We start from the raw sequence: 61,093 nt of genomic DNA, 5'->3' as shown, positions 1-61,093 counted from the left end.
GCTGAGGAGCGGTTCCCGCCGCCGCGGCTGCCCTCTGGGGGAGGCTCGGCTGCGGGCGGGGGGCGGCAAGGTCGGTAGCAGCCTTCCGGGGTTGAAATCGCGTTGGGGAGCAGCGTTAGGCGTGGAGCTGTGTGGGAGCGGCGGGCCGGCGGCCCTCTGCCTGCGCTCTGTGCAGCGCTGCTCGGGGCTGCGGTGGGTTTTGTGCGGGTTTCCCTCATCGTGAGGAGGGAAGGCGAATCCGTCTTTCCGGAGAAGCTGCGATACTGTTACTAGCGTTTTCTTGTAAGTTGTCTCGAGTGTTCGGTCTCCGCAGGCCCCTTCTCACGTAGCTCGCCCATCCCACACGCAGCCCGTGCCCGGTGTGCTGCACGCACGGATGCGCGCTCTTCACTCACTGCCTTGCCACAAATGGAGATGGGAGCCTCGTGTACTTAGATCGCTTTGCAGAAAGCTTATATAAAGAAACGTATGGAGTACGTACTGGAATAGAAACAAGTTTCCTAAGTCTGAAAATTCTTCTTAGCCAAGTTACTGCCAAGCAGAGTTTGTAGGACTCTCAGTCTTCTGGGTAATTGCTAGCCTTTTTGGAGGTGAAACTGTAAATTAAAAGTAATAAAAGCGATGTTGAAAAAGACATGAAGGTATTGGGCAATTGCACTCATGTTTGTGTCTCAAGATACACAGTGTAGTGTAGTATGGAAAGAAGCTGCAGCTGTTATCAGTCAGTTTATCTCTGATCACTACTACAGATAAACTCTGCATTTTCTGCATGTTGAAATCCTGATTAGTAGGTAGGTGTAAGGCAGGCTAAGCAGTAACCCACTAAACATTGACTTTTTATTGTACCTTTTTTTTTTGGAACTTCCTAACATGTGTATGTATGGAGTGGCGTTTTTGGTTGCTTTTTGTTTGTCTTATTTATGGAAAGAGGCTCTTAAAAATAATAAATAAATGAAAATGAGAAGTACTTTTCCTCTCTGCCCATCTGGTAGTTGCTTAAAAATAGAATGTTTTAAGGTGATTAAGACCTTTAAAATACTTGTTACCTTTCACATATACCATAAATGCTTGTGTTGCAACTCTCTAGCTCGTTGGGTTATTACTAGCTGTACTGAGACTAAGCAATCTCATCTATGCGTTTCATTCCATGGCAGTGTAATTTCTAAGGATATGTACATGCAATTTCAGAAATAAGTTTTTGTGATAGTTTTGCATCTGTTTGTCAGACGGTTTATCTCTTTGAGCAGAGATCAGGAAGATTCTTCATGGAAACAGGATGATTTTTCTTGATTTGTCCCTTACTAACAGTAGAAGGAACACTTTGTACAACATATTATATTGTATCTGAAAAGGAATAGTTTCTTCCAGGTTTATTTCGAAAAACAAAAAAAAGTACATTGCATGTGGATTTTCATGTAGCATCTTTTATTTGTTTTACTGCTAATATGCAGTATCTTAAGCTGCAGTTTGAATAGTAGTGTTCCACACTGAAGCCGTTTCATGCAGCTAGCAGCTCGTCTTACAGAACTGATGCTGTTGCTTAGCTGATCCGCACCAGTGTGTGTGTGTGTGTGTGTGTGTGTGTGTGTGTGTGTGTGTGTGTGTCTCTCATGCTGCTTGTGCAGAACAATTCCTATCGGTTTCTATCTCTGGAGCAGTCTGTAGAAAGTAAACTCTTTGTCTCCATTACCATCACTTCAATTTTGACTAAAACAATGAGGAAAAGCGGCTTTTGAGCTGTTAAAAAACAAAACAAAACAAAAACTGTATTAACATGATCAATAGTATTTTTTTTAATGAAATGTTGGTGTGCAGGATGCCTGTAGTCCTTCTGGTTACTTGAGGTGAAATGGATAGTGTTCAGTTTCAGCAGCAGTCTACAATTGTCTGAGGCTGCACATAAATTTTAAAGCCAGTAAATGCATATTAAAAGCTGTGGCCTGAACCTTCCCTGCTATAGTTGGCCTCCTGGTTTGTGACACCTGTTCCTAGGCTGTGAGGCTAGCTAGCCTGAGTTCTTGTGTTCTTACTTAATTAAATTTCTTATAACTGTTTCCACTGTGGTTGCTCAAGACCACTTGTCTTCTGGGTTATATAACACCTTAAACTTGCCTTTTGATTGCAGTAGATCATCTTACCCTGCACGTGATTCTTCTTGTTTGAGACATCAGTATGAGGAGGCCTGTGGCTGAGCTGCTTGAGAGAATTCCTCAAGGACTAACACTCAGCAGATGTGCATGGATGCTTACCCTGGATGTGTAGTTGGGATCCGTGGAGTGCCCGAGGCCAGACTGATTTGCTCTTGAGTTAAACTGGGGACAGTTTTCAGAAAGGCTTAGCTGAGCCATAGTCTAATGCTTGATGATAGTCTCCTAGGACATTGGTTTATTTCCATGTTCTTGCATATACTGAATACCTATCCTTTTTATTCCTGAATTCACTGCTGAATTAATGGTAAGATCTTGTTTTGCAATGACTGTTTCAATATGTCTTGTACTTGCTTACTTGTTAGAGATGATGCTTCTAGATGTGTGCCTGATTCATTTTGGAGATATAAGAAGATATATTTTGATACAGAAATAGCTCATAAAAGATTCTGCAAACACTTAAAAGTCATACAACTACAGTTCTTTAGCTTAGCTGAAACACTTTTGAACTGATGGGGGACTATAAAAGTGAATGCACTGAATTAGAGTTTTTCTTACACAGGTATTCAGAATTCTAGGCATGGATTAGGCTTAGTTGCACTATAGTATACAAAAAAGATGGTCATATTTTTTTGAAAAGAAACCCAGTGTGCTGTTTTCTTGGTTTTTTTTTTGTTGTTGTTGCTTTCTCAGCTATGCCATCTGGTGGATGGATCTTCCCAGCCCATTCTATCTATAGACAGTCCAGGATTATGCACACGTAAGATTGTCATCCGCACAAAAGATGTGGAACATGCTGTATTTTGCTCCATCTAGGTATACCTAGATGGTCCTTCTGTGGGAAATGCCATGATATCTGTAAAAATGATGGGCTAGCTTGGTGTACCAGGTTTACATTTAACCCAGGCTCTAAGTGAACTTAAGCTTTGGGTATATATGGAAAAGTTCCTTCTGTGGCAAAGCAGAGATGCTGGAGTAGCTGTGCCTTTTCTTATAAGAGAGTTGTGGGTAGTTATTAGGCTACCACGTTTATGGGGGTGTTGGGCTTCCTGTTCTTGTGCTGTAACTGTCTTTGTGTATGAGTCCAGTTGGTCTGGACTTCAGCAATTTCTATGACTGGATCTCTGAAGAGGACTTGCTTGTGAAACCATTGTACAGGACCAAGCCCCTTGCTTACCTAAGTCTAGTGACATATTAACAGTTTGATTTCAGTTAATGGAACTGAACATACATTTGCTCTAAGACAGATTTGTTTTTTGGTGAAGCTAGCTGGGTTGCTCTTTTGTATAGTACTGAGTCTACTGTGAAGGCTGGGAGATATATAGCCAAGAAGAGAGTTGTCAAGCTTCATGTAGATGTAGGGAGCGGTTATAGCTTCAGTTATCAACTAAAAGCATGATGTTTTACATCCACCTTAATAAAAACTGATTATACTGTGATTTCACCATGTGGGGTGGTGTCTTTTAAGAAAGCTACCAGCTTTGTTTTCTTGTTATTTCAGAGATAATATAGATTGTGACAAAGACTGATAGTTGAGTGTGAGTCAATTTTTCAGGTGAAAGGTGAATTTAAATGCTTATGAAATAATTGGGATGTTCTTTATTACTGTTAAGTGCTACAGAGTTGTTGGACTAATGCATTATGATTAATGAGCTTCAGATTTGGTTCATGTCTCAGTTGGCTACCCTACCCAGGCAACCTGGTGGTCAGATACAATACCGTAGTTGTGCTGCAGTTCCATGGACTTCATTGCTGATACTGAGAGAGGCAATTGTGGATTAATGATAAGATCATACCGTGGAGGTGAATCTTGAAAGATCAAAGGCTATTGCCTGATTTACAGTGAAATCATTGGACAACCTGGTATTAGAAAAAATAAATGAGAACATTGTGAGGAGTTCTTGGCTAAGGAATCATTTTTGAAATATTTGTTTCTTTGGAGAGATAAAATTGTCGGTTTTCATGCTCAGAGAGCGTGTATTGCATTAAATGGGGAGAAGGGATACAGGAAGAGTGGTGTTTGCTGCTGATTTTGTACAGCAGTGCAGATGTGAGCCAGTTCATCCTTGGCTTTATAAGTGCAGGATGAATTAGATAGTTGACTTGAAAAATTGTACTGTAGGCAGAGAGCCCAGTGTCAAAAAAAGGTAAGCTGGTTCCTTTCTTCTGTCAGATTATTTTGCTGCTTTAAGCCTACATGATTCAGTAACTGTTTCACTTAACACCACTGCAGAATATTTGTCTTTTCTTGTTCAGAGGTACAGCTAAATTATAGCATAAAAGAAGGAAGCAGTGCTTTATTTAATGTAAACAGGAGGATTTTTTAGCCTGAGTATTTCGTCAAATGCTTGTGAGTGGCCATTACAAAGTAGGTATGTAACAAAAAAAAAAGACAATAAGTAGTTTAGCAGGGTGAAGTCAAGCATACTATATTTGGCTACAGCTTGGTGAGGTCAGATGGTGTACTCAGGGAATGGGGTGTGTGTGTAAGGAAATCTGCTGTGAACTGCAGCCTGGAGTACTGCTGATGCCATCTGTGTCTGCCTTGTGAATTTCATGTAGAAATGGCCCTGTTTACTGCCTTCACATAATGTCCAATGATTTGTCGTTTAGCATTGACTACTTTATCTTTGTTTTACAGGACTGTCTTCTGTCTTTTGGCAATTGAGTACCAAGCTTGCTTGATACAAAGCTTTTATGTGTGTCTAGAATCATAGAATTGTCAAGGTTGGAAAAGATCTCCAAGATCACCTAGTCCAACTGTCCACCTACCACCAGTGTTTCCCTGTTAAGTAAGGTCATTCAGTACAACATCTAAATGTTTCTTGAACACCTCCTGGTACAGTGACTCTACCACCTCCTGAGCAGCCTATTCCAGCATCTGACCACTCTTTTGGAGAATAAATTTTTCCTGATATCCAACCTGATGTAGCTTGAGGCCATTCCCTCTAGTCCTGTTCTACAGAGCAACCATGGTATTTAAGTATCTGAGGAATTAGAAGTGCAAAAGTCATCTTCAGCATTTTCCTCCTTGTTACTCAACAGGAGTAAGGAAGCAACTCTGTAATCTGCCCTCACCTGTCTCCAATCAATAATTTTGTTAGCACTGCTCTGGAGGAAAAATTAAGTCTGACTTTGAGAAAGAAGCTGATGTTCTGTGTTACATGAGATTTTAATGGTAGGTTAACCTTGCAAATAATGTGGAAAAGAACTTGCCACCCCTTTGTATGTTACTGCACAGTGAAAGGTTTCTACCTCATACTTTGCTGGTTTGGGGGTGGGGGATTGGTTCAAGTGTAGCTAAGTAAACACAATAAATATAGAGCAGTAACAAGTATTAGGGCTACATATTTTGCTTATGGAATGGAGTGACTGCTATGATCTTATCTTTCAACTTTGGATCCAGCGATGATTGGGACAGTAAATGATTATGAATGACTGAGACCATAAGCTGTATGGAACCTCTCTATAAACAGGTGGCCCATGGAGAGTGAATGCAGCTGGCAAGGGTTTTGATGTCGGTTAAATTGCATATTGTGGTGGGCTGATTTGAGTGACCCTGAAGCAATCTTACATAGCTTCTAATGATGCTTCTCCCTGAGCCTTAATCCTGCTGGATAGTATGAACTTCAGGAATGTAGTCTCAACTTCTGGTGGAAGAGGAACATTTAGTTGTTTGGTTATTTTCCCTGCTTATAAATTGAAGGCTTAAACGGTCTTTTACTCTGCAACCATTTTGTATGATGTTAAATAAATCCTTTTAAAGTGAGCTCATGGTCCAACACTATGTTCTTCAGCAAAACTCTTCATCTTGAGGGCATCTAGTGAGGACAGGTGTTAGTGGTTTTAGACCTTTTGGACTGAGCAGTGTAGTTCTTCAGAAGAACTGCTTACCATCAGTATAATCCCCCTAAACCATGTCCCTTAGTACAACATCTAAATGATTCTTGGAACATCTCCAGGGACAGTAACTCCACCACCTTTCTGGTCAGCCTGTTCCAGTGCCTGACCAATCTTTTCCTGACATCCAGGCTGAATCTCCCCTAGCACAGCTTGAGGCCATTCCCTCTTGTCCTATCACTAGTTATGTGGGAGAAGACACCTGTGTTCCTCCTTGCCACAGCCTTACTTCACGAAGTTGTAGAGAGTGGAAGGTTTCCCCTAAGCTTCCTATTCTCCAGACTAAAAAAACTTACATTGTTGGTCTCCATTTTGCTGCAAAATAGGGAGTGGATGCTTCTGGTGACAGTTATACAACTGAAATGAAGTGTTTTGAGGGAGTAGAAGCTTTGCTTTCCAAAACGAAAGGCATTCTAATCCAGGATTTCTGACTTAAAAACCATAAAAACCTGTAACTTAGAGTTGTAAAAATCAGCTAGGTAATGCTAGAACATATTTCCAAACCTGTCAGAACTACTTTCTTTAATAAACAGTGCTGGTACCTTTGGCTTCCAGATCCATTCTACTCCTGCTGTTCAGAAACTGTTCAGGGTTCATCAAATATTCCAGGATACTTTGTTGTACAAGAGACAAACAGTCAAATGTTCAGTTGGTTGATTAAATGTTCCAGAGACTATCATGAGTGAATATACACTTGTGGGATATTGGTGAAGTTGCGTGCTTGCAGTCTTGTGCTGCGGTTTTTGTTTGCTTCTTGTTAAAGATTTGCTTTGGCAAATAGAACTTGAAAACAGTAATTTTGGAAATACTTGGTTGGAGCTTCTGCCAGAAGAACAACTAGCTGCTTAATCCTTGGTTTATCCTCATTCAAGTTCATAGTGGCTGCATATTCCAGCCTGGGGAGCTGTCTAGATTAAACTTTGTTGTGTCTTTGTGCTAGAAGGAAAAGACGCACTCCCTAGTGCAGTTTACTCTATGGCCTTGCAAGTGTGCATGCAAAATGGGTGTGCAGGGGAAGATGGAAGCTGTTTCATAGCAATGATGCTGGCACCAGTATTTTTTCCAACTTGGCAGAAGTGTGTATGGGATCTAATGATGGCTTGTTCATCAGACAACACTAACACTTTCAGCACGTGTGGTATTGGAACACAGTCGTATTAAGGACAGCTGTGTGTACCGCAGCTGAGTCAATAATAGAAGAAACTTCTATTAGTGATACCACAAGGTGAAAAGCGTGGTTACTTGAAGTGAGAGGCACATCAGAGACAGACAGATTGGCTTGAATGTGTTTGCTCAACTCTGTGGGATAGTATGGCAGAAGGAACAAAACTCATAGAACTTCCAGTAGACAGTTCTTAGACCACTTTGTCTGGTGTTGTAATGCTAGAAAGTGTGGCAGCCTTACAAAATCTGCTGGTCTCTGGCATGGGTTTGGAAGGATGCTGGCAAACAAAACCAATGAACAAGCAAAAACCCCTTCTTAGTGTGCAAGTTTCTTTCCTGGCACTGCAACTCACATCTCAAATTACTGGCTCCTATTGTTAGATTTACTAAGGTTGCTTACCAGCAGTTGTGTAGGTGCTGAGATACTTTAATAGTATTTAGAGTAGGTTTGGTTTACTGTCAGAGCTATTGTGCTAAAATAATAGATTCACAATACAATGTATACAGTAATTCTTGTTCTCTACTATGTTGTCAAAGTTTAAGCTCCTATCAGTAAAGGTTTATTCTGGCATAGTGCTATGTATGGAGGATTGAGAGTTAGAAGAGGAGTAGTTGTCCCTGCCAAAGATTTTTGTGTAAGTCAACGCTTGTTTACTGTGTCTGCATCATAGACAACTGATTGATACCTAATGCTGAGCTACTGTTCCTCCTCTGGGTAAACAGCAACTATTGGAAATGATAGATTTTTCCCAGTACTGCTAAAGTTTACTGTGAGATACACACACTGTGAAATTTGTATCTGTGGCTAGCATGTTTAATAGTGGCTTCCTATAGTAATTTGCAAAGAATTCTGAAAAACACAACGTGTGCTCTTGATCCAGTTCTTATGACTTCCTTTTAGGTCAGTTCTGGAGGAGTTGTCTTTTGAGAAACTAAATATGGTGAGAGATGCTCGTACTTACGTTCCATACAGTGCCTGGCTGAGCCAAGGAAACGTAAACAGAACTCTAGTTGTAGTGTAAGTGGGTGAAAGATGTGCTTAGTTTTGCTTGTCTGTTTGTGCCAGGGCAGTGGCCCAGCTCTTCCAGCTGCCTGGCTGGGTAGCCTTTCAGCATCTTTGAGTGCGAGTCCAGTGATGTGCTGAGGCTTCTGAGGTCACAGTAGCTTCTTATTTTTCACTAAATTATTTGTCTTAGTGACTAGGGGATTATGGGAGAAAACTTGCCTCTTTAATATATTTTTGAAGATGATTTCTCATGAATGCCCAGGCTCTGCTTCTTCAAATGGCAGTGAACTTGTGTGTTTGCAGAGCTGCTGCTGATTCCGATGGACAGGCCTTTGTAAAGGCCCAGTGACTCAGGGCTGTTCCCTTCCCCGGGGCTGCCTGAACTGCAGTCACCAGGCATTTTGTCTCCCAGTGACATGCTCAGCGTAGTTTTAGAAACTGGGTTTATTTGGAGAACCTGTGTCTAGTAATTAATTGCCAACCTGTTGGCTTTCCTGTTAAGGGGCTGCAGCATGTAAGGCTGCATTGTAAAAGGTCAGGAACTGTCAGCACAACTCTGGATGTGCTGTGGCAGTTGGCTGATGTGGAAGTCACGAGCTGCATGCTCAGTATGTGTTCTAGTGCAGAAGTCAGGCAGCACTTAGTGGCTTAATCCTGCAAAGCATTTGTTCCAGGTTTAAACCTCTCTTTTTCAAAGGGAGCCAATGCTGGTGTTCTAGGAAATATTGATTGGATCAAAGCTAGTGTTATGAGTGCCCTCCTTGAACTGCAGCCTCAGTTTTGGTCTCTGTGCTTTGTTTGGGGCTATTTGTGGAAACATCAGTGTTGTCTATGGAGGATTTCCTGGGCCTGTGTTCCAAAACTAGACTGGGTGTAATGTGTGTGCAGTTCAGTCACTTCTTGGTTTTAATCCTTATTACATGGCTTCATTTTGATGTTGCAAAACATTGGCAATAGTTAAATACAGAAGCAAACCTAATTGCTTATTGGAAGGCTTTAAAGGAAAGCAAGTAATGGAGTAGAATGTGGCAGACAAGCTAGTTAGGCTGAAGAAGGTGCAGTAGGACCTCGATGTATATATCCTTATAGGGATCAGACAACCATGGGTTTAAAATGTAGCATAACTACCTCAGTAAGAGGAATTGAAACTGTTAAGACTGTACTCTCTTCAGGTGGGAACTTTCTTAGGTATGGTGAGTTTGTTGTGTCTAGCACAGTGAGTTTCAGGTCTGTGAAGGGGAGTTGTATAAGCTACTGGAGTGCAAGTATTTGAAAAGCATGGAGGTGTTAGAGGATTTTGGTACCTTCAGATTGAGTAGTCAGGTCCTGTGCAAAGCTGTCAAGATAGATTTATTTCTTGCCAATAATCCCTTTGGGGCTGAAGATGCATTTAAGTGCATCATGTTGTAGACATTTGAGATATGCTGCAACTGAAGCCTATGCATTTGTTCTCCTATCATTTTGTGTCTTAATTGTCTGCCCTTGTATGTTTTAACATGTCATTCTTCCTGCGTTAAGATGTTAGATTACAGAGAAGTTAGTAAAAGCAGTCTGCTTTCTCTAATGTAGTTAGAGGAAGGCGTATGATTTACCATATGGTAAATGTCACATGGAGTCATTTGGAGCCACATGTCACATTTGGAGTTTCCCTGAAAGAAATATCCCTATGGTGCTCCTACAAGCCTTGTTTTTGTGGGATTCTACTGAGCAATGTATTATCACAGCAGATAAGCTGGCCTTCCTTCTATTGCATTCCTGCTCGCTGTCCCAAAGTGTAGTTCCACATCTTCTCTTCCTTACTCGAAGTACTAATTCTTTTTTTTTGCCTCTTCATCTCTTCTGTGGCTGCTTAACCTTAGTTAAACAAGTGATCTGATTTCTATTTATTTTAATTAAAAGAAACAAGCAACACAGCAGTGTTGGACTGATCAGATGTATTCTGGGGAAAGTATGCAGTGCTTGGCTGGGCAGAGCTTTCTGATACGTAACACTTTGGACTTCAGAAATGGGTGACTTAGGACAGGTTGTTTCCCCTTCTATCCTTTCTCCCCTGTGTAGAATGTAGATGGTAGTGATCTACTCTGCCAAGTATGTTGGCTGAGAGTTGAGCTGCAGTAGAAAGGAAGATGTATTCATTTTGCTCTTCTGTTAGCAAGTTTCATAAGACTTACTGAAATGCAGCAAATACATTAAGTCTTACTGTCTTAGAGTTTGAAAACATGACTCGGACTGCTAAGGGTTCATAGCACTTTTTCTTATAGCTACTACTAGAACAGGATGTGGATCATGCTGTTGCGGATACTGCTGTATTCTGCTCTGTTAGTTTGCATCTGGTTGTTAGTTTATACTAACATGCAAAACATCAGCCAGAGTGGTAGATGTTTGTTCGTTTTGCTGCCTCACGTACTCATTGGAGCTTCTGAGAGAAGAATCACGTAGGTATTCACGGAAAGAAGCAGATGCAGGTAGGCTTGCCAGAGGATGTTAGTCAGAGTGCAGCGTGAATGTTTTTAGAAACTTTAGTACTAAGTATGGGTAGGAATACTTGGCTTGTGGGTACAGGAATTGATTTCAGGCTAATTGAGTGTCTGTTTGGATGCTGAGGTTCCCATAACTCAAGATCCATTATGTATGAATCAAGATTTTATCAACACAGACACAGCTTAATGTCATCTTCCTTTCAGCTGCTGAAAGCACAAACACACCTGTCTTTTCTTTGTATTTAACTCACCATGTTGAACTTAGTTGGCCTAGATCATTTTGTGTTAATCTGTTTGAGATTTCCATTTTCAAGGGTTTTTTTTGCCTGCTGTGAATACTCTAGCATAATCTGATAATTCATTTAAACACTTTCTGAACTTGCTATTTATCCAAACATGGACAAAACCAGGATCTAAATTGCTGCTTTCTGTGACCATGACTTAACAGGGACGCATTCGAGCTTAAGCACAGGTTGCCACTATATCAGAGCTTAATTTTAGAACTGGCTGGAATATGCAATTCCCACTTTTAATAGATAAGTTGATGTGTGCTGCTCTTTTTGTCAGATACAGACTTCAAACACAGCTCATCTGCACTTATCTGTTGTTAGGCATCTGTGTGCCAGCTATCTTAATTGTTAAACATCTCGTTTCAGTACGAGGATGTCGTCCTGGGAAGATTGTTCAGATGACAGAAGCTGAAGTTCGGGGCTTGTGCATAAAATCACGAGAAATATTTCTTAGCCAGCCTATTCTTCTGGAACTAGAGGCACCGCTGAAGATCTGTGGTATGTAAACTTAATGTGTGTATATATTATGTAGGTATGTTGATTTAGCTGTATGCTAACTGAAATGAAAGGAGAAGTTGATGAAGAAGATACTGAGATATGCAAATGACCTTGACTTGAGCTATACAGATTAGTGATTGAGATCTTCTCAATCTTAAACGTCATTTTCAACTTAGATTGGATTAAGTCAAGAAAAGGCAGCTGACGTTTGCTCTTGGTGCTGTTTAGGAGCAAGTGCTGATGGCAGTAAGAGCTGCATGCACTCTTTTCTAGTGCACGTTCTGCAACCTGTCCCTTGTACTTCCTAAGGGTTGCTTGCACAGAGCTGCTACTGCTTGGGTCGTTATCTCAAAGTATTTTTGAAAAGCATAAGAAGTAAATGTTTGCTTTTCTTGTTCCCTTCATAGCGGAAACTAAAGAAAGATCTTTATGTAAGATGAAATGGAGTACTTTACTAGTCTCTGCTTGAAAATTGATGAAAGCATTGTTAGTCTTTCAACTTAAAAATATCATAAGTCAAAATTTCTTAACGTGTAAGACATACCTCAAACTTTATATTATCATCAAACGCTGATATCAAATATAAGTAAAACTGCATTCTTTACTACCCAAAGCGTTTAGAATATGCTAGACTCCTTCAAACATGCAGTTAATAGGTGTGCATGCATGTTTAACTGTTACTGAGATATTGTAAATGCTAGCTTGTAATCATGCTTCAAGTTATTAACAGCAGACACATGCTTGAATTTGACTGCTTGAAGTATCATAGAATTAAAACTTTCTGGCAGAGCAATTGTGGTGATATGCCATACATTTAGAATATTAGCAGTTATTTAAGAACAAGCATAACACTAATGGCAGAGTCACTCTTAAATTACTTATTTGCTCCCTTGAGTATTGGGGAGGAGAGGAACAGGATCAGCTTGCCTAATGACATAAATTTGAAGGTAAAAATCTAGCTTTACTACATTGTATTTATACTGTGATGAGGAGAAGACCAGTGTCATCTAATTCCTAGATTGAAAATTGGAATACTTGCATACAATCTTAAGTTAAATCTGCAAAGTATAATTAGGCTCCTTCAAACTGAGTTTCTCATTTGTTTAAATCTAGACAGCCTAGAAGGCTCTTAGATGCACAATAGTAGCAAATGCACAGTTACAGAAGAGATTTGTTGTTTTAAAATTACATGTTAAACAAAGTGTTAGCACCTAGAAGTGTCAGGTATCTAAATTAAATATTAGAGAAATTGTCAAAGGTGTATTTATTTAGAAGTGGAAGAGTGGTGATGGCTTTCACCAAAAGCACAACATGCTGCTGTACTCCTTTGAACTACTGTTTTAATGTTCAGGTAGTGCTTGAGAAATTGTTACAGAACTGTCTTTTCTAATCAGTTCAAAATAAGCTTTTACGTCTTGAATGGCTGTGTTCTAACTTAAGATGGAAGATTTTCTTATGTAAATGCCCATTTCAAAATAATAGTTTTTACTCTGATATGCTTCAGCTTGTGCCCATATGAAATTGTATTTTAAATTATCAATGAAATAATATTAAATGCTTTGGTCACTTCACAGAGTAGTTCCTACTGAATGTTCCTTCATCCTTTATGTCCTTTAATCCCTTTAGCTCATGCATGTAACAGAGTAGTTTCAGACAATGAACATAAAGTATTTCCATGCTATATTTACTTTGGTGATGAGTACTTCTGATAGTGATGAAGTTTGAGTACTAATTGAATAGTTCTGGAGAATGGATTCAACACCATGGTGAAACATTGATGAAACTCGTATGATTTCTGGTCTTGATTTCTTGTAGGAGTTCTTGTGGTGTATGCATAAATGATTTTAGCTGGTAGAACTTCAGTGGGCCTGCAATTGGGTAGAGGATAATGTTCATTATTAAAAGGAAAGTGGGATGTAAGTCCCCTCCTTGAGCAAGAAATAGTTAAAAGCATTGTCTGCAGAAAGAAGATTGTATTGAATTTCTCATGAGAAGATAAAGAGAGATAAAGCATCAAGTCACTACTGCAGTACACAGTTCCACACAAGATGAGAAGGTCTTCTTGTTTGGTTTAAGATTCTGAAATAAGTTGTAGGCATATGGGTGGGGATACCTTGTTCGTTAATTTTACTTGTTTGCTATAGTCATGGAAGCTAGTTCTCTATTGGAGAATTACTAGGTTTAATAAAGACAGATATTTTGCCACAGAACAACCAGCACAGTTGAAAATGTATTCATGACATGCTTAGTGTAAGGGATCAAGAGGTAGTCTGTATTATCAGCATACGGCTCTTACTGAAGGTTTCTTAGTTATTGTTTTGCATTCAGTCACTTTGTTAATGAGTCAGCTAAAATATCACATCTACTGTACAAGTTACTGTAGAGCTTTGGTATCACCTTTGACCTTATGGGCAGCTCACAGATGATTTCTTCTGCTTAGTCTGATGTGATGTGCTGTGGTGTTTTAATTGTTTAATTTGTTTCCAGTTACTTGGAAAGCCATCTTAATTTTAAAATTGGCAGTGTGATGAATAACGTGGTGGTTATTATTTCTAAGATACTTCTGCAGATCTGAGTATTGTGTAAGGGCTATCAGTCTTTGAGTTATCTATTTACAATAAATAATTGCATCCAGGGAGTTGTCCAAAATGCCAGAGAATGGGAATCTTAGTACAGTGATGTTGTGGGAGGGCAAGCAGTTGACTTTTGAAAATGCTCTCTGGCCAGCACAATGTTCAGTTCTCCAGTGAATGTAGATTCAGTACTGATCTGTATTTGCAGTAAGTCATGTGGCTTAATCCATTGGCTTCCTGGCTGTGTGGCTGTTACATTAATGATTGTCTTTCTGACTTCATTTCTATATGACCAGATGAGAGCATGGTTGGAAAGCTTAAGCATAGTTTGGAAACTTGTTTAGCTTTGGTTTTTCAGGTTTTCATAGATTGTCCCAACTGACAGTTCTGTGAATAGTCAGTTAGTTGCATTTAGTAAGTCCTTGCTTTTGTAGTGTAACGTAGTAACCCTGCATATAGCAGGGGGGTTGAAACTAGATGATCACTGTGGTCCTTTTCAACCCAGGCCATTCTATGAGTCTGTAACAGTTTTCACTTTTCTGATACCTATTGTCAGTCTGTTTTTAAGGGAGAATGTTAATTTTTTTCACCATCCCATAAGTAATTGATTTAAGCTCTTGATGTGTCTACTCTACGTTGTTGCACTAATCCTTGGTAAACTTTTTTATTCAGGTGATATTCATGGTCAGTATACAGATTTGCTTCGACTATTTGAATATGGAGGATTCCCACCAGAAGCAAATTATCTTTTCCTTGGAGATTATGTAGACAGAGGCAAACAGTCTCTGGAAACAATTTGCCTACTTCTTGCATATAAAATCAAGTACCCAGAGAACTTCTTTCTCTTAAGAGGAAATCACGAGTGTGCTAGCATCAACCGGATCTATGGATTCTATGATGAATGTAAGTTAAACCTATTTCTTCTGACAGCCTGATGTCTATTCATACTGTGTTTTGGAAGGACTTACAGCATATGAATCATGAGTCATTACTATAAGAATTTCAGTGTTCTGTGAACCTGCTTTGAAACTTTCTGGAAGTGCACATCAAAAGAAGGTTAAACTTAAATTATTTTCTATTCTGTTGTCCTTGAAATGGTATGGTAGGAGTCTCTAAGTGTACTCGGTTTTAGAAATAAAGCTGTGAAGACAGCTTACATCCTTGATCAGGTTGTGATATATATTGTAGGCTGGCTTTAAGTAAATAGTTCATCTTTTCCTCATCTCTCACACTGTTCTTGTAGGTAAGCGGAGGTTTAACATTAAGCTCTGGAAGACCTTCACAGACTGCTTTAATTGTCTGCCTATTGCAGCCATTGTGGATGAGAAGATCTTCTGCTGTCATGGAGGTAAATGGATGACTACTTTTAAAGGCTGTGTCTAACCTGTTCTTTGGATTAATACTATATCAAATTGAGTGGATGTGCATACTTCATTTTTAGCTGATGATGTATATTGTCTGCAAAGGTCATTGTTGTCTTGCCTTTTTCTGTACATCTGGCAGCCAACAGATGTTATGCTGTCCAGTCATAAATGGTCATAATGACCACTTGTCTCAGAAGGACAAGTGCATCTAAGCATTCCTGTCAATACATATCCCTCTTTGGAGGATTCTGAACGTGAAATTCATGCCTGATGTTTGCTTCATGACTTGTTGCCAAAGCTATTTACTGATGCACAGCATATACTGGAATCTCTAGCTGTGAAGTGAAAGAGAAAGCTTCACAAGTAACCCCAGTTCTGTGGTCTTGGTCTTTTTATCTGGTTTGTAAGTTGTTGTTGGAGGAGACCCCTGAGACCACATAATCATAATGAAGCCTGATGCTTGACTTTCATCATTTGACATTGGATGGGATCAGTCATGGCTCCATCTGACTTCAAAGGACATTGACTGTTGGAAAACATACATTCTGGGCACCTGTTTCATTGCTATACAATTTTTGAGTGTAAAAAAAAAAAAAGTCTGATTTACAAGAAGGCTTTGACTTCTTCCCATACTGGGACTTACTCAGGCACTCTTTGTCAAAGGAAACTCCCCATGTTTTTCTGGGCGGTAATGCTTAGAGGATTCTGGGACCTTGTAGAGTACTGTCGCAACAATTTAAACATTTGACAGTGCTTTTAAATGACTTCCATAGTGGAAAGAATTATCCCACTGTTTTCCATCTATCTTTGCAATTACCTTCTTTACTTAGCAGCTTGATCCAGAATTGGTGTGGTAAGTATCATATCTGCATTGCTGAGGAGGTGAATAGAAACTGAGAGCTCTGCAGAAACTTAGTTTGACTGAACAGCTCCACTAGGATTTAGAAATAATGTTTACCCAAAATTCCTGTGTAGATTTCTCTGAACTGTGGTATTGTGTTGATGACTGCTGCTCTGCCTTTATTCAAGTTCTTCTGAGGGTTGTGCCTGTAAGGAGTGATCCAGCCTACACTTGTATTCTGTATTGACAGGTTTTGCCTTCAGTGTCTGCTACTATAAGCTTATCAGTCTTAAGCATAACATGCTTTTAGGTGTTAGCTTTCCTTTGTAAACCCAAAACTAATACAGTGGTAGACAACTGAGTCTATAGAAGCATCCAGGTAGCATTGATGTGTTAGGGAAATTAATTTTTTTCTCCCATTAAAGGGTAGGGGTCTTCTATTGTGTTTTTTTTTTTAACTGGTACTTGTCTTAGGAACTAAAGGTTGTAATTACAAGGAAGGTTTATAGGTTGCTCTGAAAGTAATGCCTCCTATTTATCCCCATGGAAACTACAGCAGATACAAAAAGCACAATGGCAGTACTTGATAGAGCAAATTTTCAGCTATGAAACACTGTTATTCAGCGCAGCACCATTAGCTACACATTTCTGCCAGAAATGAACAAGAGCCTACATGCTGCACTTGTTTAAAATAAATAAAAACTTGCACCAGTGGAGGTGAACCAGTGTTGCACAGCAGTAACAATACTGTCATAGCGAAGAAAATGTTGCCTATGCATCTTTCATCAGCCCAAAGATATGGATGTCTCAAAGTGCCAAATCTGGGCTACATGGTGGATGCTCCACACTGTTGAAAATGATGTGCAGCCTGGCAAGAGGAAGTTTCTTCTCTCACCTGACTCTAGAAGTTGGAGCCTTCAGTTTAGTCTAAATTGTGTTGCAGCAGAGTTGATGGCGTCTCCAGTTTCCAGGAAATCCAGGAGGGTCACCCCTTTCCTATTCTAAAAAAAAAAAAAACAACACTAGTGCACTTAGCTTCCACCTACTGAGAGCTGCATTTTGAACTTTTTCTTTGATGGGTAATTCACGTCACCACTCCATGGACTGCTATTGCTCACAGTGGTGACACTGCATCTTGTCACCAGTAATGACATGATCTGCAAAACTGTCACCTTCAGCCTAGTATTTGTCCTGATGAATTTGTTCTTCCTGTTCATGTGAGAGCATTCATGGGAGCCACCTGGTATAAACTCTGCGGTATTCCGGTGTTCCCTCGATAGTTTCAGATGCACTGAAGCCAGTATTCAGCTCTGTATGTATTTTCCGTGGCTGTAATTCATGTGGATGAGCTGATCAAGGTAGTCCTTACTTTAGTGGTATGACAGCTATGCAAGGCTGTCTGGAACGTGACTTGTCTTTCATGACACTGTTGCTACTGCTGAAACACACCACTCATTGCGTCGCTGTGTTAACATCCACTGTTTGGTGGTCTCCATAAATGTTCAGCAAATGTCAGTGGGTGCCCTTTTTATCATATGGAGGTATTTAGTGACACACCTTTGCTTCACATGTGAAATTGACTGAGTGCACCCTCAAGAAGCTTGCAGATGCCATGAAGCTGAGTGGTACAGTTGATACACAAGAGGGAAGGGATGCCATTCAAAGGGATCTGGGCAGGCTTGAGAGGTGGGCCCATGCCAACTGTATGAAGTTCAACAAGGTCAAATGCAAGGTCCCACACCTAGGTCAAGGCAATCACAAGCACAAATAGAGGTTGGGTGGAGAATGGCTTGAGAGCAGCCCTGAGAAGAGGAGGGTTTGGGAGTGTCAGCTGATGAAAGATTTAATGAGTTAGCAACATACGCTTGAAGCCCAGAAGGTCAACTGTATTCTGGCATCAAGGGAAGCATGGCCAGCTGATTGAAGGAGTCGATTCTGCCCCTCTACACTATCTCCTGAGATCCCACCTGCAGTACTGTGTCCAGTTCTGGGGCCCTCGACAAAGGACTGGGGGCTGTTAGAGCAGGTCCAGAATAGGACCTAAAAGATAATCAGAAGGCTGGAGCACCTATCCAATGAGGGCAGGCTGAGAGAGCTGGGGCTCTTCAGCCTCAAGGAGAGAAGGCTCCTTCTGGTACTTGAAGGGGGCCTGCAGGAGAGCTGGGAATGGATGACTTCTAAGGGCATGTAGTGACTGGACAAGGGGAAATAGCTTCAAACTGAAAGAGGGTTGATTTATCTGAGATAGTAGGAAGAAATTCTTTACTGTGAGGGTGGTGAGACACTGGAGCAGGTTAGCCAGAGAGGTTTTGAGACCCCCAAAAAAAAGCATTCAAGGCCAACCTGGATGGGGCTGTGAGCAACCTGTTCTAGTGGGAGACGCCCCTGCCTATTGCAGGAGGGATGGAACTAGGTGATCTCAAGGGTCCATTAGAATTCAAAGCATTTTATGATATGTAATTCAGTATGATGTGCCACTTTGTCAGACTGCCCTTCTGCTAACATGTATCGTATGGCAACAAAATGTAACTGTTGATGGGAATGTTCAACCTCTACTGCCATATCACCAACATCTCCTCTTAGATCATAGGCCAACATAATAAAATAAGGAGGTGTAGCTTTCAGAGCAGCCCTTGTACAAAATCTCTTATGCACCAAGGAAGCCATCGTAAGCCATACTTTTTTGAAATACATTTCTTTACCATCCTAGTACTTTATTGTATTTTTATTTTGGAACAGTAGAAAAAAAAAGGTGGTAAAATATTGGGATGTTTCAGGTAAGTAATTAAGCATGATGGTAGAAAGTCACTAAGATACTTAGCAGGTCAATAGAATACTGTATTCTATGATGAAGCTGCATATACACAAAAAATATCAGACTTCAATAATGAACAAGAAGCTTAGCAAGTTTTTGTCAAGAAAAAGAAATACTGGTATACTGGGGGTGGTTCACTGCTTCTTTAAGGAAGCTGGAAAACTTAATTTCTTACATATATGCTTTAAGGATCCCCTTATTCAATAAAACAGTAAATATTGTTTCTCATATTAATTGTCACTTAAACTTGTACAGGTTTCACCTGTACCTGAAATACTGAATACTGTCAATCACAACTAATCTTTGGTTGTGAAATGAAGTGAAAAGCTTATGAAATGTGCTGTGTGCTCCTAATAAATGAAAGTGGACATTCAGCACTTAAGCTTTGCCCTTTTTCCCCCTCTCTTCCAACCCTGTACAAACTACATTCCAGATTCCCCGAAGTCATGGACTGTCAACGCCTTTTCATGGTGTTACTACTGTAGTAAACATTGAGCCAACAACACTAACTCTGCTGGAGGTTGAAGCTAGCAGGTAGATATAAGGTGGGTGCCTTTTTTACTATATTGCGCATTTTTGCATAGTTTCTTTAAAAAATATTGTCCTATGGGGTATATAATAAAACTTTGCAAAACCACATAACATAGTAAATAAAGGCACCTAATTTATCCCATTTGACTTTTACAGTAGTTTGAAATCCTAAGTCAGCTGTTTCTCCTAGATGTCACAATGTAATCAAACCTTTCCTGCCATTCCTGTCTCCAAATGTTCTTGCTTTCTAAGGATCTTTCCAAGTATTCTTTCAGCTTGCCTCCTTCTTCCCTCTAAGTTGAGACTTTCTTGTCTATTTAGTGTTTTATCTTTATTTTTCAAAGCTGTCCTCACTTCTGACACAAAGCCTACTTCTGACTTCATCTCACCTTATTAAAGCTCATTCTATAACCATTCCCAGCTTCTCCCTTTTACTCTGCTTTGTGTGGTATACAGTAATGTTGTCTTTGACATCATATTCTAGTTCTAATCTTTGGAATGTGTTTGTGATTACATCCTATGCTGTAGTTCTATGTTGGCTGAAAACATCTGACCATTTAAGCTCTAAGATGTTACTCATGTAAGTTTAGTAGATATACGTAAGATTGTACAGTAGATAAGACTGTGACGTTACTGACATGATGCGAGGAGTCTTGATTCTCATATGTAATATCCAAAGAGCAGAGGAGCTTTCTGGATTATTACGTATAAGTGTGTAACAATCAGTCTTACCTTACTAGCTCCAACTGATGAGTAGTTTTAAATCTGTGGCCTGGATTTGATGAGTCTGCCATGAGTAATAACTCGTTTCTGTTTTCCATGAGGAAAGGTGTGTTCTTACACTTCAAGAAGACTGTATGCTGATTGCTCATCTGTCATTCTGACAGGACAGCCTAATTCAGTTGTGTTTATTTTCAATACATGGTTTGTAGCAATCACTGTGGAAGTAGCGACTTGACCTGAGTTTCAGCAACCTGTTTGCCTTCGTAATTCCTTCATTTGATGCTGATCATGCACAATTTTTGTCTATAGATGTGAATTTCAGGCACGAGCTATTCATGTTTGAGCAAAGGAAATACTTGGTGATAAACGGCCTCTTGATAAATTATGAAGAGGTCTACAAACATTCAGGTAGTTTCTTGGGTTTGGGGGATTTTACAGCAATGTAAAATAATGCAGAACTTAACAGCTACAGGGTTGAGACATGACTTAGAATTTTTCTTTTGAAAAACTTCCATGTTTTGGGTGTAACCTGAGATGCTTGGAGCTGTAACACCAAAGACAGTCACAAACTGGCTGTACTTAGCTGAGATTGCCCATTACTATCTCAGGGTGTGGTGGTGCCTAGAACCCACACACCTTTGTGCTAATGTAATCTACATGCAAATGGATCAGATTTGGGGAGGGAAAAGTGGGTCAAAGTTTAAAAGCTGATTGTCGATTTGAATTTGGTTTTCTCCCTATATTGCTTTGTAATAGACTAAAACTCCTTTGATATGTTATCTAATGTAAGATTTTCTGCCATCCTTCACGAGGATCCTTCACAATACAAGGGTATTATCATGACAGTGGTTTCGGCAAGCTGATGTGGATAGAAGGCTTTTATGAGAAGACCACTTAAATAAAAATCATCCAAAATCTTAATATTGGAAAAGTTTCTCAAATCCTTCCTTACATCAAATGTGTTGAAGTTCCTGTTCATCCAATGCATCCATTGCTACTGTCCTATCCTAGATGTCAGCTGAGATTATTTTATGTAGCGATTCCTTTCCAGTGACAGATTTCTTGTTATGCTCAAAATTCTGGACTGAGTAAAATGGGTATGATTTGCTAGTATAAATAATGTTGTATCATATGTAAGGACTAAATGCTCTTTTCAGATTTGTGGCTTCCTTAACGAGGTGGTCTTAGCCTAAGTGATATAAATATTTCACTCACTTCAGAACCTTTAGTTAATGTCATGTTAAGACACTGGTGCATCCATCCAGTAGTCTTTTTTTTATGCCTGTATGCCTTAAGTAAAAACAGTTCTGGAGGGAGTATGTACCTGAAGAGTTCAGAGCAACTTGATAACCTCATCGTTTGCTGCAATTAAATATTAATACGGTGAAACTATACAAAAAGGGGTGTATTCTTTGTGATTAGTGACTTGAATAATCAACATTGTGGTTTTATGAATGACTAAGTAGCTGAGCTGTAGGAGATTACTACCTTTTGTGCTCATGATTTATTGCAGTTGCAAAATCTATTATTCATTTACAGCGTCCAGTGACTGCAGCTCAACTGATGCAATCACAGAACGGTTTGGATTGGAAGGAACCTTTAAGATCATGTAGTTCCAACTCCCCAGCTGTAGGCAGGGGCACCTGCCACTAGACCAAGTTGCTCACAGCCCCATCTAGCATGGCCTTGACCACTTCCAGGGAGAGGTTCATTGTCCCATTTCACTGTCCCACCACCCTCACAAGAAATAATTTCTTCTACTGTGTAGGATAAATCTACCCTCTTTCAGTTTAAAGCAATTTCTCCTCATCCTGTCACTGTGTGCCCTTAAAAGTCCCTCTCCAGCTTTCCTGTAGGCCCCTTTCAGGTACTGGGAGGCTGCTAAAAGGTTCCCTCCAGTGCTTTCTGTAGGCTGAGAAGCCCCAGCTCTCTCAGCCTGCCCTCATAGGGAAGGTCCTCCAGCCTTCAGTGTGTGGTAACATTTTGAAATAGTGTTGTCAGTTGCATAAGATGTAAGTCATACCTGCTGGCTGCTTTTCCTTATGGTGTTCTAAAGCTGGATGTGTTATACTTTTCTTTAGCTTTTTGAAAGTAAACTGGTTGCAAAGATCTGCATCTGTTTTAGTTGTGTAAGATAATGGGAAAATTGTCCTTCAGTGGTTTTCTGTCTAGAGAGCTATCGAAGTGGATCTACTTACCTGTAGAATTCTAAGTATGGCTGAAATCACAGTAGGAAAACAATGAAAGCACGTCACTAATTTAACTTGTGTTACTGTGTTCTTCTGTTTGGGGGCCTAGTGGTCTTACTGAGAACAATCTTTTGTTTGTATTGCAGTGGAAACAATGGATGATCTGTCTTTAAACCTGTTTGTTCTCTGGAATCCTTTCTAACAGGTAAAATATGTATATAAATCACTTGGATTTTTTTTCTACTTTCAGGACTGTCTCCAGATCTCCAGTCAATGGAGCAGATCCGGAGAATTATGAGACCTACAGATGTTCCTGACACAGGTGAGTTCATTATAAATGGGTGTTTGAGATGAAATAGGTTTAATCAGTTTCTGTACAGGCAATGCAGTGGCTGAAGTCATTAACTCTGTTTCACTACAGTATTGCTTTATTTCTGTGCAGAGCATGAGTCTTGCTCCTCGTGATGACTCAGTTAACTGATACTGTCAGAGGTTACTGCCCACGTTGTTATTGCTTATCATAACAAACTATTCACGCCTGCCTTAAAACAAACTTGGATGATCAAATAAAAGTAAACAACTCATTCTTTTTCTTGCTTTGATTAGACACACCCAAACTTTTTAATATATCAACATAAATGTTTAAAGGTTGCAGAGTATTATTTGAAATGTTTGAGCCTCTCTGTACCTAAGCCCAGTAGAAACATGTCTTCCCCATCAAACCTGTAGGATCTCTTTCTTCAACTTCACTGTCATTGGAATTACATTGCTTGTGTCTTTGGGTAGTCTTGAAACTTTCTTTTGCTAATAGATTATATTTTGCTTATAGATAGTGAATGGAAGTTGCCTTTGCTTTCTGTACATTGCTCTTCTTGAATGGTATTAAACTTCTTCTTTAGTGTCCCATTTATTTCACATTTATTACTAGAGGATTGAAAAAGCTGTCAAACAGTACAGTGAGATTTTAGGTGTTGTTTTCAACAATAGCCTGAAGTTAACTTCGAGGAAACATCATGTTCAAAGCTTTTCTTTCTTTTTTTTTTTTTTTGCTTCATTGTTTGAAACAATGTTATAGTTAAACCTTGGAAAAGAAAACGTTCTACTTCCTATAGGTCTTCAGCGCTGATGCACAGGAGTAATCCAGGGTCTGATTTTAATCTGTCTACTGCACCTCGCTCAACTACACTTCTATGCAAGATGGTATATATACACTAGAAACAGATGCATTACTAGACTGGTAAATGAGTGTTTCTGTAGTATAAATGGCACTTGAAGTTCTTCCTCTTACACTATTTATAATTCACTCCATATCAACATAAATGTCATTATAAATGAGTCAAACTTTACATTTATCAGAGCTTTCAGAAAAGGTAGTTTTATTCAACAGTCTGATGCTGCTGCTTGAGCCACCCCCACTTCAGGAATGCCCTTGCCCTTGTAGTTCCAGTTTCCATGGACACTCATCTAAAGTGATGTATTCTTAGTACTTCCTAAAAATAAGCATGGGGAGTTTAAAGGAAAAAGAAAAAGAGGGCTGTGAGGGGAGCTATGAAGCTTTTGATCCACTGATTTACTGTCTTCATTTGGTTTTCAGAAGCAGGCAGATGTTTTCCAGTAGAGCTAAAATGGCAGTGACGTTGAAGGATTTGTTCTTTTAGGCCTACTGATGGCAGCCATTATATATGACTGAACAGAAACAAATCTTGTAGAAAGTAAACTGAAGAAATCCCACCATGAAAGTTGAGGTCCTTGAAAGCTGTTTGTAGAGGGATGGCTCACATTGATGCAAAAATTATTAGACATTCTTGTGGCTTGTACTGATAAGATTAGATCAGTACAGTGGTTTCTTCTAGTCTGATAGAAAAAGCCATTCCAACCTCAACTGCATTTTAAAGACCTTTTATTTTCATGACTTTTTCATGGTGTTTAGAAGCTACTTACCCAAATTTAACTTCTTATGGTGACTTAAATCAGTTGCCTCCAAGAGTACTACTTAGGCCTCACAAAATACTTAGGTATATATACATTTTTATTTTGGTTATCATTGCTGACTGTTCACATACTGGGAATCTGTAGCTCCCTCTTTTGTGTAATCTTGAATATCTCAAGTCTACTATGTTGTTACATTCTTCCAGTCAGCCTAAGCTATTGTAATGGTAGGTATTGCTATTAAAAATAAACTCATCTGACTGGCATAGTTCAGTTGTATATGTGAGACTAACTTTTTGCAGAGTTTTGTTACACAGCTATTAAAGATTATAGGACAGATTTGGAATGTTCTGTGTGTGACTCTAAAGACTAACAATTGGTATCTTGGTGGGGCAGTAGAAGAGGAAGTACCTCTAAGTAGTTCAGACAGGCAGCTTCTGTCACTTGTCGGAAATTCCTTCTAAGGAAACAGTAGGTGCTGGAGTGAAACTTTGGAAAAATATATTCAGCATAGGACTAAATTTCAGTAAAATTATTTTAAAATGCAGTCTGTATTCAGCAGATTGTTTTGAGGTAGATACCTGATTTAAAATGTAGTTGTGCATATTCAGATTTGTCTTCTAGAAGCAGAGACAGCTGGTCTCTGTTAGAGACGTTTCTGTGTCGCCAAAGACCACTTGGCAGCTGTACATAAAAATAAAATAGTAGCACAGTAAACTTCTATCGATAGCTGTGCTTGATTGTAACTTGCAGATCTTGCTTTGTAAAGAATAATGTCTTCAATATTTTGTGTAGCTTGTAACTTGGCAAATCGGAAATCAAATTTTGAACTCTTGGTAGCAAAGCCAGCTGACTCCTACTTTTGGTTGTGAAACAGTGAAGTGCTTAAATACTTAAGGGTTAGTCATCAGAGGCAGAGAGAGTACAGTTTCATGTCAACTGAGATAAAGTTTAAATGCTTTTTGGTTTGTTTGTGTTGCAGCTTATTGGCCTCAGGCATTGCAACTGCACTAAAGGATCATCTTTAGTGCAAAATTTAACTCCAGTGTTAGTTGACCTCTTGTTGGCAGCTGGGAAAAGACATTCACCAATGTTAAAATAATAAAGATTTAATTACTTGAATTTAGGTTCCAAACTGTTTGGCATGAGACTTCTTAAAAAAATCATGGTAGTTTAACCATGCTGAAAATGAAATTAAATTTTGATTTAGTCAGTCAAGGTTCTTCATGTAGGGTAAGAAAGGTTTCATGTTCAGAAGTTTCTGGTACAAATTTCAGTTGTTTTTCTGACTGGTCCTACATAGGATTCGACAGTTCAGTGTGGCTTTCAAACTCAGCTGCTTGGCAAGCTGTGAAATTTATGGTTGCCTTTGAAAACATGCTGCACTGCATTGTTTTTTAAATTCCTCAAATGCTCTGTGTAAATATGCTGAATATTACAAGTAAATATTATTTCAGAGTTGTTTGGTTTTGATTTTTTTCATCTCAAGATACCATCATTTTTGAAGGAAAAAACCTTGCTGTATACTCCAGACTTAGGTAGACCATCTTGTCTGAATCAAAATTCAGATATTGCTGAGTTTGTTGCTAGGGTGCGTTTTGTTTTCTAGGGAAGCTGCTCTGGCAATTACAGTAAATCTATTTTACTTGAATTTGACCTCTTAAGACTAATATCTTCACTTGTGTTATTTTTCGAAGGCTTACTATGTGACCTGCTGTGGTCTGATCCAGACAAAGATGTGCAAGGTTGGGGTGAAAATGATCGCGGGGTCTCTTTCACTTTTGGTGCTGATGTGGTCAGTAAATTTCTGAATCGTCATGATTTGGATTTGATCTGTCGAGCTCACCAGGTATGAATGATTCTATTACTGCTTAAAACTTCTCCTAGTTTTTATGTGTTTTTGCTATTGGTTATCTGTAGCATGTATTTAAAACTTATTTTGTATTGCTTTACTTCTAGGAAAAACAAAATGTTCCTAATAAAGGAACTGTAAGTCTGCATCTTGTTTACTCACTGAACTGAGTATCTCATGTCAATTAAGTAAAATGTTAACATTAGATTTTCTCAGGTCTGTGTATCATCTGTTTTCTGTTAAACTACTGTATGTTAATACTAGGGGTGAGATATGTAGTTTAAAAGTGGCAAAGTAAATTCGAGAATGACACTGAAGTTTGAGTTCTGTATTACTGAATATTACTTCAGTATTACATGGTTTAAGCCACAGCTACTAGATAACTATCTCTGCTTGTCTTTATGAAGGTATTTAGTAATTATTGAATTCTTGAATTTCTACAAGCAGGTCTGAACATAAACTTTGCCTTCAGTTTAGTTATAGAGTACTTTGGCATAGGCTTGTTTTACTTGCTGAAATACTCAGAAAACAAAACTGGTTTAGGCACGGACAATCTTTAGGCATATTTGTTTGCAATTTTTATGAAGTAATTTTAAGCAAATGTCCTGCCTAAGTGGGCATTAGGTTTCAATTTTGTGTGTAATGTTCCAGTTTTATTTAGTTGATCTTAAAAAAGCTCTGGCATCCTGTGAAAGAAAAACAGGTTTTTAATTTTGTTATAGTTAAACTCAGATGCTCTGTCAGAACACTTGTGTTCTTAGGGTTTTACTGCTAAAAACACTAGAAGATATTAGTGTGTAGAACAGTTGCTAAGTTGACTCAACTGCACAATGGTTACCATTAGTATCTTTGTATTCATACAGATGCTTCAGCTCTTTATAAAAGTATGACTTCTTTCAAAAGACCGTGGCATTGGACTGAAGTCTGCAGTTTTCTGTTGTGTATCACTTTCAGTCTATTATGTTAGGGTTCTATTTTGGGGAAGAGGGAATATCCTTAGCTGATGTATTGTGCTACTTTGCAGTATTTTAAGAGCGTTTTGTGCTCTTAGAGAAAGTGCAGCACAACCAGCTTCCTTTTAAACCATCGAAGTTGTCAAAAGCCTGGCTACTCTAAAGTTTTGTAGGACCATCACTGTACTGTAAGAGAAACTTGACAATTACAGTTGCAGTTAAGACGATACATGGACCTTTTGTACTCTGAACTAGTAGGTCAAATGTATCCAAGTTTGCATATAAACAAAACACTGGAAATCCTTAAACTGACAGTGTGTAACTGACTTTCAAGTACTTTGATATCAACAGTGAAACAGATGCATATCTAATATTAGGATTGTCAGACAGTTAAATCTACTTGATTTGGCACTCACTGTTCAGATAGAGTAAATCTGTCCTCTTTAAAGACAAAGATAAAATACTTTTTTACTGAATTCTTGTGTCTTTAGTAGAAGTAGTGTTTGCCTTAAAACTAGCCTTTTTATTCAAAATGTGCCTTTTGGTTTTTGTGAGCTGTATTAATTTCTCTGATATTGACAGGTGGTTGAAGATGGATATGAATTCTTTGCTAAACGGCAGTTGGTCACCTTATTCTCAGCTCCAAATTATTGTGGAGAGTTTGACAATGCAGGTGGCATGATGAGTGTGGACGAAACTCTGATGTGTTCCTTTCAGGTATGATGCATTTGTACACTAAGCGTTCCTTTAAGTGTTGGACTGTGTATGAGGTATTAGTATTTGTTGTTGCCTCCGTTTCCACGCTCATTTCAATGTTATTTGAGTAATTTATTTATCATCCACAGTTAGGTGGATGGCACTCATTTAGTGAGGTTATTCTGCTCGATTTTTATTCCTTACTCCTCTTTGGATGCGATATTTTGAGCTCCTTTTCTTTCCCCTCCCACCGCAGTAAAATGGTGGAACTAGAGGTTAGAAACAGTTTTCTTAGTGCTGCTGTCTGTAGGATTCAGGAACTTGTACGGTCGTCTTGTGATTTCTAGTCCTCCCCCCACCCTGTTCTTTCTGAATGAGATCTCATGTTGACTTAAGGGTATTTGAAATGTTCTCAGCTGTCACTGACTCAAAAGAACTTCTTTATTTTCTCTAAGATATTGAAGCCATCTGAAAAGAAAGCCAAGTACCAGTATGGTGGACTGAATTCTGGGCGTCCAGTCACTCCACCTCGCACAGCTAATCCACCGAAGAAGAGGTGAAGAAAGGAATAATGTAGAAAAACCATCAGATCTGTCAAGGACAAAACTCCATATTACAGTATATAATAAGTGTGCACTGTAAAACCATCCAGCCATTTGACACCCTTTATGATGTCACACGTTTAACTTAAAGAGACGGGTAAAGGATCTTTATTAATTTTTTCTAGTAGAAAGATGTGCGACACTGTATTGTAACAAGTATAGCTCCAACTTCTAATATCCAGCATAGAGTAAAAAATAAAATAAAAAATTAAAAAAAACCTATTGCAACTGCATATTCACACTTACCACAGTTTTTAAAGTTGACCAACATCCCAGTTAAAACTTGATGTAATAGTTAAACCAGATGAGAGCATGATGTTCCATTTGTGTAATGTGGTCTTATTGTTGCTTGATTGCTTTTACTTTGGTTATTTTGTAGCTAGAATGATGCGAATATGGTATCTGGTCATATTCCCTGGCTCTCTTTGAAACTGAAATATGGAAGGGAATTAGAAGATCCGTTGATCTCTTATCCTCCCTCTATCCTCATGTTATTCATAGTAGTGCCGCTCAAATATGTGCCCCATTATAATGCAAAGTTGATAGTATGGTAGTGATTAAAAGACAAATTATTACCGACATGCCCAGACTGGACAGCTTGACAGCCAACGTAAATTGAGATAGGAAAACCTGCCTTGACTTTTTAACTTAAACTGCCACACAATTAATTTGTACACTACGCTATTTTAAATTATTGACATTACACTGTGCTATGGCACCTCATTTAACTTAGGACAAAGATGGTATTGCCTATTAGTTGGTAACTTGATTATGTGGTACCTTGGCTTTAGTTTTATTAGCATGAAACACCTTTGGCATGCTTAGCTTCCAGGTAACTGGTAACTCCCTACCTGTATCAGAATTCATTTTACGTAGTTCCACAGAACATGAAGATCCTTATTTGCTAAGCCTTTGAAAGCTGACATTCTTTTTCATAAGAGGGTGTATTTAAATGGATGTTCACCAATAGACAATAGGCCAGCTTACTAGTGGTGAGCTAAAACTGCTAAATGAATGTCCAACATGATTGTAAGGCTTATGTCACTCAAGATTTTATCCTTTGGATTTTCATGATCAAATTTCATATACTATTGTATAGACTTCTGCTTTGTAGTGTACTATAGTAGCAATAATTTCTGTACATGATTGAGAGTTATGCAGTATTTCTTTTCAGTTCTCTCCTTTCTCAAAGGGGTAAACATTGGTAAATGGCAAGATATAGAGAAGATACAAAGTATAGTGGGATAAACGAAAGGCACAGATCTGTGATGCTTTAGGATGCAATACTTATTGGATATAAACACAAAAGCTTTTACTGAATATTGTTGAATTTGTAAGATTCTTTGGGGGAAGGCTTCAGATTTATACCATTCTAAGTGTGCATCAGTAGACGTGAAAATCTCGACTTCAGTATTGTCTTTGAAAAAGTTAAATTGAGAATTCTGGTAACTTGCATTTTATGAACTGGCACATTATATAATGCAAGAGTTATATTGCTTTCTGACACAGTGAGCAAGTTCTTCAAAATGGATTTAAGTCTTTTCTAATTCCATTTTTGTTTTAAATGCATATTTTAAATGTAGTTTTTTCATTTAGTAAAAGTTGTCTAATTCATTTGAATGAAGTCTGTCTGGTTATTTTACTACTATTTGCTCTTAAGTGTGGAATTTGTTTTTTTAATGCAGCATATACATTGCTGATGTATATTGGTTTGGTCTGTTTTTGAACAATGGTTTATGTTACCATGTCTTGAAGCAAGCACCAGTTTAATGCAGTATAAAATATAGAGGTAGATTACATGCAATACTGCTCAGACATTTCTTTTGAAAGTCAGTGATGACAGGAGAGTGAGTGAGTGCAGTGTTGGTATGTGATGAGGTAATTGAAATCTGCTCCTTAAGCCTCGATGAGGAAACTTCATGCTCTGAAGTCATTGCTTACTTGAGATTTAGGTTTACAAGTTTTAAAAATGCTGGTTTTTGCCGGCATTTTTCCAGAACATTACCCATCAACTGAATTAACTTTTCTGTCTTTTGCTTAGTTTCTGGAATAATATCTTCTGTGTCATGAAAAGACTAGGTACATATGGCTCCATTTATGTGAGTGCCTGACATGCTCACTTGTTCCTCTTGCAGCAGCATCTGTGCTGTATAATTTTCTTAAGCATCCTAAAGAAATAAGAAATACTTAGCTTGTTAAACTGTTACCATATCTAGGGGCATTATCCTGAAAGAATTGCTTGCTTTATATGGTAGCAATCACTGGCCAAGAGTTTGAGTGCTTTTTCCACACCAAGTGCCTGGGGTGTCTGCTGACATCTTTCAATCTGCGTGGGGAGAAAAATTACAGGATTTAATATGTTGATCACTACAGATAGGGTTAAGGTTTCCATACTGGAAGCAAGTCAGGAACATCAGAACAAAACTTACAATCCTATTTCTGCTTTCATGTGCATTGTTCAAGTAGATCTTGAGTATTTTTACAACTGTCTATTCTGGAAATGAGGGCCTGAAACTATGTTCTTTGAAATAATTGAGACAGCCCAGAAGCCAGGAGCTCTTTATAACTTCAGATGTTTAATTTAATCATGTCAAATCAGCAACTAAAAACAGCATACGCAGTTCTTACTGGAATTAAGATGTGATGTAAGATGTAATTGGCAGGTTTTGACTTAAAATACTGTGCTTCAAAGTATAGCAGTGATACTTTGAAACAATAGCTGTGCCAGTTTCTGGTCTTCGAAACTGTCAAAGATTTGGGGGCTTGAGTTTCAAGAGATAGACAATACTGGACAAACATAGATCTTTGTCCCTTCTGTAATCCCTTTGAAAGTCCAAAAAAGTGATGAATGGCTTATTAATGCTACACAACTGACAGTCTAATAGCGTATATACTAGTGAGTAAACTAATAGTATAATTCTTGTTTCATGGGAGAGTGTATAATGGAAAACATTGATGCTGTGATAGTGTTGGTACATGTAAACAGCTCATGAAAATGTTTTACTGTCAACTGTCGTGAAGTATCAGTGAGATCTTGTTTTCTGATCATACAGAGTCCTTCAGGTATAGAACAGTCAGCAAGTTTTGCCAGAAAGGAACTGACCAGAAAACTGGGGGTGAGAGCGAGGGGTGCTGATGACTGGCAAAGCCCGTTCCTTGGGCAGCATTCCAGCACCCACATCAGTTGTTGCAGGAACACTGACAGTATTTTCAAAGTCTCTTCAGGGTGAAATGAGTATTGCTCATAAATTTAAGAGTTCAGTACAATGAGATGCTTTTTAAAGATTGACATTTTCAGAAATAGAGGCTGCAATTGCTTTGTCTGCAAGCTGGAAAAGCAGTCTTGTGCCTTCAGTGGGAACTTCTCTTGCATGAATATTCTCTAGGGTATAGAGCAAAGGTAGTAGGGATCATTGAGCTGGAGGCTGGGAGAGAAGTAAGAAATTTCCCTGCTGTCTGCAACTTTTGATTACCTTGATCAGTGTCCAAGAGATTCAGACTGCCCTAACAATGTGGATTCAAAAAAGTAATTCCATGGAAATTGCTGATGGACTAATTGCTGGTCGTCTTTTCCCATGTAAGCATCATATGTACAGTTTTAACATGCTGCTTAGTAGTGATCTGGGAAGTTACAGGGGGTTGCTCTTTTAGTAGGTATATTTGTAGTATCAGTGCATTGACTTTTTTTCTTATTTTTCTGGAAAGCTATGTCTGGAAAGTCTTCAGACTTGAAGAAGGAAGTTACTGTTAGTATGCTACACCCCTGTTTAAAGGTTGTTTTAAGATAAAGATCCTGCTTGTCTGTGTAGTTGACACTGAGAATTACTGGGGACTGTAGAGTCTTATGCTGCCTTACTGCCAAATAATAGAAATGGGAGCTGATGAGCAGTAAGATGCTCTTTATAAGAAGAGATCCTGTTTGTGGCTTACCTTATGATAAGTCTGTGAGAATATTGCTATCGCAGAATCACAGAATGGCCTGGGTTGGAAGGGACCTCAAGGATCATGAATCTCAACCTTCCCCCGCCACAGGCAGGGCCACCAACCTCCACATTTAATACTAGACCAGGCTGCCCAGGGCCCCATCCAACTGTGTAAGCTGTGAGCTGAAATTACTGGAGGCAGTAGGTATCTAAAGACTGATAGGCACACTTTTATTTCTGTAATAATGGAAATATATTTAAATGACATTTCTGCTACTCAGTTTTGAATAGCTGGAATTCTAGAAAACGTATATTCTGAACATGAATATCCTGTGCTTGGCCTTTGGTATAAAGCTCAAAGGTTAACAAAAAAAAAGGGTACCCTCTGTAGAGGCTTCCGTAGCTTGTAGTTGTAAAAGCCTGGCCTTTATACTGGTGTTTCATTTCTGCTTCACAAACTGTTAGTGTTATGTCTGTGGCTGGTGTGTCTGGAGTGTTCCTTGCTGCCAGATTTGTGGAAGAGAAAGACATCTTACATAGACTTGGGAGGTAGCATTACAGCTTAGCAAAGCAGAAAAGCAAAATGATACAGTCAGTATTGTGTTGCTTTCAAATTGCATGAATTGTAACTTGAGTTTTGATTGGCACGTCTGATTTTTATGAGGGTAAATATGAGCATTCAGCTTCAAATAGACTGGTGAGAAATCAAGGGCAAGAGAGCAGAGGTGACTACAGCACAACATGTTGGATGTCTGAGTCAACGTGGGCTAATATGCATTACAGGGATGTGTAGTTCTCTTATGCAAGTCAGAATTGAGCTGAAGTTCATGTTTTGGAGCACTGAAATTCTACTTCTTTTTGCATCTCTGAAGAGTCCGGACTGTTAGAAGAACTGAATACTGTATCAGTCCTGCTTATCGATAGGGGAAAAAGCAGCTCAAAGAATCGATGCCAAGCTTGAAATGTCAAGGCATACATAGTCCTGGATACCTTTTTCTCTGCTGTAATCGGTTTACTTCTGTTAATTAGCGGTAGCAATTTTCAAATGTACCCTCAGTGTATCTGTACACTCGTCTTATAAACTGATTTTGTTTGCTTTATTGCAAAAGCTGACCAAGATTTTGATGACAGTATCTTAACCAGGTGGCTGCATGTATAACTTCTGAGTTTATACCCAAGCATTCTTACAGCTTGTATCTGATGATTGCTGCTGAAGGAACCTCAAACCATACTGGACTGAACACTGTAAAACCACATGACAGTCAGTGCTGGGACAGTAAATAGCAAGATAAGCTGTAAAATGAGGGTAACTGTGTATAATGTCTCTGCTGGGTTCTCATCTGCCATGGATTTCTGGAACTGGCAGTGCTTCAGCATCATCCTTGAAGATACCTCAAGTTGCTGGGAGACATACAAAGCTGTTTAGTTACTTGTTCTGTACCTCAGCGTGCCTTGTTGAGATGTTAATATTATTATTATTTATTTTACCATGTTAATTGTTAACAAAGTTTCATTCTGTTCTCCTCCAAATTTATCCCTATGCCGGTATGCCGGTCCCAGGGTATGAGGATGAAACAACAGTTCAAAATAAGTGTTCCAGAAGCCCTTACTGATACGTAATTAGAGTAATCTTTTCTAAGGAAGACTCTTGTTGCTGTCTTGAAACAGTGTCTGTGGCCTAGCACATTCCCTTTCCTGCTGCTTTTCTGCTGTTTTAACAGTTATCTGCAGATGAAGCTTCATGTTTAGCTTACTGTAAACTCTGATTTTGGGAGCAGCCTTATGAGAAAGCAGGTATGAACTAGTTCCAGCTGCTGAAAAAAAAAATTCAGCGTAATCTATTCTGTATCTTCAGGTGGAGATAAGTTTTCTTAAAGACTAGAATAGAACAGTGTTCCTAGGGAGAGCTCTAGAAACAAGCATCACTTGAAAATCCTGTTGAAATATGATAGATGTGCGTGGATAGTAAGTCTCAGTGTTCTAACTTCATCTGAGTTACTGTCAAATACAGGAAGGAAAGCAAATAGGCAGGATTTGTTTTCTAGTCTTACAGATAGCTTATTCAAAAAAAAAAGTAAATTATGTTTGCAAAGAGCAGAATAATTAAGTTGGTGATTTTTTTTTCACTTTGATAGTAATTTCTACCTGGTCATGTTGCTTTAAGGGGTGCAAGAGAACACTCTAGAATGGTTAGCTAGGGAGAAAAGGTATGTTGTGAACAAAGTGGTGCAGCTCATGATGTGAAGCACAGGAGCACACAACCTTGCTAAAATGCAAAAGATGTTAACCTTGGAAAGTAAATATTTTCCAGTGTAATGTTTTTTCCATCATTTTGCTTTGAAGTCCCAGCAAACTGTAATGAAGTACTTATAAGAATTTCACATTGTTCCCCCTGGATACTTCCTAGCAGCATTTCTACAGTTATACTGCTCAAATTTCTGGGCATCTATAAATCACTAAGTTTCAATTACCCTCAGTATATTTTCTATAAATAGTTCAGCTCACTATTCCTTAGTGTAACTCCCACAGAGAGAGGATCCATAATTTCTGTGAAATGCTGGGAAGGGGAATACGTTAAGAGAATTACGGACATCTTGATTACCTTAATTTAACCAGATCTCTTGATAATCAGATCTTACGAAGAGAATGCACTGTAAGACCAGATGCTTCATCTTGTTGAAGTGAGGATGAAAATAAAACACCTTCTGTCTTTCCTTCTCAAGGTTCTTACCTAAAGGTACAACAACAAAAACCGGTATACTAGTCTTAGAGGATTTTGTCTTGCCTTGCCTTTACCATCTAGGATGAAAGGACATTATCTTCCTTCAATCTAGTTTATACTAATGCTATATAAGAATATAAAAGCAATTATGCAAAGGAGTCAAAGCAGTCGATGTAATTGTTAAAATTGATCTAGAATGCAGATGCCATCTAGTGGTTGAAGGCCAGTGGGTGAAAAGCTATTACTGCAGAACTGGTATTTTATTGCGTATTTATCCTTGTCTGATATGCAGACATTCTCCCTTGATCACTACTGGAATACATCCACAGTGCTTGGCTTTGTAATAACTTGCAGCTTGCTGCATTGAACCTAAGTTACCTTGGCAAGAAGTACAGATTTAATTCCCATAAATTTGATGGACTTCAGAATCTGGGGATTCTGAAGGAAAAAAAGCTGTTATGGGAATCATAGAAAAGAACGATGTTCAAGGTTATGCTTTACTATGTGAAGGTTTGTTCTGTACGCAATCCTGATGGTCTTCTGACTGAGCAGTGTGATTTCTCCCTCCATTGGCTAGACCACACTGATAACTTCGGGGTTTTAGTTCTTTGTAGGCTATATTGAACTACTAGAAGCTTGTATTAGCCCGCTTCTTCCTATCTCTTTTCTGCCCCTAAAAATTTAGGTCCCATTGGCTCCCCAGGGGCTCTGTCTCTGCTTATCTCTGGGCCACTTTACAGGGAACACAAGTTTGGACAGTTGGTGAGCTGTTCCTGCTCAAGTCAAGTGTTCTGACTATTCAGACTCGGGCTCTTCACTTGACTTCCCTATATGTGATTTTCTAGAGCACAGACGGTGAGGTATTGTGTAAAGCTAGAAGGATTTGGTAACTCTCAAAAAAGTTCTTCAGCAGAGGTTTAGAAATAATGGATTGTTTAAATCTACTGAAATAAACATCTTTAAACATCTGCATGGGATGTGTAGCATGTGTCTATTACAAAATGTGTTCATTTCTTGTAGCTGTATCTGGTAGTTGAGGTCGAGTAATGGCTTCTGTCCTCAGGGATCTGACGTTAACCTGAGGAAGTGAAGCAAGCTGGGAGGAAATGAATTCTGAAGCTTGTAGTCAAACTTCAGAGGCAGGGTTGGGTGTACTTCAGGCACTTCTGGCAAACGTGGAAGACCTCGTCTGTCACGTACTGACACCTGTCAGGCATGAAGTATTTGTGCGGTACTGCATATTCTTTTTTTAATTGGTAACAGAAATTCTAAACATAAAATCCTTCAGCTTGTAGATTTACTGCTATCTCTATGAAAAATACTCTAATTCAGTACTTGATAGTGTACGTATGAAAATGGCCAGGAGGTGGCATCCATGTACCACAAATAAAAAAAGTATTTGTGCATCAGGCAGTACCACTTGAAGGAGGTACATTGGCTGTCAACACTTCTTGCAGTGCTTGCTTAGTGACCCACATCAGTACAGATAGCCTTCATTAGGTGAAGTGCAGTGTTTTTATGGAAGTGCTCTAATTCAAGAGCTAGTGGGCAGGTAATTATAGTCAGGGTTGTTTTGGTTTTTTTAGGATGGTTGGACATAAATTTTCATACACACTCAAAGTGTTTGTGATGATGATTTATGCATGTAGGGTTTTTGTAGATCACCTACCTCCCCAGTCATTTTTTGTCTTCTAATCTTTAAACAGAAGAAAACTTGGATGCTAGAATCACTGATAATTCTTTATACATAAGAATTGTTTGCTTGCTGCAAATGTCATGTACTCCTACTTCCTTCTCATGTCAAAGTGGCCTGTAAGCAGCATTCACATAAGTACAATCATGATCTTAGAGTAGATAAGTGTCACGGTAGAATACAGAAATAGGAAAGTACTAAGTGTGAGGATTGGAGTAGAAATGCGAATTCCTGACTGAGGGCTGTGGTCAGGATTAATTTGGCCTACTCAGAGGTAGTAATCAATGTGAATTGTATGCAGTATAGGCAGCAGTGGCCATCATTTCCTAATAATTTTTTTTTTTTTCTTTGAATTCTTCCAGAACCTGATTTTTGCTCACTGTTTTATCCTAGATGCTCTTTCTTTCTTTCTTTCTTTCTTCATTTTTAATCTTTTCAGAGAATAAGCAAAAACAAATATTTTCACCCATTTCAGAGATGCTGCTTTGTGTCTGCTGACCCATGACTAGCACTTAGAAGCAGGAAAGGCTGCAATCCCTCCTTCACAAGTGTTGTCATATTCAAGTAGTCCATCAGGTGTGAGTTGGATTCCTTAAACTTCACACAATGGTTTTTGCTGTTTCTGTCAACAAATATCAAAGTGACCGTAATTCTCTAGAACCTTTAAGTCTTCATTTTTTAGAATACCAATTTAGAATCATATTATCTTGAAGGTTGAAATAGATCTTCAAGATTGTCCAGTTAAACCGTGCACCTACCATCAATATCACCCCACTAGACTACGTTCCTTAGCACATCTAAAAGTTTCTTGAACACCTTCAGGGATGGTGACTCCACCACCACTTCTGTGGGCAGCCTGCTCCAAAGCCTGACCACTCTTTTAGAGAAGAAATTTTTCCAGTGTCCAACCTCGTATAACTTCTGTGACAGTAGCCTATATTTTTGTTTTATTTTACATCCTTCTGTGTCAGAAATTGTTTGTGCTGCCTCATGCAGCTTACCTGTGGAAAAAAAAAAAGATCTTGAAAGTGGGGAAATTGAAAAATGTGTATTATTCCCGAAATAGGTATACTGCTGGCTTTTACTGGAAACCACTCAAAATTCTACTTTGAAATAACATTTGAAATTTCATTGTTTTTACTAGTTTCCCTATGGGAAAAATGAAAGCAGTATGATGCAGCTGGCAGTAACCTCTTCTCTTGTTTCAGTAAGACTGACTTTCTTTGCAGGGAAGTTGGCCGTAGGACTTCAACCAACTTCTGTTTTGGGAGTGCTATGCTTTGTAGGCCTGCTGGGAAGTAAGCTGCTTGCATAGCTCCTTACCCACTCGTGGTCACATTTTTTGTTTTTAGGTACCTACTTCCTCCTTCCTAACAAATTAAATTTGTTTCTGTTACCTATACTCTGGTTTTATTGGTCTGTAGCTGCTGCTGATGCCCTCCCTTTACATGCAATATGTGTGTAGAGATGCAATTTGCAAGTAGATTTTTGGACTCCTTTCTTTGGGGTGAAAACGGAGACAGCTGGTTTGAGAATCATTCACCCCCTGAATCTTACTAAACACCCAAGCTTCTTAAAAACATATGTATCATGCAGTTTAACTGCAGTAATGTAAGATAAAGGTAGCTTATCCTGCTGAGATGTTTGCATGTTCTGTAGTGCTTTAGCAAATGTTTTACTGGTATCCAAGCTACAGTTATACAGCTCTTCAGCAAGAGGTGATTATGATTGGTATTGTTTATAAAACAATACAACAGTTTGAACAATGCCAAGAACAAATGTCTTTGAAATGTGATGGCACGCATTCTGGCAAAAGAAGTGGATAAAGTGACCTTTAATATGAAGAGGTAAAAGGATATGCCTTAGCTCATTTAAACTTGAGCTGCAATAATTTAGGAAAAGAGCACGCAGAAACTTCTGTTGCTGCTTAAAAGGAATTAATCAGTGGAGCTCTGTGGTCTGTATCAAAGATATATTGCTACCTGATATAATTTATATCAGGTAATATATATTTTATATAGATTTTATATCAGGACTTTTTTCCATGCTCTCCACCAAGAGAGGCCTTAAACGCTAACAGAAGATGTCAGTGTTTTACCAGATGGTGTTTCCCAATAGTTCAGTGTCCAGCAGAAACAGTAACTTGTATTTAAATAAAAATGAAAAACTTCCAGAAACAGGAAAAAAACCAAGCTGTTCTCAGTGCCAGATCACCTGTGTACCAGGTACCTCTCAGTCTTTTTTCCCAAGAAAGTGTTGGGATGCTGCAGTGAGAAGAGGTTTGAGCAACAGGTCTAAAGACTTGAATAGTTCAGTCTACATACCCTGAACTAGTAGTTTTCTGAACTTCCTTGACTTCCTCTTTCAATTACTGTAGCTCTAGTTTAAGATGCTTCATCTTCCATTAATGAATAATGGCATGAGCTTCTCTGCTTCCTCACCTGTCAGTAAAATGGTTTGAAAGCATCTGAGGTAAGCTTATCACATCCTTAAGATGCTTCAAGCTTCCGTTGTGACACTTTACACCCTGTTTCTGATACTGGGTAATGCAAGACTTAAGAACCTTACCTGCAGTTGTGTATCATCCATATTGCTTCTTGAGTACACGATCATGTTCCTGTTTATCCTCTGTCTCTATTTAATCTATGATAAATTTAACCATGATTGACAAGCATGTGTACTGATTTTTAAGTAAGTGATGTCTTGCATTAGGTGATGGTCCTGTGTCACATGCTGCTGTAACTCATTTACTTGCAGGTATTTCAGAGCAGGAATCTGTTCATCTGTCAGGCGTACTAAATGTTCACTGATTTCAAAGTATAAAGCTTTCATGTAGTTACAGGACATAGCTGTATCCAAAACCAGTATTTTTTGGTAGTTGTCAATTCTTTCAAAGTAGTATTTCACTAATAAACGTAAAGGTTATTCCTTAAAAAGCAAGGAGCTTCTGTTGATCTCTGTAATTACTTTTTAAGGAGATGGAATGTACATGCCTCATTTCAGAAAGGCACAGCAGTCTTGCTTTTATGAACTGATATTGTTTCCATGAAAAGTAATGATACATTTCAAGCTCTATCCCTACTTGTAGCAAGTGTACCGTTGAATGGATGCGGGAAGCCTTCAAGTGGCTAAATAGAAGTGAATGATGCACAAAGTGCCCTGGGCACTGAAAAATGTTCATCTGCAATGTTAAGTGTTCCCAATGTGAAGCTTTCAGTGCTGTGATGGTCATATTTTGAGGCAGGTCAGACTAATGAGTCAGCTTTCTGGCCAGAATACCCCCTGGGTCATAAACATAATGGTATGCAAAAAATCAGAAGGGTAAAGCCATCTATTTGGCTTAAGGCTTATCCATAGAGCATGGAATCAACTTTTTACTGAACTTGAATATCATTTAAAGCTTATCTGATAATTAGTATCTGCAAACTTATATTGAATCCCAACAACAACAAAAAAAGGTGGTGTTTTCATTGAAGCATGCCAAACAACTTTTTTTTTTAAATGAATAATGGCAAAGAAAAAAAAAAAAGCAAATAAAAAGGACTACAGTTGTTTGTTTGGGAAAAAAAAAAAAAACCCTAAAGGATGAAATCTGAATTTTTTTCTTTTGGCTTATACTTTATCCTTGGGATTTCTGAAAACAGCTGGAACTTCTGCTAAAGAGAAATAGAGTCTGGTTGACTTGAGCTGCGATGTCTTGTACAGCCTGTGCCAGCTGAGCCTCTTTCCCAGAAGAAGAGTCCATCCTATGGGACTCCGGTCATGTAACTTCTTGTACATAGCAAGGTCTCTCTTGTGTTAAGCAAAGGATGCATATAGATGTCTGATAAATGGTTTTTTTGACTTACATGGAAGACTGTGTAAAGGTGTGTGCTAAAAATTGAGTAGCACAGCAGCTGTATGGAAATGCCTGGCTCCATTTTATGCCTGTCTTTAGTTACTAAAGTGGATGTGGCTGGGGAGGCCTGCAAGACTAACAAACGCTTTTAGAAGGAAAGTACATATTGTGACTTGTGCAACTTACTGTTAGCAGGGATTTGATTGTTTCTCGTACTGTAATCATCCTGTTCTTCCTCTAATAGCTGTACAAGATGAATTCTAGGAAAGTTGCCCTGAACCCTAATCCTATACTTAAGAGAAAAAGATTGCCTGGAAATCTCAACAACCTGAAGATACATCTGGGTTTGTCTTGAGATGTTTACGAGGAAGGAGGACTTTCTAACAAGACAGCAACTAGCTATGGCATCCAGTAGAGCTGATGTGTAGTGGGCCTGAGCTAGTAGAAGTAGGAGCTGCATTTGTAGACTGAGTAGATGGTATTCTGTGACCCTCCAGTGACAGGAGCAGTCTCTGCTTCTTCTCCTGTCAGCAGAATGGTTTGAAAGCATCTGAGATAAGCTTATCATATTCTGAAGGGGCCATATTAGATTTTGGAACCTCTGTAAGGTAAATGAGGAGGAGGAAGGAGACTACAGCCACGTGGGCTTAGTCTCAACACAAGCTTGAGAAGTTGAATTCTTACTCATGCAGACAGATGGCTGCTTTCCTGTGAGACTGTTCTGTAAAGAAGAGGAAGGTAACATCAAGATAAGCCTGACTACCTTTAAGGTGTAGTGTTGTCCCAGAAAGGTGGTACTCATGCTGAAGAGAGCAGAATCTTTCATCAGTCTTTCACCCATCACTATGTGGGCACTTTATAACTGTTGATGAAGAAGCATTGTAACCTTTTCCATGTATGGACTTTCACTTTTGCAGAGCCTGCAGACAGTAGTAGCTATCAGTTTCAAAGGTGCAAAGGATTATCTAAGCCTTTTGCTTAGATAATCAACTTCTGTGATATAACTGTGTGCCAAGAGGAATAGCATATAATTTAAAATTTGAAAAGTTTTGCTTACATATGTTCTTTTCTACATGGTAAAATAGGTATTAGAGGAGACTAGTACAGATGTTTGAACTAACTGGAGATGGAAGTGAAACCAGAAACAATGTCACTTTAAGTGATACTATCATCCTGTAATTTCCCTACTGCTTTTAAAAAGCAATAGCTCCTATTTTCGAGTTCAGGCTGGTGTCGCATTGGCTTTCAGTAGTTTTTCAGTGGTGCAAATTGATATAGAACAGTAGTTTAGATTAGTCTTCTAAATCAATTAGATCACATTCTTCAGGTAGTTAAGGTACAGGGGAGTATTTAAATGGATTAGCAGACCTTAATCCTTTAAACACTGACTCAGTGGAACACTTAAGTGTGTACTGAATTTTAAGCATGAAAGTAGTCCCTTCCAATCGTGAGGATTATTTGCATACTGAAGTGTTCAAGCACTTAACCAAATCAGTATCATAAATAGAGATTCTTAGACATGGCAGCAAAGTACATTAATGCTAGTCCTAATCTTTTACCTGTTTCTCATTTTTATTCTGTCTGTGCATGCTTTCTCCAGTCAGTAACTTGAGCTGCCTGAAGCTTTCTTGAAAAGCTTGTTGGTCCACTTGAGTCAAGCAAAGCAGTGCTTTGTCAACATTCCACACATCTGTCTTTAAAATAAACAAACTTTCGTCTGTTTTCTCCAGTGTTCTTTGACCTTAGTAAAATTATATGGTTGCAGTTAGAAGCAGAAGGCTTTGGCATCCTAGTTAATCCTCAAATTTTTCCATTGGTTTTAGGATCAGCTACATATGTAGATACTCAGACAAAGGCACAGTAAGCTCTTCCATCATGTGCACTGCCATTTAAGAGCTAATATCAAAACAGGAGTCTGACTCTCTCCAAAGGTTATGACTCTTGTGTCTTATAGGCAAGTGATCACAGCCATTCCCAGTATATTCTGTGTATTACTGATCTTACTAACACTGGTGCAGTTGCCTGCAGTCTCAGTAATGTGCTCTGTCCTTGGGATTTCCCATAACTCAAATGCCTGATTGTGGTTGGAAGTTGAATGCTAAAAGAAATAAAAAAGAAATATAAGCTTCAAGCCAGTTGAAAGTTGTATAGTTGTCCATTCTTTGAAGGTGTAGCAGCTCATACAGGAAAATTGATCCACAGCTTGGGATGAAAGAAATGCAAGGTAACCTGTTAGCCTTATATGAAGATGTAGATATGTGCAGGTATGGAATTTTCTGTGAGTCACCCCTTGCCTATGCAATGTCTGTGCGTTGCAGCCTTGGCCATAGAGTTCTGCTCCCACTTAAATATAGGTGCTTGTACAGGTATTGAAAAAAGTTTAGGAAAGAAGTTATGAGAGTAAAATTTTGGCATTCCAAGCTGCTTAGAAGGCTTTCAAATCTTTCATTTGAGTGCTCAATTCCTTTTGCTTCTAATGGCAAGTACTTATATATCCAAATATATATTGGCACTAGAAATCTCAGCTGCTCTTTACATGTTGCCTCTGTATGTGTGCCTTATACATACATTCTTTCAGACATGTGTTTTTGAGCTACAATTTCTGTGTTTTGCTAGTGCTCATTGCTGTGATGTCCATTTTATTACGGGGGGGGGGGGGAAACCAAGAAGCTGTGTCTTGTTTATTCCCCTCTAAAGATAACTTCTGCGAGAATTGATTTTGTTTGCCTGAACAGTAAAGAGAAAAAACCATGATACCTTAGCCTTCTTCAGTAATGTAGATCCTGCTTGTATAAGTAGTCAAGGGAAGGGACAGAAGAAAAATGGAAGATGGAAGAAAACACTGTTTGAGTTTTTCTATGCAAGTCTCCATAAATTACAAAGCCTCAAAGAAAAAAAAACATGAGCTACCAGAAAAAGAGCTGAAGGGAGTTCCCTATACAGGGGTGAACTTGCAAATAGACACAATTATTGGATAGTGACCAGCATCCTTTCTTATCTGTAACGTAAGTAGTACTGCTGTCATATTTTTACGGCAGAGAATTTCATTATAAGTTGTTCAGGCCAGGATTTTTTTCCTTTTGTATGCAAACTACTTAATATGAAGTTTTGTCTGGATAGCCTTGCTGCTGTGGAAATTTAGTATGGTTTTGGCACTGTGCTGACTATGTAGTGCAAAGAAGTTTCCAGCCATCTTCATTGGTGCACTTTGTTAGAGAGACTTAGTGGTTGGTAACTTGGTATGCTCTTAGTTAACACCTGCAAAGTCCTTAAAGCAGAAAGGAGTGGGCAAATGATACAGATACAGCTGTGTTTGTCTTTTCAATAGTCTGTAAGCTGTGGGTATTATGAAAATCCAAAGCATAAACTTATAAGCAAAAATGTAGGAAGGAGGAATCAACCTATGGTCAATTTTCTGTGTATGTACAGAAAATGCATATGAGCTTAAAGAATTAGAAGAAAAAAGAAATCAAAGCTTGTTATTTCTAGCAGCCGTGTTCCATTTACCACAGTTTACATTTAAGCTGCTAATACATAGTGTGTGTTAGGCTGTCTTGCTTGATTCTTCCATCTCAGAAGTTTTATAAGCATGTTACACCAGAGGGCAGTAGGAACCTACCACTGCTTGAAGTTGTTCTGTATCGCAAGCATGAGTACATGTTTTTCCCCTCCACTCCTCCACCCTGCTACAATGACACCCAAAGGCTAGATAAGGCTGATAGAGGGGGCTGCCACGACTGCTGTTGCAGTGCTACTGAATGCAAGGTCTGTGTTTATGGATCCATTCTAGACATTGAGCTGATTTTGTAGATTTGATGTATGCTGCCATGAATTCAGGCCCAAGATGATAGCTGAAACCAGGTAGTTTCTATTTCTGTGCAGAATCCTGTAACAGTAGAAGGGGAAATGAAGTGACAAGCTGTACAGTTTATCCTGCACCATGTTCTCCTGCTAGTTGCTGAAGTCTCTTAATCCTCTATCAGAAGACTATTTTTCTTTAAATTTATTTCACAGTATGATAACTAAGGTCAGATAACCATGCTTGGTAAGTTCATGCATTTAAAGAAGAAAAACAATGCTGCAAAGCAGCTTCAGCTGGGTGCTGTTCAGACCCATACATCACGGCAACGTCAGCAGTGCCAGGGTTACCTCCACTCTGTGCATCTCCTCTGTATTCTCTGCTCACCCTCAGCACCTTGGCAGTGTTCAGGAGCCACAGGACTTCACTTGGGTTTGGTTGTCACTGCCTCCTGTCGGTTCCAGTGCTGCAAGCCATCTCAGCAGGTCTGGGCATTCCCTCCCATCCCGTTCTTATTTCCTGGTGAAGGATATGGAAATACACTCTCTTTCTGGTTCAGTGGGCTCCAGTCTCAACAGCACACGCAGATGTCTCAGAGTATAGTGCCGGTTCACAGCTGAGCTCAGCAGAGGCTTTGGAACTTGCTCCCTTTCTCTGCTTGGAAGTAGCCTGGGTATGATGAGCTTCCAGACAACATTGTAAAGCTCAGTTTTTCCCCGCCCCCTGCTTCCCTTGGTGTGCGAGTGTGCGTGTGGGAAGGAGGGAGTTGTCATTGTGAAGAATTGTTCAGAAGAATGGGGGATTTACTCATGTCCTAGTTTACTGGTGAGGATCTGTCTTACATTTTGCTGCACCTAGGGGTGTATTTTCAACTTCTCTCTGGTAACTGTTGGATATGTTCTGCCCATCTTGCAGAAAGGTAAAACATACTACCAATTGCATGGACTGTGCACAGGGGTACTATGGACGTGGCTGTCTGTACAAGCTCCTAACTTATGCAGTGATGTCTGTCAAACTGAGATGTTGCTAGATGGTCTGCTTTTTCTTTTATCTTCTTTCTTCTTTTTTTTTTTTGTTACCTATGTGCTTATAAAAGAAATGTTGAGTTCAGGACCTGCACAAAGCAGGGTGCTCCTGAGGCCCTGGGTACAAAAGGATGAAGGCAGGTTGTCCTGTATGTTTGCTCAGAGCTATTCAAGAGTGGGAAATGCAAGGAATAGGAGGTGAGCTGCATCTTCCAAAAACCCCACATATTTCATTCTGGCAAATTCTTTTCATATTTGGGGTTAAGCACATGCCAAATGAAGTCCTGTTTTGGGTAAATAGCAGACTTATAGGGCAAGCACCAGGAGAGGAGCGAGGGAAATGAATTATTGAAAGCTTTTACTTTGGTAATGTCTGTAGCTTGTCACATTGTAGCATTGTCATAACTCCAGCACTGCATTATTGCAGCTTTCTGTGTTCAGCTGACCCTTCTCTTTGTGCCATGCCGTTGTGCTCATGGGGTCAGGCAAGGCTTGAGTGTCTGCATCCTTCTCTGAGGGTTGTGCCCAGGATGCTCTGATGCAGAACTGCCCACTAGGTACTGTGCAGAGAATATGTGCCTGTCTAGGCCCTCTGTATTTTCAAAGCTAAATATCCCCACAAAATTCCTCTTAGAAACCAGTTTCACTGTGTATACCTATGAAGATTGATTTAGCAAAACTATATTTTATTATATATATATATATATATATATAGTTATAGTTATAAGCCTCTAAATTGACCAGTTGACCAATCAGTGACATGATCATAAGATCTATCTTATGATAGGAAGTTAGTGATAAAAAATAAAATGTAACTGTGTAGACAGACAGGTGTATACCAAAGATACATTTAAGCCTGAATTTCATAATTCATTAAATGATTAAGATTGGAAAAGACCTCTAAGATGATCTGCTTAGCTGTCAACACATCACCACCCTGCCCACTAACCATGTCCCTCAGTGCCAAATATACCATTTCCTTGAAAACCTCCAGGGATGGTGACTCTACCACCTCTGGGCAGCCTGTTCCAACACCTCACCACTCTTTCTGGAAAGAAATTCTTCCTACTATCCAATCTAAACCTCCCCTGATGTAACTTAAGGCCATTATCCTGGTTACCGGGGAGAAGAAGCTGACCCCCATCTTGCCACAACCTCCTCTCAGCTAGCTGTAGAGAATGAGCCTCCTCTTCTCCAGACTGAACAATTCCAGTTCCCTTAGCTTCTCCCCATAAGACATGTGTTGCAGACCCATCACAGATTTGTTGCCCTTCTCTGGACGGGTTCCAGGGCCTCAATGTATTTCTTGTAGTGTGGGACCAAAACTGAACACAGTACTTGAGGTGTGGCCTCACCAGTGCTGAATACAGAGGGACACATCCCTGGTGACAACACTATTTCTGATACAAGGCAGGATGCCACTGGCCTTCTTGGCTACCTGGGCACACTGCTGGCTGGCTGTTGACTAATATTCCCCAGATCCTTTTCCTCCATTCTGCTTTCCAGCCACCCTGCCCCAAGCCTGTTCCATTGCCTGGGGTTGTTGTAAGTGAAGTGCAGGACCCGACACTTGGTTTTGTTGAACTTCATCCCATTTGCCTCAGCCCAGTGACCCAGCATTCCAGATCCTTCTGTAGAGACTTCCTACCCCCAAGCAGATTGACTCTTCCTCTCAACTTGCAAACTTAATGAGAATGTACTCAATCCCCTCATCCAGATCTTCAGTGAAGATGTTGCAGAGGACAGGCCCCAATATCGACTCCTGGGAAACACCATTCCATGAGTGTTCATCAGCTAGATTTAACTCCATTCACCACTGTTCTGGGCCCAGCACTCCAACCACTTCTTTACTTAGCAAAGAGTGTACCCATCTAGGCCATGGGCTGCCACCATCCCTAGGAGAATACTGTGGGAGGCAGTGTCAAAGGCTTTGGCAAAGTTTAGGTGGACTACATCAACAGCCTTTCTGTCATCCAGTAGGCGAGTCACCTAGTTATGGAAGGTGGTCAGGTTTACTGAGCAAGACTTGCCTTTCATGGCCGGGCCTGGTCCCTGGGTTGTCCCACATATGCTGTGTGATTACATTCAAGATTATCTGCTCTATGACCTTTCCCAGTGCTAAGGTCAGGCTGACAGGCCAGTAGTGCTCTGACTCTTCCTTCTGACCCTTCCTGTAGGTAGGTGTCGTGCTGGTAAGTCTCCACTTGTCTGGGATCTCTCCAGTTGACCGGAACCGCTGATAAATGATGGTAAGTGTCTTGTATGTGAGTGAACAGCAAATGGAATATAACTGACTCATGAAGTTTTAAAAGTCCTTAAATGTGCATTCTATGATATATTATCACAGTTTCACCATGAAATGAGAAGAATGCATTTTGAAATGAACCTCTGTTCTCAGCCCAGCCTGCTGGGAAGATGGGTGTCAAAGCTATTTTCTTCTGTAGATCATCAGAAGACAGATTCATCAAGTAAACTGGGATTGCAAAGACAAAAAGCATAGCTGATTAAGGGGAATTTTTGTATTTAAATTCAAATTTTGTTTTATCACTATAGTTTTTTTATGTGAATATTTGCTGTTTCTCTGTCATTTTAAGGGAGTCCAGGATCACTAGAAATATGGAGTAAAAACTAATCCACACTATCCAATTCAGAGCAGCATGTATGCTGTGTGGTATCCAGTAAGCCTCTCCTGTGCAGTGGTACCTTGCTTATGCTTAAATCCCACTTACTGGCAGAAAATGAGGAAAATAATCATCAGCTCTTGAGAGAACAAGCAAAATTACTAAAGAAAAAGAATTGAAAATGTTTAGGTGAAAAGGTTTGGGACTGTAAATTGCTGATTGAGTAAAATGGAATCATTTCACATGAGCAGACACAGTGTTTAAAATTCAAAGGAAAGCTTTTTAATGTGCTTAATTTTGACAAGCCAAAAGCTTTTCATTCCAATTATGATCTTACATGTTTGCATATAGCATAAATCAGAAAAAAAAAAAACCACTTTGAAAGGTAGCATCAATATTTTTTGCCATGTTTTGTTTGCAGTTATAAAGCAAATTTGAGCATTTTGACATTCTGGAGAGGTTTAAAACTCTTTTTTTTTTGAATCAATACACCTGGAGTTGGTTGACATCTTTTGCAAATGTGAGGTCAGCACCCAACGTAGTTTGGTGGAGGAGTTAGATTGCAGGAGTTAGGAGAGTATAGAGAAACAAATATTCACCCTAAGGCATTACCCTGCATGTCTAACCTTGTTCAAACTTTTAAAGGATAGCTGCTTTAATGTGCCTACCTGTAGCTGATTTGGAACTGGAGACTGTTCAGAAATGTTAAAAATCCTAGTGCAGGGTGTTGGGATTTCATTGTGGTTGGAATTCCCCGTGCTATGGAAGTTTTGTGTTTTGATCACACGTCATTGATAGACATATTTGAGGAAAGAAATGGAAAGGATTCAAGAAAGACAGCATTTATCTAAACACACTGAAAAATTTAGCAGTAGAGCATCCAGCTGTTGAGGGCTGGATAATACAATGGTGTCAGCTCCACTGTATATGCTTAGAATACAGTAACCTGGAAATAATGATGCTATTCTTGTTAAAGAAGAGAGGTGCTGCATTATGTGATAGATCTTCTGGTTCTCCGTGTCTGAGATAGATACTCAGTCCTCTTCAGAGTGGTAGATGATGATGCAATGGGAGGAGCTGGAGTGTTTACCTGACTCCTCGCATTGGGCAGGAATTAAGGGGAATTTGGGTTCTATATCTGTGTCATTCATTGTTCAGGAACTTAGCTGTCTGTCCTAGTTCGCTCTGGTCTGCTCCTGAAGGTACTGAAATGTCACTGTAATGTTACTAGCAGGATTTGTGACAGCATGACTGTAGCAATGCCTGCAAGAAAAAGTATTCAAGCAGTATTTTGTCGCGCAGATCACTTGAATGTCCTTAAGAAGCTTATAGTATGTGATTAAGGAAGAAGAAATCAATTCAATTGCTTCTTTATATTCAAGAAATGTTTCCCCAACTAAGTGGTAAACTCGAGGTCTACACCATGATCTAATCTTTCCTGGAGTAACACCCTATGCTATCTCAGAACAGTTATGATTGTTGTTATTACATAAACACCTGGGCACTCTGGGGATTGAGTTTGTTGTTTCAGGGTGTGCAGCATGTAGTACAAGAGGGAGCACTCTGTGTGAAGAGGTTCAAGCTTGATGGAAAAGAGAGACAAAGGAAGCACTGCAATATGCTTAAGTCCTGTGTTGTCTCACTGGCCTTTGTTTAACAGGCCTTATTCTGAAATACAGCCTTCACTTTGTCCTGCTTTCAAATTCTTTAAAAATCTTTTTTAGAAGAAATTGGGCAGAGGTTAATAGTAGCTTTTCTTTGAAATCTGCTTATGCTTTACATAACATAAAAGCCTGCCTGTCTAGGTTAGATGTCTGCTTAGTGCTGTGCCACCTTGCGTGAACGTAACAAGTAAGATTTGGCCTATAACAACAGAAGGTCAACTGAATTCCCGTTAATCTTTTTCTTTCAACTCCCCAGAAAGAAAAGAAAAATAGAAATCATTACGGAATAGAATGGTGCTCCAATGGTGAACTTACCATGTAATTTCACAGATGTAAGGTTGGCCTGCTCACCCACAGTGTCTACTTTGGGACCAAGTACAAATTTTTCCAATTTCAAATGAGAGTCTACCTCACTGGGGATGCTACTGCTGCCAGCAGGCAGTGTCTGGGACATTCTCTAGCAGCTACAAGGAACACTGTAGCTGTTGAAGTTAGTGCAGCCAGCCATGGCAGCCTGTGTAGATAAGTGATTCCGGGATGGTTTCTTTTTCCACAGCCCTTCTTTCAACAGCTGGAAGAACATTCATGGGTTTGAGACCTGCTTTGTAGGTCTCAATATTATATTAGTCAGCCTGGGTTCCGCCAGCGTGCAGCCCTGCTGATGTGCTGCTCTATCACTGCCTGCTGCTGAGCTTGTGTGTCCTGCTCCTTTAAGACTGAATGGGGTATCAAGCCCATGTGGCCACAGGAGCTTTGGTAACACAAGTACCTCATTCAGGTCTGGCCTGTGTGTCTTGGCACAGCACTGGTATGTATGTGCTTGCAGCCCAAAATGCATCAGTTTACCTAGCTGCCAGACTGCATGGTGTATTGATGCTTTGGTAGCTCCCTCCTTTCACTTCTAGAATTTTCTAGTTCTTTCGTTATTGGTTCTTTTCACATCTCTCTCTCTCTGGTCTTTCAGGACTATCTGTGGCTTCATTTGTTTCCTGCAAAGAAAAGAAAAGATGCTAGATTGAATTCCCAGTTAAAAAAAAAAAAATTTGAAGTATCATTGAATCCAGGGTTTTGTGCCCTAGACCAATTCAGTAGGTACTAAACCTGTATGACTTATATCTTCCTTCTGCTTTAAGCAGACTTATTGTTTCTCTGTAATATTTCTCAGCCCTTGGTAGCATTTGAGAAGTTAGAGTTTAATACTGTACATGACTGCTGTTAATGTGCCAATTACTCTCTTTTCATACCATTGAGGATGCTGGGAAAGAGATGCCTGGAGACTAACCATTTTTTCATATTTCAAATCCATATTTATTCTGACTGCTTACAGTGGTTAGGAATATCTTAGTTTGCATGACCTGGTTGATATCTGAGACAATTTGAATCAATTTAAGAGGAAGCTGTGTGTAAATTCTCTTCTATAATCTATATCTGATGTTTCCTTTTTGTCTCTTGGTGGTATGTCTAAACTGAAACAAACAACAGCAATATCAGCAGCTGAAATTAACCAAAGATTTGTGCTTTAGAGACCCAGGCAGCAAATTACTCTTACTTCGCTTATCCTCTGTACGCCTATAGATATTTTTTCCTCTCTCAGAATTTGTTCGTCTTCATTTTATTGGCAATAGTTGTAGTCATTACTGCCACGTAGGAAAGCTGAGCAATTTTTCAAGGATGCTTTGCTATATTGTGTTTTGTGTCCCAAGATGGAAGTCCAATGTGTTGGCAGAAACATAGCGGAACCCAAGAGATATTTCTTCCTCATAAAGAAATAAGATGCAGCCAGATGGGCCAGCAGAAGCATTCTTCCAGCACCGGCTGCTTTCAGTGCTCAGCGGGCACCAAGAGCTTCCGTAGGTGCTGTAGCTCCTGGTTCACCATTTGTCCATATCATGTTTGGTATCTAAGTGTGGTTCGGAATACCCCAGTTGGTAACAAAAAAGCCAACCCAGCTACTTTCTTACTACTCTATGCCTCAGCAGGATAGGGGATGAAATAGAAAAAAACAGGAATGAGAAAGGTTGTGGGTCAAGATGAAGATAGATCAGTTGCCATCATGGGTAAAACAGACTCAATTTGGGGGAAATTAAGTTGATATATTGCTAATGAATGTATATGTATTTAATCACAGATTTGAGTAATGGGAAGCAAAAAGACAAATATTTGGGGAAAACACCTTTCCTCATCCACCTTTTCTGGTCCTCCACAGGCTGCCATCAATACAACTTCCTCAGATCACTAAAGCAGACAGGACTCAGGATTCCGAGCACCATTAGCAGCCCAGCGCCTGCTGCTGGGTCGGGTCTCCCAGCAGTGGAGGCACACAGAGCAGCCAGAGCAGACCTGAGAGTGTCCAGCATCTGAGGAGCCTCTGCTCCAGCCCTCATCTCTCTGGGTGGCCATGGGTAGAAGTGAAGATGCTCAGCACTTTCCAGGATTAGGCTATCAATAATAAACCATTTTAAATATCTCAAAAGCGGTGCTGCGATGACAACCCAAGTAATTAATTGCATTGCTTTTAATAGACCTTTCAGATAGTGCCAAGTTGGTGACATCTGCCACAGTGAGGTAATACCTTCAGGCAAGAACATTTTTAACATGGCAGTGCCTCAAAAGGCAGTCTGTAGATAGGCTGCAAATGGCTGTGCAAGGGATAAGATGTTTTATCAGACCGTTAGGCTCTCCTGCTCATTGTGCAATCAAAAGAAGTCCATTCATCCACTTACAGGTGGAAGATTTAATTAGGAACTGTTTCTAAATCAGTAAGGCTGCCTGCCTCAGGTGCACTCTGCATTTCTTGGAGGTCACATTCTCCTGCAACTTATTCTTGTTTGGTATCAGTATTATTATTGCTCTGTTAGCATAGTTGTCTTTGATACCCAGTGGTGAATCAAATCTAGCAGAGGCCTCATCCTCAGCTGATACAAATAGGCTTGCCCCACAGCAATTAAGCATGCTAATTAACAGCAGCAGAATAAGTGGAGATAGAGTTTTCATACAAACATATTTACTAGCTTCTCTCTTTCTCTTGGGGAAAAAAATGAAAAGATGTTATTAAAATAGAGTTTGTTTATTGACCTTTTCTAATTTGTGTTCGTAACATCATCTTGTTTATTAACAAGTCGACTTTAGCTGAGATGTTCCCTGAAACAGTTTGTGCAGAATCCATGAATTGAAGGTGGACAAACTGAGTACCAGGGAATTAATTTCAGAGGATATGATCTCATTATCACACTAACTGTTCATCTCTTGAGATGGATAGATTTTTGGCTGGCAGCTGCAATCTTGGAGATAAGTATATCTATATATTTGATGGAAATGGAACCTCTTAAAAAAGATATTTACTATTCCATTTTCATGCTTGTGTCAAGCCTCAAGATTTGGATTGAAGACTGGGCTTATTGCTGCATTAGTCCTCATGCCCAGCCCACTTCTATACAGTGGAGTTAATGTGGAAATCAAATGACCTAACTTACAGTCTTTCAGCCCATCTTGGGAGACCAGGCTGAAATGCAGCTTTCTCAGATCTTGCTTTAAGTCCTGGTGACTTTCCTGCACCAAGATCTATGTGCTGCAGTGGCAGTGCAGATGGTGGAGTTGGCTTTGCATTGCAAAGTTGTGGACTCCTATGCACAGTGTTTTGTTTTGTTTTGTTTTGTTTTTCTGGAGCTGCTCTGCATCCCCTTTGAGCACTGTGCGTGTGGCAATGGCAAATCACAGGTCCTGCAGTGCTTTGGAAGTGGAGGGGAGGAAAGGGACAGTGCCATGCCAGACAGAATTGTCATTTGAAAATGTCACCACTTTGAAAGTAGTGGAAAAGTTGCCTTAAACCAATGTGGAAGAAGGGAGAGGTGTTCAGTGGGTCTTTGTCATCTCTGTGGGCATGGAAATAGCTGGCAATAGTGCTTCAGTGACTGGAAATCCCTATGGTCATTTCCAAGATTCGCTGATAGCTCACATGGAAATTGGGCAAATAATTTTACATAAGAGTGTTTCCCAGTTGATTCTTCCTCTCTGTATGCTGTTTCCTCAGTAAATGACTGTTTTATTGCCAAAATTTACTTATTTGGCTGCATTGTTCGTACAATCTTCCTTTGTACATGATGTGCCTACATTTCAGAGATTTCCAGAGGACTCATGATTTCCCCTGACATTAGCTAAGCCTTCTGTGGAGTTCAGTATCTCTGAAAAAGGAGGCTCGCTGTGTTCCTTTGAAGCAGCAAGTGAGAATTCCAGAACCAAAGCCAGGTCGCACCAACTGATGCAGCGAAGCATCTAAGTTGGTGAATAGGCAGTGTCACAAGTGCAACTCCTTAGGGCAGTCCTGTATCAAGTTAAACACATCTGTCTGCTTTGCTGAGCTGCAGCCTGTGTTCCAGAAGCTCGGGTAAAAAGAGGACTTGATACTGATGGGCCAAATCAAGCTGTGCATTCATTACCTTCAGAATTGTGTCATATGGAGTGCTAGATTCTTCTGGGGAACAGGGGCTCAGTTTTACTTTAGGTGAAGGGAAGCAGGCTTGCTATGAGATACAGAACTCCTGTACGAATTAAGACTGAAGATCTGACAGTGAGTGCTCATGTTAATGACGCAAGGCCATTTTGTAATGCCCCAAATCCTTAGGTCAAGCTTGCAGATAGTGTCTGGGAAGAGACGCTAGGATAAGTGTGAGATTGGGAGTGGTGAGACTGCTGCTTTAGAAACAATGGGAGTTGCATGATGCTATACCCAAAGAATATGATAGTGTTTCCCTTGCCAGGAAGGAGGAAAAGGAATGAAGGAAGGAAAATGAGGTTATTGAGGCTTTTTCTTCTGCTTGGACTTTGGTTCTGGAAACTGGAGCAACTTAAGCTAGGCTAAGTTATGATCCCTCGATTAAAACAAGTGATAAGAATGAGCCTGAGGCTAGACCAAATAATCCCCTGCTCGTGGAGAACTCTGCTCTGCTCAGTATAGTAGTAGCTGTGCTTCACTACGTACTCACCTTGCTCAGTGCTCGCTGCTATGCGAGCAGTCCTAGCATGTAATGCATCTGAAGCTGTGGTAGGTTCACAGGGAACAAAAACTTTTGTGATGAGGAAATTGCTTAAAATAAAATTAAAAAAAAGCGATCCATCTTGAAATTTTGATCCTCTGCTGAGGTATTTTGTGTATTGCAAATAGCAACTATGTAGTGGGGTTTTTCTGTTTCCTCCCCTTTTCCAGGGGCTTTCGCCTGATCAAACATCATGTGAGCAACGTACTTCCAGTACGCTGTAGCTGAAATGCTGCACTTGTCCTCAGAATGGATTAACAAGTGAACAAGAACAGCTGTGAGCTGTCACCTAAGCCTGGAGAAGGCCTGGTGTGTGTGTCAGAGTTGAGCAAGGACTGGAGCCTCCAACAGCCCACACCACCGAGAGCTCACTGGTAAGACTGGCTTCTCGTTGGCCTCCCGACTGGTGGCTACCCAGTGAGTTGAATGTGCTTAAAGATTTTGGGTGGTGGCCACTAAGTCGTTGAGCCTGACAAACACTTTCCCATCCTAGTTGTAGAAGACTGAGAGAAGCAGGTCTTGTGTGAAATGCAGGCAAGGTTTCAGTGAGTGTTTCCATTTATTTTCACTTTGGCAGCTGTGGGCCTACGGCTTGTTCTGTAACTTACATAATCGATGTGAATATTAAAATCTTTCCTTAAAAAGATTTCCTAATGCGAAGTACAGATTTTAGTAAAACTACACACGTTGGTTTTTCTAAGAGCTTATTTCAAAACCCATTGGAATCCATGGAATCATTTCAACTGACTTTGGTGACTGGTGATGAGATGAAGCATGCTCTTTCTTCAAAAACCTGGGTGAGAATGGAGATGTTGCTATATAAAGACCATGAACAAAAGCCATTACTCTCACTGGCATCAGTAAATGTGGGGGGGAAAGATTTTCTTTTCTTTCTTAGAGAGAATAGAAAGGTTAGGAAGAAAGGCCCTGGAGCAAAAAGGAATATGAGTCAGAGCTTTCAGCAGGACCTGACTCTGACTGGGGTTTTCATCTTTGAACACAGAATGAATGCAGAATACTGAACAACTAGTGAAATCAAGACCTACATGCAAAATAGCTGAAGTAGATGAATTTGGTATGCATGATGGCATAATTTCTAAATCTGCGGAATGTGACAAACTTCCAAAGAAACACAGTCATCCTTGTTTCAGTACTAAGCACTCTGTGGGAGTTGCAGCACTGATTAACTTATAGCCTGTGGATTTCAAGGGCCCTTTTCTGAGTGTGACAGTGAGAGCTGTTGATAATGAGGTTAAACTTTGCCAGGTGATTCAAGAAAGCTGAAGTACAGCACTGCCTTCTGCACTATGATCTGCCCCATTCAAGGTCAACAGGAACAGGTAGACCTAGAGGAAAAGCAGCAAGCGTAAGCCTGCTTTTCCTTGCCCTGATACGGAGCAGGAAAGCAAACTTTGCCCTCTTTGTTTCAGTTTTTCGACACTGGCATTGCTTAGGCAAGGAAGGTACATAGAAATCTCTTGTTGTTTATTGGCAACCTGCAAACCTTTGTTGATGGTTTTTGCTGATGTGGACTCTGTGTGCAGTGAGCTCCACATCTTTCCAGAGCCACAGTGAAGCCAGTAAGCTGTGCACAAGTGGGGAAGTGCCCTGTGCGGAGATTTCTGTCATCACAGGGTCCGAGACACTGCATGGAGTAGGGATTATTGGCTGCACAAGTGATATTGCATTCAAACATATTTTGGCAATATGACAAAGCCTTGGGAAAAAAAAAAAATTGTTTCCAACTGTGGACAGGTAATTACTAAGAAGAAAAGAATGGGGTGACTTCTATGTGTTACCTGGCACAAAATCGGCCAATCTAGAGACAAATATGCATCTTTGGAGAAAAGCCGTAGGTAATCCAAATCATATACTCAGCTATCACTCCCACTCTGCTCTCAGATTCCTTTCTGAAGCCATGAGCACAAAAGGAGCTTGAATACACTGTGGAGGAATAAATGCTGCAATAAGTTAGAAGGGGGAAGAAAACCCACAAACCATGCTGAGCTGCTGTTTTCCAATTTCGATGCATTTATTTTTTTTTTCCAAAGCTGTTGCGCTGGTTTTCTCTGTTTTCTTCCTTTCCTTTTTCTGCCTGTCAAAGAATGAAATGAGCCCTGGTGAAGAGACAAGCCTATCTTTTAAGGCTCAATTTTTGGTCTGAAGCAAATTGTCATTTCTGCTTAGTCTTTGTGGCAACCCTCTCTAAAGTTAATTTCATTCATTAAAAAAATACAATTTCATTTCTGCTTATTGAGTTTGTGTAATGTTCAGTCTCAACTACTATTTAGCTCAACAAAGATAAGTTTTGTTTTCCATGAGCACTGATTAAGTGTTCATGGATACATCATCTTTTATTTCCCTTGAGCTTCGTTTTAGCCCACCTGTACTGGATGTGTGATTTTGCCATTTCCCTTGCTAAAGCTCTTGCAGTTTTTCTGCCAAGCACAGTGATGTGTGCATATGACAGAGCAAAATGGGGTTGCCAAGCACAGCACTGAGGCAAAAAAAAATCCAACCCAATTCCTTGCCTTCCTCTTAACCAGTATGAGGCCTTTTAAACAGATCTTTAAGAATTTTTTCAGTTTTTTTCTTTAAGTAACTTCTGTTAGGTGGTAAAGGAAGTCCTTGTTTGTATAAGGATCGGTTTTGAGAGAGGCTGAAAATCCCCATGGGCTCTGGGGCTGTTTTCCATCTATGGGCCTAGCAGCTTGTTCTCAAATGTGCATGGCACAAAAAGACTCAAATGTGATTTGAGCTTCTTCCTCGTTGTCTAGTCCAGATGCTACTTCCTGACAGCTCAAGATTAAGAAGTGAAATGCAGTCTGTAGCCAAGACAAGTACAGCCAACTAGAGAAAAAATCAAAGGTCTTCTGAGCAGGAAATGTGAAATGCTGCGTGTTTCCTTTCCTAATTATTAATAATTATTTCTGTGACCCCAGGTGCATAACCTCTTCTGAGTAATATAAATAACGCTTCTCAGCAGAAGTGAGGAAATGCTTGCTTTCAGGTTGTAGGCAGGCCTCCAACACTGGCAGGAGGGGCATTGCAGTAATGCGGATGAAAGCCAGCTTTCAGAATTGGTGTTAGCAGCCCCTCCACCGGCAGGAGCTCGGATTTTTCGGAAGCGTGTTTTGAGGCCACAACTGGAGTTCTGTGCTCAGTTCTGGACTCCCCAGTTCAAGAAAGACAGGGATCTTATAGCGAGAGTCCAGTGGAGAGCCACTGAGATGATGAGGGCCTGAAGCATCTCCCTTATGAGGAAAGGCTGAGAGCCCTGGGGGCTGTTCAGCCTGAAGAAATATGTGAGAAGGGGCCTAATAATGCCTATAAATATCTAAAGGACGAGAGTCAAGTGGATGGGGCCAGGCTCTTTTCAGCAGTGTGCAGCAACAAGACAAGAGGCACTTTGCACAAAGTGGAACATGGGAAGCTCTATCTGAACATGAGGAAAAACTTCTTTACTGCAAGGGTGACAGAAGACTGGAACAGGCTGCCCGCAGAAGCTGTGGAGTCTCCCTCTGGAGATCCTCAAAACATGCTGGACCTGTGCAACCTTCTGTAGAGAACCGCTTAGTAGGGGTCTGGACTCGATCTCCAGAGGTCCCTTCCAACCCCAACAATTCTGCGATTACAGTTTATATAGGACTGTAGTAGTGGTGCTGAGCTGATAATCATGGGAACCGCAGCTCTCAGTTTATCCAGAAGCCTCATACAGTGCAGGCACAGTGGTGTGTGCCTGCCCCTTGGTCCCCTTTCAGGTGGGGAGAGCCAGCGCTAGGAATGACCTGCTGCTACTCGAGATAGCTGTCATTCCAATGCTGCCCAGAACCACAGTGTATATTACCTCACATTAATTGAAACATAGCTCTCAGCAACCCTTAGTAACATGCTCAATGGTGGTGTGAAAGCGTTTGTTTCCACAAGAGATCCTGGTAACCAGTGAGGCTGAGGAGTGGTGCCTGACCTTTGGGCATTGGTGCTCAGCCTGGCTGGCTGCCTGGCCGGGGGAGGAAGGGAAAGTTCTTCCTTGTAAACGCCAATTTCATGTCAGTGCCTTCTGTTAGCGTTTAGTTTGTTTAGCTAGAAACACGCAGCTCCAAAGCTCCCTTTGGCTCCTTTTCCCTATGACACTCATAGCTCAGAATCAACACGTGACTTCCATTTCATAGATAATGCAGCTGCTGCATTTCCAAGTTTGCCTGACTCCCAGATTTCCCCTCGTTTAACCTCGGGACTGCCTTGGGATATTCCTCAAGGCTGCCAAAGTCAGCTTCTCCTCCTCCTCTTCAGAACTTCCTCAGCGCCACTGCTTAGGGACAGAACCTCTCACTGGATGCAACCCACGTGCTGCAGCTGTGCTTCCTGAGGGCTGCAGAGGAAGGAGCACAGTGCTGGTAAGCATCTGGGAGCACTGGGGCTCTCGCAGCTCATTCAGCGTACGTTCCACTCATCCTCCTCGGGTGCTGTGTCTGATCATTTTTCATGGCAGGAGGGTCAACTGACACCTGTTCAAATCTAGGTTTTAGATTGCCGTCTGCTACATGACCTGATTCCTCCTGTGACTTTGGAGTAATGTATGCAACCTGAGCTTGACTCCATGTTTTTCTCTGAAATTGCTCTGATGATACGAAGAGCCTTTAGCCCGTGTTACTGGTAACGTACTTCATTATTAGCAGGAACAATAGCAGATAGGTATCTTTGGTTTCCACCACATCACGCACCAAAACAAAAGTGAAAACTTACTGGTACCCAGCAAGGCAAGCTTAAAAAATGAAACGCAGAAAGGGGAGCAAAGAAGTCACAACTTTTGAAAGAAGTAGATGTGAATTGAACACACAAAATGAATGAGAGGCTGAAATCTAAATCTGCGGTGGCAGCTGCCCACTTTGAAGTGCATTTTTTCATGGTATGCTGCTCCATTACACAGTAGGTTAAAATAACCACAATATAAGGTCAATGGCCAATTGATGCGTATGCTAATTTCCCACTCTACCATTATTAATAGCCAAGATTTGATGGAAATTACTCTTGTTGATATCTAGTCCCCCAAATAATGTTTAGATCATTTTGATCTGCCTTGTTAGAAGATCTATTCATTGTTTCTGGTGATTTTGTTGTTGGAAATGAGTCTCATCTTTAAATTCTAAGAGATGTGTGTTGCTATTTCTGTTGATGTTCCTCTCACATGTTTTCTGGTGTTTGACAAGATCTCCACAAGTAAGTGTGCAGGAAAAGGAAAGGAGTAGATCCGTGAATGGATTGAATTCAGTTCTGGGATGAGTTTAAAAATCGTTTTCCATTCTCACAAATATTTTTGTTAGCATTCTTGATGGTATGCACTGAATCGGCTTTGTTGTGACAGGTCATAGGTCACCTCACATTTTCCCTGAGCCATCATGTCTTTGGAACCTTGTGTTGGTGTCTTCAGTCAATCCATATATCACTGTTACACTGTTTGCTACAGAGGGCCAAAAGCAAGCACTGCTGCTTGCTCTTTATAGTGGCAAACCTAAGGGAAAATTTACATTGCAGATACGAGAAGAGGCTTGAATGGACACCTTCCTGCAAATCTCACTACGTCTACGGTCCTTTGGATTTTGCAAGTTGTAGATTTGATGTACGGCAGCAATAGCAACTACACTGTGAAGCTGGAAGAGTGCGATTCTCAAAAAAGGAAAATTGAAGGAAGACATTCAAGTATTAGATTTAGAAGCATATATGTAGTAGGCCAGTGTGCCTGTCAGAATCTGAATGATAGAATTGTGCATTCTGATGAATTTGTGTTTCAAATTTGGTCTCCCACCGATATTGCTCTGTAGCCCATGAAGTTTCTGTAGAGAGGGAGAGCTCAGCCATGTGCAGCTCTTGCTTAAATGGAGGCTGGGGTCTGGCCTGGGTTTTGATGGCATAAGTTATGGTGAGGATGGGGGCTGAGAACCTCTTCTTTTTCAGCAGGTAAGCATATTTTGAAGGTCTCCAGTAAGAGAGCATTTAACAAGCCTCTGCTGGAATGAGCACCAACAGATTGTAAATTGCAAAGTGCAATGTAATTGAATCTGATCTCTGGCTTTTACCCAGTGTAGTAATTGGAAATTGCCTTTCTTTCAACTATATGCCGTTCCTAGGATGGTTCCTCTTTTCAAGACAGAATAATGGCAAGTAAGAAGTGGTTTACAGTCCCCTTGGTACTGGTGGAGAATGAGAAAGTGAAGACTTTAT

General features: G+C 40.0%; 1 protein-coding gene and 1 long non-coding RNA gene across 2 annotated transcripts; one reads left to right on the top strand and one right to left on the bottom strand.

Moving 5' to 3' along the window:
* Positions 1 to 11,226: 11,226 nt before the first annotated feature.
* On the top strand, positions 11,227 to 30,173 carry PPP1CB (protein phosphatase 1 catalytic subunit beta). Its single transcript, XM_010706792.2, has 7 exons — positions 11,227 to 11,485; positions 14,731 to 14,961; positions 15,302 to 15,406; positions 22,772 to 22,843; positions 26,148 to 26,299; positions 27,838 to 27,972; positions 28,407 to 30,173. Exons 1-7 carry the CDS (start codon positions 11,242 to 11,244, stop codon positions 28,509 to 28,511), a joined length of 1,044 nt encoding a protein of 347 aa, XP_010705094.2. The 5' UTR covers positions 11,227 to 11,241; the 3' UTR covers positions 28,512 to 30,173.
* On the bottom strand, positions 13,018 to 20,079 carry LOC116216310. Its single transcript, XR_004158837.1, has 3 exons — positions 19,999 to 20,079; positions 17,159 to 17,264; positions 13,018 to 13,353 (listed from the first exon to the last, which is right to left on the bottom strand). It is a non-coding gene; the product is annotated as an uncharacterized LOC116216310 (long non-coding RNA).
* Positions 30,174 to 61,093: the final 30,920 nt, after the last annotated feature.

This window comes from Meleagris gallopavo, chromosome 2, assembly GCF_000146605.3.
Source record: "Meleagris gallopavo isolate NT-WF06-2002-E0010 breed Aviagen turkey brand Nicholas breeding stock chromosome 2, Turkey_5.1, whole genome shotgun sequence".
Taxonomy (NCBI): domain Eukaryota; kingdom Metazoa; phylum Chordata; class Aves; order Galliformes; family Phasianidae; genus Meleagris; species Meleagris gallopavo.
The sequence above is the reverse complement of the archived record's forward strand: the minus strand, read 5'-3'. Positions and strand labels throughout refer to the sequence as shown.

What these genes read in the sequence shown, in the direction of transcription:
- PPP1CB (XM_010706792.2), top strand. Translation starts at nt 11,242, where the DNA reads ATGTGTGCTGCTCTTTTTGTCAGATACAGACTTCAAACACAGCTCATC. An exon ending in TACAGATGTTCCTGACACAG is followed by an intron (nt 22,844 to 26,147) that starts GTGAGTTCATTA and finishes TATTTTTCGAAG; the next exon opens with GCTTACTATGTGACCTGCTG. An exon ending in CTCTGATGTGTTCCTTTCAG is followed by an intron (nt 27,973 to 28,406) that starts GTATGATGCATT and finishes ATTTTCTCTAAG; the next exon opens with ATATTGAAGCCATCTGAAAA.